The sequence below is a fragment of the Oncorhynchus nerka genome, linkage group LG20 (genome assembly GCF_034236695.1).
Source record: "Oncorhynchus nerka isolate Pitt River linkage group LG20, Oner_Uvic_2.0, whole genome shotgun sequence".
Taxonomy (NCBI): domain Eukaryota; kingdom Metazoa; phylum Chordata; class Actinopteri; order Salmoniformes; family Salmonidae; genus Oncorhynchus; species Oncorhynchus nerka.
The window spans coordinates 37,791,956-37,864,044 of record NC_088415.1 but is presented as its reverse complement, the minus strand read 5'-3'; the positions used below and the strand labels follow the sequence as shown (position 1 = coordinate 37,864,044).

General features: G+C 44.0%; 1 protein-coding gene and 1 long non-coding RNA gene across 4 annotated transcripts; both read right to left on the bottom strand.

Moving 5' to 3' along the window:
• Nucleotides 1-11,983: 11,983 nt before the first annotated feature.
• On the bottom strand, nucleotides 11,984-47,018 carry cd34 (CD34 molecule). 3 transcript variants are annotated; one of them, XM_029622401.2, is made up of 9 exons: nucleotides 46,742-47,018; nucleotides 22,265-22,519; nucleotides 21,881-21,910; nucleotides 21,122-21,417; nucleotides 20,460-20,540; nucleotides 17,474-17,582; nucleotides 17,256-17,308; nucleotides 15,548-15,700; nucleotides 11,984-14,398 (listed from the first exon to the last, which is right to left on the bottom strand). In XM_029622401.2, exons 1-9 carry the CDS (start codon nucleotides 46,821-46,823, stop codon nucleotides 14,216-14,218), a joined length of 1,242 nt encoding a protein of 413 aa, XP_029478261.2. In that variant the 5' UTR covers nucleotides 46,824-47,018; the 3' UTR covers nucleotides 11,984-14,215. The 3 variants fall into 3 exon arrangements, with proteins under 3 accessions (XP_029478261.2, XP_064861538.1, XP_029478262.2); XM_065005466.1 differs by having other exon boundaries at nucleotides 22,313-22,519; XM_029622402.2 differs by lacking the exon at nucleotides 21,881-21,910.
• Nucleotides 33,609-34,919, bottom strand: LOC135563152 (uncharacterized). Its single transcript, XR_010460306.1, has 4 exons — nucleotides 34,858-34,919; nucleotides 34,724-34,768; nucleotides 34,591-34,635; nucleotides 33,609-34,546 (listed from the first exon to the last, which is right to left on the bottom strand). It is a non-coding gene; the product is annotated as an uncharacterized LOC135563152 (long non-coding RNA).
• Nucleotides 47,019-72,089: the final 25,071 nt, after the last annotated feature.

Here is a 72,089-nt window from a genome sequence, read left to right as displayed (position 1 = left end):
ATGTACAGTGCCTTGAGAAACTATTCATACATACCCCTTGACTTATTCCATATTTTGTTGTGTTACAGCCTGAATTAAAAAAGGATTGAATCTATTTTTTTCTCGCCCATCTACTCACAATAATGACAAAGTGAAAACATGTTTTTAGAAATGTTTGCACATTCATTGAAAAGGAAATACAGAAATGTCTCATTTATATAAGAAGCACCTTTGGCTGCAATTACAGATGTGAGTACTTTTTGGGTAAGTCTCTTAGAGCTTTGCACACCTGGATAGTTCAATATTTGCCCATTAGTCTTTCATAAATTCTTCAAGCTCAGTCAAGTTGATTGTTGATCATTGTTAAACATAAATTTTCAAGTCTTTCCATAGATTTTCAAGGTGATTTAAGTCAAAACTGCAACTAGGCCACTCAGGAATATTCAACGTCGTCTTGGTTAGCAACTCCAGTGTAGATTTGATTCTATGTTTTAGGTTATTGTCCTGCTGAAATGTGAATTCGTCTCCCAATGTCTGTTGGAAAGCAGACTGAACCAGATTTTCCTCTAGGATTTTGCCTTTGTTTATAGCTGTATTCCGTTTATTTTTATCCTAAAAAAACTCCCTTGTCCTTGCCGATGACAAGCATACCCATAACATGATGCAGCCACCACCATGCTTGAAAATATGAAGAGTGGTACTCAGTAATATGTTGTGTTGGTTTTGCCCTAAACATCACACCTTCTATTCAGGACAAAAATGTAATTTCTTTGCCACATTTTTTTACTTAAGTGCCTTGTTGCAAACAGGATGCATTTTTTGAATATTTTTTATTCTGTACAGGCTTTCTTCTTTTCATTTAGATTAGTATTGCGGAGTAACTACAAAGACCACGTTTACATGCGCACCAATATACCATTATTATTCAGGATACTATACTTCAGGATAAGTATTCTGTTTTTGATTTGACGCATATACACATCATATCCTGTTTACAATAACCCAAAATAGCTTGTATCCCGGTTATGAGGAACCCGGATAAGGTCCTTGGGATAAGCTGATCTAAGATGGGATACTGTGGCATGAAACATCTTATCCTGTTTACTGTTGTTTTTGTGGTCTGCACAGGCTGTTTCACATACCATGTTTGTTGTGTGATGATGTTTTCATCTGGTTGTCAAGCAAATCACTTCATAAAGTAGGATACATGTTGTGTTACAACTTGAATAAAACATGTATTACTGAACTATACACACAACACCCCATAATGTCTATTTCTTCTACACATGCATTGCTTGCTGTTTGTGGATTTAGGCTGGGTTTCTGTACAGCACTTTGAGATATCAGCTGATGTACGAAGGGCTATATAAATATATTTGATTTGATTGATTTGATTTGCAGTTCGCTCCACCACAATAATTCCATAATGATTTAGCCGACTCTAATGAATTTACTATCATTTACTACTGGCCATTTGTTTGTCAACTATAGTTTGATACATGCAGCTTCTCTTCTGTCATAACTTGTTAATTAACCTAGAAGCATAAATTTGGTAGTGCTCACCAGAATAATGTCATCATCGATAGAATGAATGCATTAGTAATCTAGTTAACAGCGGTAAAGTTGTCTGTTTCGTTTAAGACCAGGGAGAAAACTCCAAAACAGTGGAAAGGTTGGTCCTGTGCAAAATGTCCAAATGTCATCAGTTTGACCCGTTTTAAGGAAATGAAAGCTGAGAAAACCAAAGGCGTTTCCGATAAGACTTCAGTTTGTCTTAGGTACATACTGTATTTTATGTGGTTGAAATACTGTCTGCTTGCATAACAGTGTCAAAGACAACACATTACACACTCATTTGCATGCTGAAATAAATCAATCATATTTCTCCATTCCTGTTACTGAGACAAAAATAGCAATTATTTTATCATTTCACTGCAGGAAATACATAGCCTAATTCTGCAGGAGTTAATATTATATTACTCTACATGTGAGAAGTTATAAGCCTACTGTCATTGTCTATATTTCCATTACTATTCCATTTAATCCATAATTACATTAGGAATATTCTGTTTATTCATGGATACAATGATACTCATGAGAAGGATATAAAAGGTGCATGTAAACTGCTAATCCCGAATAAGACCTTAAACGGGATATGAGCTACTATCCGGAATACTGTACACACGTCAATGTGGTCAATGTTGTCTGTGCATCCTCAGTTTTCTCATATCACAACCATTCAACTCTGTAACCATTGGCCTCGTGGTGAAATCCCTTTGACATTATGGGGTGTTGTGTGTATAGTTCAGTAATGCACATCTTATTCAAGTTGTAACACAACAAAATGTGGACAAAATAAATCATTTCTGAAGGCACTGCATATACTGTATCTAGTCAAGGCTCATCCTAACTACTGCTGCACACACCTTTTCTATGCATATACTGTATCTAGTCAAGGCTCATCCTAACTACTGCTGCACACACCTTTTCTATTCATATACTGTCTATACACGCCATCATGTACATGTATTCTGAGTGTACAAACATTAGGAACACCTGCTCTTTTCACCACCGACCAGGTGAATCCAAGTGAAAGCTATGGTCCTTTCTTGCTATTACTTGTTAAATCCACCTCAATCAGTATAGGTAAAGTGAAGGATTTTTAAGCCTTGAGACAATAGAGACATGGATTGTGTGCCATTCGGAAGGTGAATGGGCAAGACAAAAGATTTAAGTGCCTTTGAACCGGGTACGGTAGTAGGTGCCCAGCACACGGGTTTGAGGGTGTCAAGAACTGCAACACTGCTGAGGTTTTCACGCTCAACGGTTTCCCGTGTGTATCAAGAATAGTCCACCACCCAAAGGAAACCCAGCCAACTTGACACAACTGTGGGAAGCATTGGCGTCAACATGGGCCAGCGTCCCTGTGGAATGCTTTTCGACACCTTGTAGATTCCATGTCCCGATGAACTGAGGCTGTTCTGAGCGGGAAAAGGGGTGCCACTCAATATTAGGAAGGTGTTTCTAATGTTTTATACACTCAAGAGTATATTTCTATTCCGGACTCTGACGGCTCGTTCTTTATATTTTTGGGATTAATGTGTATTGTTTTGTGCTGTTAGGTATTACTGTACTATTGGAGCTAGAAACAAAAGCATTTTGCTGCACCTGTGATAACATCTGCAAAATAACTGTCCAATGTCTGGGTGGGTGCAGGCGGTGGGGGCTGGGTTGGACACATTGATCCCCATTCCCAACTAAAGGTTAACCATGTCAGGGTAGCGGTCAGATTAAGTTCCACATATATTAGGCATCATGGCATCACCCCGTGTATAATCAGACCTCTATTTGCAGTTATTTTGTCCTTAGCTGACCTTCTGGTTAAGATGTAGGGGCAGCAGGTAGCCTAGTGGTTAGAGTGTTGGACTAATAACTGAAAGGTTGCGAGATCAAATCCCTGAGCCGACAAGGTAAGAATCTGTTGTTCTGCCCCTGAACAAGGCAGTTAACCCACTGTTCCTAGGCTGTCTTTGAAAATAAGAATTTGTTCTTAACTGACTTGCCTAGAAATGTATGTCTACTTTCCCCCCTCTGAAATGAGACCTTGACGTGCTTTTCTCTTCTCAATGGCCAGCTGATACAAGCGTTCCTACAGCTCTATGCTGATGTTGATTCATATTGTAGCTCATTACAGTAAAACTCTCTGTGCCAATTTGGAATGGTATTTCCCCCAAAAAGAAAGGCCCTGTCAAAATGAGACATTTCCTTCGGTTCTAAAAGCACCTGATCCTAGGCTAGCAAACTGACAGCCTATATTGTGTTCCTGATGAAAGAACTCTTTTATAACCTGATCTCTTCTCCGCCCTCCACACTGCAACTACAGATTTGTTGAAACAGACTGAGGGTCTGAGAGGTTGCTTTCTCAGGGCTAAACAGAGTGAGAACACAGCCAGACCGTTCTAGAATCCCCTGACTCTGCAGATATCCCGCCTGCACGTTAGCAGCCGTTGTTCCCGCCTCATTGACTCCAGGATTTAGAAAACTGAGATTGGCCGATTGGGATTCTGTTCTACGCCGTATTGTTTGGCCTCATGACTACAGTGTAACATTTTTTGGAGCTTGAGAGAACTCTATGGATTTCCCCATTGATTTCAATCATTATATGCATCTCTACTGTCATTAAAGGTTCAGATGTGTCCATATGGTGACTGTTATTGTATAGTCAAGGGAGGGAATGACATTGCCATTTAAATGATTTCATTTTTGTCTCATGAGCCAATCGTTATTATCATAAAGCAGTGCCATGTATCAACTAAAATGTTCATAAAGGATAAAACATATCCTTATCTGTTGTACTACATTACCACTATCCAATAACCAGCGAAATACCAATTTCCTCTAGAAAGAATTTCAAGTTCTCCATCAACTCCTAGGTAAAAATAAATCCCTCTCCCATTTCCATACAGGGTACCAGGGGAGGGTCTCAGATAGACACTATGTGGACATATGTTCTGTAGCCGTGGAAAGGGTTCTTGCCAGAGGTTATCCTGCCCTGCTCTGTCAGGCCAGATGTTGAGTCTACACTGCCGAGAGATAAGCTCTGAGTCAACATCAACAGGCCAACAGGGAACACCGTCCCAGAGAAACAGGAAGTTGGTAAACATTCCTTCCTAATGGGACACTCCTGAGCATGGGTGGCCATGATGTAAACAGTACTTAATTTGTAAATCTGGAGGTGCCAGAACAAAGAGTGAGCGCGAGAGGGGGGTGACCTGGGAGCTCTGAGGGACCGGAAAATCCCCTTCATATTAAAGCATTGCATGCATATTGTCCCATGTGAATAGGAGTCTAGACTAGCGCATTAGAGTAGAGGCGCTTTAATCAACGCATTTCATGCAATTCCATGTCATTTTGGCCGCATGCTGTTTGTTCACTGACAGGTTTTCCTGACTGTAGGCAATGCCTTGTGATTGGTCTACACACAATCCATAGCTCGGCTATTTTAGAACAAATAAGCTATTGATCCTCTGTGGGTAAATTATAGATCTACCCCTGATGTTTTACTCTGAATTATTTCATTTATTTATGAACATACGGCAGTAATTCTATAACACCAATCAGAATCCATGCTTCAAGAATGTTTTGATCATGCGGATTGGGATATGTTCCGGGTAGCCTCTGACAATAATATCGACGAATACACAGATACGGGTGACTGAGTTTATCAGGAAATGTATAGGAGATGTTGTACCCACTGTGAATATTGAAACATACCCAATTCATAAACCGTGGATAGATGGCAGGATTTGCGCAAAACTGAAAGTGCGAACCACCGCATTTACCATGGCAAGGTGACTGGGAATATGGCAGAATACAAACAGTGTAGTTATTCTCTCCGTAAGGCAATCAAACAGGCAAGACGTCATTACAGAGACAAAGTGGAGTAGCAATTCAACGGCTCAGAGACAAGACTTATGTGGCAGGGACTACAGGCCATCACGGATTACAAAGGGAAAACCTGACACGTCGCGGACACCGACGTCTTGCTCCCGGATAAGCTAAACATCTTTTTCACTCGCTTTGAGGACAACACTGTGCTATGCGGCCAGCTACCAAGGACTGTGGTCTCTCCTTCTCTACTGTTTCTAGGCCATCATTGTAAGTAAGAATTTGTTCTTAACTGACTTGCCTAGTTAAATAAAGGTTAAATAGAAAATACATTTTTTTTAAATAGGTCCACAGACAATGCAATTGCATTGCAATGCATGCTGCCCTATTCCATCTGGACAAGAGGAATACCTATGGAAGAATGCTGTTCATTGACTATAACTCAGCATTCAACACCATAGTACCCTCCAAGCTCATCATTAAGCTTGGGGCCCAGGGTCTGAACCCTGCCCTGTGCAACTGGGTCCTAGACATCCTGATGGGCCGACACCCAGGTGGTGAATGTAGGAAACAACACCTCCACTTTGCTGTTCCTCAACATGGGGGGCCCCACAAGGGTGCGTGTTCAGCCCCTTCCTGTACTCCTTGTTCACCCATGACTTCGTGGCCACGCACGCCTCCAACTCAATGACCAAGTTTGCAGATGACACAACAGTAGTAGGCCTGATTACCAACAATGACGAGACAGCCTACAGGGAGGAGGTGAGGGCCCTGGGAGTGTGATGCCAGGAAAATAACCTCTCACCCAACGCCAACAAAATGAAGGAGATGATCGTGGACTTCAGGAAACAGCAGAGGGAGTACATTAACGGGACCACAGTGGAGAAGGTGGAAAAATTCCTCGGCATACATATCAATGACAAACTGAAATGGTCCACCAACACAGACAGTGTGGTGAAGGCGGTGCAACAGCACCTCTTCAACCTCAGGAGGCAGAATACATTTGTCTTGGCACCTGAAATAGTCACAAACATTTACAGATACACAATTGAGAGCATCCTGTCGGGCTGTATCACCGCCTGGTACGGCAACTGCACCGCCCGCAAATGCATATCTCCAGAGGGTGGTGCGGTGTGCCCAACGCATCACCGGGAGGAAACTACCTGCCCTCCAGGACACCTACAGCACCCGATGTCATAGGAAGGCCAACATTTTCATCAAGGACATCAACCACCTGAGCCACTGCCAAAGTGTGTGTGTGTTGTGTGTATTGTTGTGAAATTGTTAGATATTGTTGCACTGTTGGAGCTAGAAACACAAGAATTTCGCTACACCCGCAATAACTTCTGCTAAACATGTGTATGTGACCAATAAAATGTTATTTGATTTTGATTTGAACTTTGGCAAATGTATTCCAATTTATCAGGGGTGCTGCAGCACTTGTCCAGCACCCTTCACATGGCTATGATTCTACAATGAAATAACTGATGAAGTACCCTTCCCATGGCTATGATTCTACAATGAAATAACTGATGAAGTACCCTTCCCATGGCTATGATTCTACAACGAAATAACTGATGAAGTACCCTTCTCATGGCTATGATTCTACAATGAAATAACTGATGAAGTACCCTTCCCATGGCTATGATTCTACAACGAAATAACTGATGAAGTACCCTTCTCATGGCTATGATTCTACAACAAAATAACTGATGAAGTACTCTTTCCATTGCTATGATTCTACAATGAAATAACTGATGAAGTACTCTTTCCATTGCTATGATTCTACAATGAAATAACTGATGAAGTACCCTTCCCATTGCTATGATTCTACAATGAAATAACTGATGAAGTACTCTTTCCATTGCTATGATTCTACAACGAAATAACTGATGAAGTACTCTTCCCATGGCTATGATTCTACAATGAAATACATGATGAAGTGCAACGCTGGAGAGATGAGAGTTGCAGGTTCATGTCTATCAGAGTAGATAAAGGGAGAGAGATCATAGAAAGTTAATCTCATTCTGGTTCTGTGAGTGATACAGGCAGGCTTCTCTCTCACACAACAGCAACTGCCGCGAGTTGGTCTCTAGGCTACAATGTTGCGCAAATCATAAACCTGGGCTGGCCCAAAATATAACAATTCTTAGAATATCAGGCGCAGGATGAAAATTAACGTTTTCACATTAGTCTACATATTTTTAAGGGGTATCAGAATTACAGAGGAGGCAACTCGGATTAGAAACAGTGAAAATTATGTTTCATGTCAGGAGACATACCGGATATGGCAAATAGGTTCCGGAACGAAACATTCCAAACCTGAGAGGTGGATCCGGCTCAAAAATAAGCACGGGATGTAACGCAATACGTCGTGCACATGAAGAGGGTGTTTGATGCTGAGATACATTTCAAGAAGTAGGGTGCTTTCGTAAATTCACTCTGGCTATCTACTCCGATTTCAGAGCCAGAGCGCAGGATAACTGATTCATTTACGAACGCTCAACACCAATTGAATATGGCCGGTGTCAGTGAAGTCGGCAAAAGGCGTAATTAAATTGTTGCCAGCAGCAGTTACAGTCACCAACGCGCTAGATAACATGAAAACACCCTAACCAGCTCTGCAAGGGCGAGTACAAATTGTGTATGGAAGTAGCTAGCAAGCTAACCCACGTTAGCGTTGGGTGCTTGACTGCCGTTGTGAGGATCAACCCTACCCCTCTGCCACAGCATCCAGTGTGCGCTCTGAACAACGCTCTGCATTTATGAATGGACAATCTGACAAAATTTACGCATGCCCAGAGCGCACTCTGCCACTCTAGATTGCATTTACGAACACACCCGTATCTAAAATAGGAGCTCTTATGATTATTTTCAGTTGTTGTTGCCATGACTCCACCTTCAATGACTACTGGTGAGTATTGAACGGACGAGACATACTTGTGCTGCCACACTATTCCCTGAGAAACTATGCCTTAGTCTGTGTGTAGTATGTAACTACCATAACATTACATAGTCCTAAAAAAATATCAGTGGGATTAGGGAATGATTTAGTTCATTTTTACTTGACAGTTTGAATCATTAGTCTTCTCTGCCATTACGTGTTGGCGACACTAATCCTATGGGACAGATTTACCTGCTACGGGCCTGTCCTCTCCCCTCTCCCTCCATTCCTGACGGATATTATTTTACCATCAGTGAGGGGAGATGGGGTGTCAGGGGCGCGTCTTGGCAGGAAGAGGAAAAACATGACGTGCCGCACAGCTGTGTCTACACCAAGGGAGACCCGCCCGCCATGAAAACAGCCAGTTGAGATGTGTTCATAATCTCTGACTACCCTAGTCACACACAGGGCCGGGTTAGAAGGGTGGAGTGGTATAAAGGTGAAAGGGAGGAGTGAATGGCTTGAAGTGGCCGTAACGTTGCAGGCTAACTCAGTGCTGCTGCCTCTCATTGGTTAACTCACGTTGAAGGCATACCGGGGTACTGAAGGCTGCCATTAGCAACTAAATTATCCTTATAACTACTTCTGTGTGCGATTTTTAAATAATCGGTTCAAGGACATACATCTGGTTTATTAGAAATAACTATTGGTAACATGATTGTCTTTGAATGTTTTATTTATTTACACGAAGATGAACAATGAAGATCGACATTTTTTCCCATTTACTGCTTTCTGTTAACAATGCCTGCAAGTACCGCGGTCGGCCTTGAACATGCGAGAGGGGGCAGTCGTTCGTTTGTCTCACATGGGTGGGTTTCTCTGGTCCTCCCACACAATAAATACTAAACTCAGCTCCACCCAAGCCCAGACACATCTGTCCGGTAAAATATGTCCGGCTTCTCTCCGAACGTTGCCTCACCTCTACAGAAAAATGACTTGGTGAAATCACGTTTAAATCATGCAGCAATTTCTCAATATGGAGCAAGATTCCTGACAATATTACTTTCCTGACAATATTATTGATGATACAAAAGATAACAGTAGAGAGACGGATTTACAGACAGAATGTTCATGCTTTTATGTGTTCTAAGCTATGGTGCCTGAGAATACTGTCATTCTAATAAACTATGGCCCTACTGTGTACTGTGATTGTAATACTGCCTCTTTACTGTCATATACTGTTTATACTCCTCTTCTGGACAAAGGCATATCTGTATAAAGTCAGAGTTGTTGATTAGACTGTCCCCAGGCATTGCCTTGCTTTTGTCTAGTGTCTGTGACACATTGGCTCTTGGTATGAGGGCACATTCATAATCTTACTAACGGCCTTGGATGAATATTTTCCCGTTGGGGGGTCACATGGGTGTCTTGTGATTACTGGGAGGGGTGTGTAAATGGTGGCAGATATCTGTTGACCAACCGTGTAGATAAATTGACAGAAAGTGCTATATCCAAAAGTACAGGCTGAATATAGCTTGGGTGTGTAGATATCACGGTGGGCTGAGCAATATTTTACTCTCTTATCTTACAACTGTCTATAAAGAGACAGCAAATAATAAACTTGTCGGTTTCCCTATCAATCTTAACCTGTCGGGCACTTGGTTATCACGACCAACACAGAGAGACAGCTGTGGGATGCTTTCTTTGCCCCACCCAAACAGTGAAAGTGATGTCATTACTACTGCTTATGCAAACCAGCTGTGTGACCTTATTGGCTGTATGGGATTTACAGCGGTGTTGAGCTTTAAAAAATAAATAATCCCCCAGCCATAACCTTGTCTGTGTACAGTCGTGGCCAAAAGTTTTGAGAATGACACAAATATTAATTTTCACAAAGTCTGCTGCCTCAGGGTCTTTAGATTTTTTTGTCAGATGTTACTCTGGAATACTGAAGTATAATTACAAACATTTCATAAGTGTCAAAGGCTTTTATTGACATTACATTAATTTGATGCAAAGAGTCAATATTTGCAGTGTTGACCCTTCTTTTTCATGCTTTCAATTAGCTTCTGGGCCACACTGATGGCAGCCCATTCTTGCATAATCAATGTTTGGAGCTTGTCAGAATTTGTGGGTTTTTGTTTGTTCACCCGCCTCTTGAGGTTTGACCACAGGTTCTCAATGGGATTAAGGTCTGGGGAGTTTCCTGGCCTTGAACCCAAAATATCAATGTTTTGTTCCACGAGCCACTTAGTTATCACTTTTGCCTTATGCCAAGTTGCTCCATCATGCTGGAAAAGGCATTGTTCATCACCAAACTGTTCCTGGATGGTTGGAAGAAGTTGTTCTCGGAGGATGTGTTGGTACCATTCTTTATTCATGGCTGTGTTCTTAGGCAAAAAATGAAGTGAGTGAGCCCAATCCCTTGGCTGAGAAGCAACCCCACACATGACTGGTCTCAGGATGTTTTACTATTGGCATGACACAGGACTGATGGTAGCGCTCACCTTGTATTCTCTGGACAAGCTTTTTTCCGAATGCCCCAAAAAATCGGAAAGGGGATTCAGAGAAAATTACTTTACCCCAGTCCTCAGCAGTCCAATCCCTGTACCTTTTGCAGGATATCAGTCATTCCCTGATGTTTTTCCTGGAGAGAAGTGGCTTCTTGGATGCCCTTCTTGACAGCAGGCCATCCTCAAAGTCTCCGCCTCACTGTGCGTGCAGATGCCCTCACACCTGCCTGCTGCCGTTCCTGAGCAAGCTCTGTACTGGTGGTGCCCCGATCCCGCAGCTGAATCAACTTTAGGAGACGGTCCTGGCGGTTTCTAGACTTTCTTGGGGGCCGTGAAGCCTTCTTCACAACAATTGAACCGCTCTCCTTGAAGTTCTTGATGATCCGATAAATGGTTGATTTAGGTGCAATCTTACCGACAGCAATATCCTTGCCTGTGAAGCCCTTTTTGTGCAAAGCAATGATGACGGCATGTGTTTCCTTGCATGTAACCATGGTTGACAGAGGAAGAACAATGATTCCAAGCACCACCCTCCTTTTGAAGCTTCCAGTCTGTTATTCAAACTCAATGAACATGGCAGTGTGATCTCCAGCCTTGTCCTCGTCAACACTCACACCTGTGTTAACGAGAGAATCACTGACATGTCAGCTGGTCCTTTTTGTGGCAGGGCTGAAATGCAGTGGAAATGTTTTTTGGGGGATTTAGTTCATTTGCATGGCAAAGAGGGACTGAAATGAATTGCAATTCATCTGATCACTCTTCATAACATTCTGGAGTATATGTAAATAGCCATCATACAAACTGAGGCAGCAGTTTGTCATTATTAATATTTGTCATTCTCAAAACTTTTGGCCACGACTGTATATTCACTTCGACACAGCAGACAACAACATTCCCTCCCAACACAGCAGACGACAACATTCCCTCCAACACAGCAGACGACAACATTCCCTCCAACACTGCAGACAACAACACTGCAGACGACAACATTCCCTCCAACACAGCAGACGACAACATTCCCTCCAACACAGCAGATGACAACATTCCCTCCAACTCAGCAGACGACAACATTCCCTCCAACACAGCAGACAACAACATTCCCTCCAACACAGCAGACGACAGACCGAGTGAAGGCAACTGGGGGTAACCAGTGGATACATGTAGTTATGGTTAAGAGGCCTACAACTTTTCTTTACACTGCGAATTATATCAAAATGTCAACTTTATAAAAACATTATTTTATTTTCCAATTTCCATTCTTGAAATGTATGATGCTAGTAGAATTAACAGTAATTTTGGGATGTTAAAAATATAGAACATTTCTGAAAAGTAGAAATTAAAGGTAACACTTATGTGCTCAAATGTTTGTTTTTTTAAATGGCAAATTCCTCCAGTTAGATAAAACAAAAACAGTGATGTAATGTTATGCATAATGGAAATTGTAACATTCCTCTTAGTTCCTGATTTTAAGGGTAGACTATATGAATTCATCTACTTGTAGAGGTCTATAAACAAGAAATCACCCTGCTATGCATGCTGAGTGTACTTTTAAACAATAGATTGGGCTGTGTTTTAAATGCAGTTCTGCTAAAATGTATTGCCAAGCATTTGCGCAACATGTATATTTTTTAACTAGGCCACTCGGTTAAGAACAAATTTCTTATTTACAATGACTGCCTAGGAACAGTGGCTAAACTGCCTTGTTCAGGGGCAGAACGACAGATTTTTTTACCTTGTCAGCTCGGGGATTCGATCTAGCAAACTTTCGGTTACTGGTCCAACACTCTCATCACTAGGCTACCTGCGTATACGGGCAACTAGGCTAAAGACATGTTTCAGACACATTAAAAGAGACCCAAACAATACCTTAACCTCAGAATTCATATGACATAAAATGAAAAATGAAAAGAAGCTACAAGTACTTTATGTGTATGATCACTCCTTCCTATACAGAATGTCTGCATGGCAAGCTGGTGAAAATGATTTCTGTGTATGATCACTCCTTCCTATACAGAATGTCTGCATGGCAAGCTGGTGAAAATGATTTCTGTGTATGATCACTCCTTCCTATACAGAATGTCTGCATGGCAAGCTGGTGAAAATGATTTCTGTGTATGATCACTCCTTCCTATACAGAATGTCTGCATGGCAAGCTGCTGAAAATTATGTCTGTGTATGATCACTCCTTCCTATACAGAATGTCTGCATGGCAAGCTGGTGAAAATGAACAAAGCAAGTGTGAGTACACAAGAGTCACAAAAACATAAAACAGAAGCATATTATATAACATTGTTCAATATAATACTGTATGTATTAAGTGTCTAATTCGATACCATTACAAAAGGTATTGAAAATATCATAATACTGACTTATTTGAAAGGATTGGCACACCTGACCTCGTTATATACACACTACACTGTGACCCAGACATTATACAAATCAGTCTGGGGTGGTTTTCAGCAGTTGCCATGGTGACACGGTGTGGATCTTCTTTTTCTACCTCCTGTCAGACCATTGGCTGATCTGGGTTCAGCTTGCAGTAATGAAGGGGAGACTATTTCCTGCTTCGTCTCCTACAGATTGGCAGTGAGATTAAGCGCCAAAAGAGGACCCCTCTCCTCACCACTACTGGGGACCTAACTCCCTAAACCATCACCTTGTCTACTCATTTTACAAAATTGAGAAGAAAAAAAAATGTATAGCTGGTGTACATACACAAAAACACGCACGCAGACAGTCTTGCACACACAAAATTGCTAGCTCAAATACACACCCATACATAAAAAAACAAGCACAAACACACAAGCATGCACAAAGATGAACAAACAAGCTAAGAGCGTTCCTTTATTCCACTCAGAACTTTGTAAACAGATTTAAGGATGTTACTTTTTTTTTGCTATTTTTTTGCGATCAACTAAGGTCTAAGGACCAATTTGAATTGAACGTGAAGCTTTGCTTCTATTTATGGTTAACGGACTTTTGGAAGGAAGCTTTAAACCTGATGACGTGCAGGCAGGGCACATGGCGTGGTTGATGGGACCCCAGCCGCCGTCTTGGAGCCAGTGGTGATTAACAACGTAAAACCCTCCCCACCCAGTCCTGCCTCGGCCCAACCTCCAGGCCTGAATGACGAAAGCATCCAAGGGACAGGGATACAGCCCTCTGCCTCATTATTATCATCATCATCATCATCATTCACATTAGTATCAAGCCTTATCATCAATCTTATCTGTCTTTACCATGGAGTTGTATGTAGCCGAAGTGGGGGACATGGAGAGTCTGAAGGAGTGTTTATGGGGGGGGTATTGGGGTTATGAGGGGCAGTTTTTGTCCTTGATGTCCACTGTAGGATGGGGGTCGCTGGAGTTCTGCTGTGTTCTGAGGGGAAGGGTTGGTGTTGGAGGGATAGAGGGGTAAGTTTCATTCTTCTCCAGGGGTTCTAGTGGGGTCTTCACAGCTCTGTGTCTGCCAAGTTGGCGGTGGAGTGGCCGTTGGTGGGAGGGGGCTGGGTCTTGGCGGCCTCTTGGGAATCCCCGTTAGCGGGCTTCTCCCGGGTCTCAAGGGGGTTGAGAGGCGCCACAGACACCAGGGTGTTCCCCTGGTTCTCCTCATCCACTGGGTACGCATCTTCAGCCTGGGCAAACACAAACACGATCAACATAACATCAACATGCTGCTGGACTATTAGAAACAAACGTGAATGGATATATTTAAGAATGTGCTACGGTATACAGTACACCACCGATTTGGAATGTTAGAATCTAATAATCACTGGAATCGATTGAAAGTATCAAAAACCCTTCGAGGAGTTGAGCTGCAGTTTGGTTTGAGCTACAGTAGTGACTGAACTAAAGCAGTGACGTCCGCAATATGGCTCTACTCTCTGGGTTTCTCTCTAAGGCACATACCTGGTGAGGGTTTTTATCATGTGACCTCAGTGGGTCAGTTGTCCTGGTTTGGCCGGTGTAGGCCGTCATTGTAAATGCTATTTTGTTCTTAACTGACTTGCCTAGATAAATCAAGGTTAAAAAAAAAAATATATGAAAAAATTAATAAAAGTTCCTCTGTGACAGTTTGCCAGAACTTTCCAAATGACAAGGCTGGTAACAATTCCTCTAAAATAAAGTGTTTTGATTATTTTCCCATTTTGATTTGTATGAGTGTTAGAAATATCATGAAACAGAAAAACCTGCCTGCAAAAATGTGTGTATTATATTTTTGGGGAATGTACAATTTTATTGAAAGCACCGAGCTTTGCATGTTGAATTAATGGAACACAGGTCAGTGAAAACATTGTTTGAAATCACACAATGCTAAAAACTCCATTAAGCTGCACAGTGTACCATCTACAATCAAATCATTGACAATTTAACCCGGTGGAGCTTCAGCTAAGGGGATAGGGCACATCTGGCCCATGCTCAAGGTTAATCAGTGCTGCAATACAATACAGTACAACTAATGGGTACCACCCTAAGGTCATACACGAATGAGATCTAAGGTAGCCTACATATTGCAACTAGAATCTAGATGCATTGAAACAACGGTCAACCACAACAGTAAACAGGTGAATAGCCCTACGTGTACATACTGTACTACCTCAATCAGCCTGACTGACCGGTGTCTGTATATAGCCTGTCTTTTTATTTCTTTACTTACCTATTGTTCACCTAACACCTTTTTTGCACTATTGGTTAGAGCCTGTAAGTAAGTATTTCACTGTTGTATTCGGCACACGTGACAACTTTGATTTGACTAAGTAAATAGCCTAACAACGATGACTGACCAGCCTCATGCCCTTGGCATTGTGTCTGCAGTGTTTCTTCAGACAGTAGCCTCCGATGAGGGCAGCAGCCAGCAGCAGGCCACTGATGAGCAGAGACACCAGCACGGTGGAAGAGTGTTTACTCCACTGAGGAGCTGCATTCACCACACCCAGCTACAGAGAAAGAAAAGAAATCGAGAGAACGAACAAACGAGAGAAAGAGAGAGAATGAACAAACGAGAAATAAATAAGAGAGACAGAGATGACTGGTTAATACTGAGTTATATAATCATAGTGACCCTACTGCAAATATGTTATATTTAACATTTCTCAGGCAATTAGACTTTCAAACATACAAAAAACACAGAACATCTAAACAGATGAAAAGGCTTTCATCAGTTGGCAGACATATTGGATTTCGCAGGGAAAGTTGCCTTTCATAGAGTGGTGGGTAGATGGACCAGAAATGGGCAAAATGTGCCACCAAAAGGTTAGCTAGCTAACTAAAAAAGATTGGCAGATGACAGATGCTGAAAGCAGTCAAAGAAGGAGACATTTACGACATAGACGGTAGATTTTCTGCTGGCTTGCAGAGACGTTAGCTTCGCACACAATCTTGTCATCAGCAGTGTATATGTAAAGCTAAACTAATTGTGAATTCAGTAAAGTGTCAATTATGAAGACATTGACAGTTGTCAAATTGGTGACCTTGCTAGCCAGTGGCAATGAATTGGTGACATTGCTAGCCAGTGGCAATGAATTGGTGACCTTGCTAGCCAGTGGCAATGAATTGGTGACCTTGCTAGCCAGTGGCAATGAATTGGTGACCTTGCTAGCCAGTGGCAATGAATTGGTGACCTTGTTAGCCAGTGGCAATGAATTGGTGACCTTGCTAACCAGTGGCAATGCAGCAAATACGTTCCAAAAATAAAAGACATGCAGCTAGCTACTCTGCTCATGAATCTAGGATTGCTTGCTAGCCAATGTGCTAACCTAGATCCCACCAGATCTATTGCCAATTTAACCCTTATTTTACCAGGTAAGTTGACTGAACACATTCTCATTCACAGCAACGACCTGGGAAATAGTTACAGGGGAGAGAAGGGGGGATGAATGAGCCAATTGGAAACATGGCATGACAATAATGATAGCACCAACCGTCTTAACCTTAGCCTCACTCATTGGCATGACAATGAGTGGCAAGAAGTTGACATGATTAGTTCAGGCACATTTCAATATGGCTGTTCAAGTGATTAAAGTGAATGGGCTCAATAACTGTATCTAGGAGGGGACCAAGGTAGAGTTTGTAACCTAGACTGGGATACTCAGGACAAGACAACATCACAGAGAGATGGTGGGGAGGAGGGACTCTCGCCAGCGTTGTGATCACAGAGCTGTGTCAGTTGGTAGAGGCGTCATTGGGGTGAAGGGGACTCTGGGAAGCTGGGGGAGATTCCTCACCCTGGTGACAGGACTGTTCACTCCCGGGTTTTATATTAAATCGAGGTGATTTGTAAGTCGGGCCTTGTGTTTCCCTTCCCCGTTTGGTTCTTTATACTCGCTGTGTCTCTCCTATAAACAAATTGCTATCGCGGTTGCTATGAAACAACTAACTAAAGCCGTCATGGCACTCGTGTCACCGTACATTCAGAGACGTGTAGAAAACATAGTATAACATGAATAAATACAGTATTGAACACTCCATCTCTAGTGCTAACAGGGATCATACCTGGCCCTTGATGTCTTGGCTGTTCAGGCTCTCTGACAAATCTTTGACTCCACCTGTTAGGGGAGAGACAAATGGCAGTTGTGAAAAAGGCACCTTTCAATTTCCAATAATCAAATAGTCTTATCATTCAAATATTCAAAGTCCCCCCCCCCCCCAATTTAAAAAATAATAATAAATTGAACACATTATAGTACGACAGACAATACAGGTAAATCTACCATTAGAGCGTGTCAAAACCAGTGTGTTAGAGTTCTCCTCCTGGAACAGTTTAAGGTTGCAGTCTCCTGTGCACCAGGCTGAATCCTCCATGATTCTCTTGGTCACTGACTATGGGAAAAACATTTCAGATTAACGATCATATCGTTTTGCTCACTATTTGAACTATAAAACATACAATTATTTATAATGTGTTAAAACCCCAACACTGATTTCTTATCTGTTTGTTCTCACAGACAGGCGGGGTTCCCTACAGTCTTTTGGCATGCCCTGTTGTACAGTGAGTATAAGGAACTTGGCTGCTCAGACTGTGTTGGTGGTGTCCTAAGCAGGGCATGTCAATCCTCATCTGAACATCACCACACCAAACACACAATGACGCCAGTATTTGATCCGTCTGCTGCTTTCCCACAAATGTACACTATGCTCTCTCACGGCATTCTCTCCCTCTCTGTAGTGTTGATACCTCTCAGGTGCTTCGCAGTAGACTTGCAGCGTGTTAAAGGTTACTGTAGGTGTAACGTCTGCTTCCAACTCACACTCTCAAATACGTAGATCTCCTGAACGCAGCTCACTTTCCAACCCACCTTCCAGCTCACACTCTCAAACACATAAATCCCCTGAACGCAGCTCACTCTCCAGATCCCAATCGCCTGAATTCTGATCACCTGTTCACACACCTGTATGTCATTATCACACACTATTTAGTTCAGTTCTTTGCACCCCATCATTGTGAGGTATTGTTTGTTTTGTGACACACTTCTATTCGGAGCCCTGCCTCACTAACGATGCCTTTTGCCTGTATTTTAGCTTATCAGATTTCCTGTTATTGACCTCTTGCTAGCCTTTTCGCTGCCTGTACTGTTGTCTTTTTGGATCCCCTGTATATGACCTTCTGCCCAGCTACCTGCCTCCTCCTGTGGTCCTTTACAATAAACACCTGCTGCGCCCTGCGCTTGAAACTAGCTCCCTGTCTTCCATCGTGTTCATTACAGTAGGCTGTTATGTCCGTGCGTTCACCACGCCATATGCCTTTGCGTAATGGAAGAGACTCACTCACTCACCAGTGACTTTTTAAAGCAGGGTTCCGGATCTCTATGTTCATCACAGTGGGCCTCTCAAATAAAATGTTATTTGTCACATGCGCCGAATACAACGGGTGTAGACTTTACTGTGAAATGCCTGCTTACGAACCCTTCCCAACAAGGCAGAGTAAAAAATGTATACTAAAAATAGTAACACAAGGGTAATAAATATGTATAATAGTATTGAAATATGATTCCATATGTGTTATTTTATAGTTTTGATGTCTTCACTATTATTCTACAATGTAGAAAATAGTACAAAATAAAGAAAAAACCTTCAATGAGTAGGTGTGTCCAAACTTTTGACTGGTACTGGATATATATTTACTGCAGATGACCATATTAATGGACACTACTCTAGGTGTGACAGGACCAAAGATTGAATCACCTGACAAAGTAAATGCATTTTCTTGTCTATACATAGTAGTCATCAGCATACATTACCACACTTGCTTTTTAAATTACAAATGGTAAATCATTTGTAAAAATGTAGCAGAAGGGGCCTAGACAGCTGTCTTGCGGAATCCCACAGCTTAGGTGTATACTGTATGAGAAACTTCCATTAATAGAAATCTGTGTTCTTCTGGATAGATAGCTTTCCATCCAGGATAGAGAAGTGGATGTGAATCCATAACACTTTAGTTTACCTGTCAATAGCACATGATCAATTACATCGAAAGAAACACTAACGTCTAACAACACTGTACCCACTAATTTCCATACTCTTTAGCCAATCACCTGTCATTTGGGCTAAGGCCATACATGAACAAGGGAACAGCTTAGTAGAAGTTGAAGTCAGATTTGAAGTCGAAATCGAGGTTGGTAATCTGATGTCTAGAAGAAGTGCTTTGACATATGTAATAATAGTATGAACTTTCTGTACAAAAAAAGTTTAGATAAAACACAAAAAAGTTACTAAATAGCAAAGTCGGGTAGGAACTCATAAGATGTCACCCTTCTCCGTCGCGCCTCACTCTTAAACCACGACTCCATGTCTGCATTTCTATTTCTAGGTCTGCGAGAGTGCTGTTTTCTATTGACATTTGAGTGAGACTAATGTGTCTGTTCTTTATAACAATTGTGTTATTATTAGGTGCTGCTATGTATAGGGAGTGTTGACTGCTGGTTCTTCAGAAAAAGGGACTGCTTCTCATGGGAATTTACAGGGCACATTTTTTTGAGACTACATTACATGACTTTTCTCATTGAGAGATTTTCCTCTTCTTTGGAATGGATCTCGTTTAATGGAAAGGGAAAGGGGAATACCTAGTCAGTTGCCAGCGACTCATGCTACACCCCTACTATTCTTCCACTGACCTTAGACCCCTAAAGCCCACAGAGGCGTCCAGGGAGGAGACATCAGTCCTCCTCCTCATTTATCTCCTGTGACGATAGATGGACGGATGATTTAGAACTCCTAAAGAATATCTGAGAAAACATCTGCCTTTATCAGGCCCCATATTTCCAACGAGCAGTTTGAGACGTATTCATCTTCCCGTGGCTAAGTGGAATGAAACAGAGACTTCCTCCCGGGCCAAGGTGCTGGGAGCCAGATAAGGGCCAGTGTATAAAGGAATGTGGCACCAGGATTGAGGGGTAAGGGGCCACAACTTTTTCCTCCTTTCTGTCTATCTCTGTCTGTATGTCGGTCTCACAGGTAGCTGGTTGGTACAGGCTGATATCTCTGTTAGTGTTGTGGTTGGGAAAAGAGTACAGCACAGTGTACACTGGTAGAGGACGGGGGAGGGTAACTGTACCAGAGATACCCTTGTTAATGGCTTAGACTATACTGTACTGTAACAGATGAGACCTGGTCATGTGGTACACCACAGAGGCTAATAGGGCATGTGAAAAGCCCATAAGGATGTATTTCATAACAACAGTAAAACATGTCGATACTCACACAGCTAGTTTCTGAAGAAAGCTCCACCTTGACTGTGTCTTTGTCCTTCACTGCCTCCTTGTCCACACACTCAACAGTGGGCTGCAGAGACAGAGGCGGCAGCTTTCAACTCAGTAATTGACATCAGTTTTGTAAACGTATCTCTCCATTCACTAATCATCTGCTACATTCCCTCAAATCAAATCAAATGTGATTGGTCACAGGTGTTTAGCAGACGTTATTGGGTGTAGCGAAGTGCTTGTGTTTCTAGCTGCGACAGTGCAGTCATATCTAACAAGTAATATCTAACAATTTCACAACATTCACCCAATACACACAATGGAATGAAATTAAGAAAATATAAATATATGGAATATCTGAGCAATGTCAGTGGCATAGACTAAGATACAGTAGAATAATATAGAATACTGTATATACAGTGCATATGAGATGAGTAATGCAAGATACGTAAACATTATTAAAGAGACTAGTGTTCCATTTATTAAAGTGGCCAGTGATTTCAAGTCTATGTATATTGGCAGCAGCCCCTTTACATTGAATTATGATACAGGGAATTTGAAAGACATGTACTGTCTTGAGCCTTCTTTTAGCACGTTAATATGACACCGCATCTAAATGCATTGTAGGCATTCCCCACCATGATGTAGTTGGGTATTACTCACAAGAACAAAAACAGGGGCCTGATGCACAACAGGTGCACCCGGGTCATCAGTAGCTTCAGTGCCCTGTGTGTCGACACCAGGTCCAGCTGTGGTGCCAGAGGTGTCACCTGTGGCTAAGGGGTCATGATCTGGCACCATGGAGGTGAAGGCAGTGTCCTGGTCTGGTACTGGAGGGAAGGTAGTGTCCTGGTCTGGTACTGGAGTACTGGTCCCAGAAGTGTTGTCAGCTGTGGAGTTAGCGACAGTAGTGGCCTTGTCGTCTACAGGGGCTTGGGGTTCAATGGTGGCATCAGTACCTGTTTTTTTAAAAACGTTTTTTTAAAATTGAAAACATACAGTTCTGAATACCCAGTCCTCTTGAACACCGTCCGGAATCCTCAAAACCCCACCCCCTTTCCCCCTCACAACCCTAGTTTTTGACCTATCCTAACCCAGTCACCTGATGGAGGACAATGGAAGGGAAGAAGAAAACAAACAAACAACAGGTACTGGTAGAGACGAACTTACTGGACAGGTGGACAGGACAACGTATAATAACAAACCGACAGTTGTGAAAGGGAGGTGACCAAACGAATGATCAAGTGGATTGAAGTTCATTTGGGAGGAAGACTGTTATTGGGGACGAGTTGTGTTCGGTTTTAGCGACATCTTTCTTTGTCAACACAATTCGTATCTAGTTCGATGTTCTTTAAATAGAGAAGGAAATGAAGAACAAAAAGTAAGAGGACTATCAGATAAAATAATAATAAACATCAGTACCTTGAGTGTCGTCTGCGTGGGCTGCGATTCCTAAACCGGCAGAGCAGTGTGATCGTTAGAACTCTGAGCACTAGGCCTAGTAGCTCTGCTGAGGTTATAAATGTCATTAAATGCATAACGAATGGGTGGAATGTAATTCACTTATAGATGATTGACCATTGGTTAATGGAAAGGTATTATACTCATTACTCTACCCTATAGTCATTATCCAGAGCTATACAAAGTCTCTACTTCTATCAATATTATGTTCCTATCATTTTAATAGGCGCAGTAAAAGCCCATCTTAAAATCATGATCCTTTGTCATCTCCTTGGATCCTCCATAGCATATAGGCCTAACTACTGACTTCAAAGGTTTGATGTGGACTTTGGTCAGGGATCTTACCTGTTGCATCTGTGGGTGCAGTACCCAGGGCGTCTGTGGGTGCAGTACCTGGGGCGTCTGTGGGTGCAGCACCTGGGGCGGCTGTGGGTGCAGCACCTGGGGCGGCTGTGGGTGCAGTACCCAGGGCGTCTGTGGGTGCAGCACCTGGGGTGGCTGTGGGTGTAGCACCTGGGGCGGCTGTGGGTGAAGCACCCGGGGCATCTTTGGCATCGGATGTATAAGGTGTATCAGTGGAATCTTGACAGTGAACTTCATCTGGGTGAGAGAAACCAACATGAATCAACATGTAGACCTGATACCATTGCTAAGATACACTATATGACCAGAAGTATGTGGACACCTGCTTGTTGAACATCTCATTCCAATATCATGGGCATTAATATGGAGCTGGTCCTCTCTTTGCTGCTACAGCAGCCTCCAGTCTTCTGGGAAGGCTTTCCACTAGATGTTGGAACATTGCTGTGGGGACTTGCTTCCATTCAGCCAAAAGAGCATTAGTGAGGTTGGGCACTGAAGTTGGGCAATTAAGCATGGCTCGCAGTCAGCATTCCAATTAATAACGCAGGTGTTTGATGGGGTTGAGGTCGGGGCTCTGTGCAGGCCAGTCTCTGTGCCTGTGCCAGTCTCTGTGCAGGCAAGTTCTTCCACACCGATCTCGACAAACCAGTTCTGTATGGACCTTGCTTTGTGCCTGGGGGCATTGTCATGCTGAAACAGGAAAGGGCATTTCCCAAAATGTTGCCACAAAGTTAGAAGCACAGGATCATCTAGAATGTCATTGTATGCTGTCGCGTTAAGGTTTCGCTTCATAAGAATAACAGCCCCAGGCCATTATTCCTCCTCCACCAAACTTTAAAGATGGCACTATGCATTGGAGCAGGTAGTGTGATTCATCACTCCAGAGAACGCTTTTCCACTGCTCCAGAGTCCAGAGGACAGACAATTTCTACGCGCAACGTGCTTCAGCAGTCGGGGGTGACGTTTTGTGAGCTTGAGTGGCCTACCACCTTTCGGCTGAGCCTTTGTTGCTCCTAGATGTTTCCACATCACAATAGCAGCACTTACAGTTTACCGGGGCAGCTCTAGCAGGGCAGAAATTTTACGAACTGACTTGTTGGAAAGGTGGCATCCTATGACAGTGCCATGTTGAAAGTCACAGAGCTCTTCAGTAAGGCCATTATACTGCCAAAGTTTGTCTATGGAGATTGCATGGACGTGTGCTTGATTTTATACATCTGTCAGCAATGGATGTGGCTGAAATAGTCAAATCCACTCATTTGAAAGGGTGTCCACATACTGGTGTGTATATAGTGTATGTAGCCTTGATCCAATGCCTTTGTATACCTCACAGAAGGGAGAGCTCAAACACTTTTTATTTAGTGTTACTTTCCTTTCATAAAGTAGCTCGGCACTCTCAAAAAAATTGTCTGTGGTAACTTACTTACTGTGGTAGCCCAGTTGTAGGTGTAGGTCTATCACTTGCTATTGGGGCCAGAGTGGACATTTACAAGATAACTGACAAATGTTGCTTTAAGCCTACCCTAGAATGCTGATTCATAACGAGCAATTACATTTTGAAAATCATTTGATATGATTTATCTGTCCAAATGTTGAGCAATTTCAGCATTGTTACAATGGGCAGATGAGCTAGCTTCTTAGAGATAGGGGGCAGTATTTTCACATCCGGATGAAAAGCGTTCCCAAAGTAAACCGCTTGTTATTCAGGCCCAGAAGCTAGGATATGCATATAATAAGATTTGGATAGAAAACACTAACGTTTCTGAAACTGCTAAAATAATGTCTGTGAGTATAACATAACTAATTTGGCAGGCGAAACCCTGAGGGGGGGGGGGGGGGGTATTTCCCATTGGTTTTCTATTGAAAGCTTTATTTAATAGGAACCTGGTTGCAGTTCCTAGGGCTTGCACTAGATGTCACCAGTCTTTAGAAATTGGTTGATGTTTTTCTTTTGAGAAATGAAGAAGTACTGCTGTTCTTTGTGAGTGTCAAGCCAAGTGGACTCTGTTTGGTGCGCGTGAACTGGAACGCGCTTCAAGTTATTTTTATCCGGTATTGAACACAGTATATCCCATCTTAAATTGTATCGATTATTTACATTTTAGGATACGTTAGGTTGGATTAGGAACGTTGTTTGAAATGTTTGGACCAAATTTACAGGTAACTTAGATACTTTGTAGTCATGTTGTGCGAGTTGGAACCGGTGTATTTCTGAATTAAATGTGCCAAATAAATAGACATTTTGGGGACATAAAGAAGGACATTATCAAACAAAAGGGCCATTTGTGATGTTTCTGGGACATTTTGGAGTGCCAACAGAAGAAGATCTTCAAAGGTAAGGCATTTATTATATCATTATTTCTGACTTTTGTGTTACCACCTGCCTGGTTGAAAATTATTTTCATGTATTTTTGTGCGGGGCATTGTCCTCAGATAATCGCATGGTCTGCTTTCGCCGTAAAGCCTTTTTGAAATCTGACACTGTGGCTGGATTAACAAGAAATTAAGCTTTATTTTGATCTATTACACTTATATTTTCAGTTATCATGAATGTGGATATTTCTGTAGTTTGAATCTGGCACTCTGCAGTTTCACTGGGTGTTGTCAAATTGACCCCGCTAAAGAGATTGGCGCCCGGAGGGATCACGAACAGGCTAGTGTGTGAGCTGGTATTCTAGAGTACAAACTCATCGTTACCCAGGCTCCAGAATGCAGGCTAACGCTCCATCTGAAAGGACTGGCCGTGCTCCACAACCGTCAATACCCCTCAGCTGGGATATCTAGTTACATTTACAAAGGCACACGTATTCTTCTACCTTAACACAGCGGAGGCCTTGTGCTTGTCGTCGTGTGTACAAGTTGTTAAAAGCAGGTTTACTGAGATATGGTACAGTACATGAAGATAACCACTGTTTTCTGGGCACTGGCTCAAAGAGGTAAACTTAGCATATGTCATGTGCATTTCTCTGGCCACAACCCTTTAAAAAGTTAGCAAAACACTGTTTTGTAAAACACACGTAAAATCAAATAAATAAAAACATCTGTGTATGGCTAACCGGCACTAACTTTACACTGCAAGTTAACAGTTTAAACACTTCCTGATGTGGGTGGAAACAAGTGTGGTTTGTAAAGCCCTATCTATAACTGGAACAGTCATCTACCCAACGCTGCGGCATAATCAGAGTTTATGAGCACACCACAACATGTTATTTATCTTAATAACTTCCTTTTTCTTCTATTGCGATGATGAATTTAAGAATTGAACATACTGCCAACCACAGATGAGGATGTTAGCCAACCTCTTTGTAAGGTTTAGAAAGTTAGCTAGTTCTAGTTAGCTAGCTTCGTCAACAAGTTTAAAGCATTACCTCAATATTTTCCTTGGCTAATAGTTGCCAAGTAGCCACAGTGATAGTGTGTGTACAGAACTGCACACTAAGCCCTGTAAAATGTGCTACAATTCAATCTTGACATTGTGCAGAGCAGGTTATACATTTTAATTGGCTTAGCTGGGAATGAACTCAATGTTTAAAAAGGCTCAGTGCAGTCAAAAATGTGAATTTCCTGTGTTTTATATACACATTTACACACTGAGGTTGGAATAATACCGTGAAATTGACAATGCCCTTTTAGTGTAAGAGCTGTTTGAAAAGACTGCTTGAAATTTCAGCCTGTTTTGGTGGGATGGAGTTATGGAATAATTAACTGTAGTCAATGAACAGCATTCTCACATAGGTGTTCTTCTTGCCCAGATGTGTTAGGGCCGTGTGAATAGCGATGGAAATGGATCTCCCGAGGTTCTGTTGGAGTGGGAGGCAAATTGGAGTGGATCCAGTGTGCCTGGCATGCTGGCCTTGATATGGGCCATGACCAGCCTCTCAAGGCACTTCATAATGACCGGAGTGAGTGGGACGGGACGAAAGTCATTTGGACATGTCACCTTGGTCTTCTTGGGTGCTGGGACGATGGTGGTCTCCTTGAATCAAGTGGGGACAGCAGGGACAGGGGCAGGTTGAAACGTTCTGAGAAGACGTCCATCAGCTGGTCAGAGCACACGCAAGGGGCCATCTGGGCTGGTGGCTTTGTGAGTATTTATTATTTTGAGTTTTCCTCAAGTCAGCCTCGGAGATCGAAAACACCTGGTCGTCCGGAGCGTTCCTGGATGGCTCAGTATCATCTGCCTCGAAGCGAGCATGGAATGTGTTAAGCACGTCTGGGAGCGAGGCTTCAGTGGACACTGCACAGCTGAGGTCTGATTGAGAAATCTTACCTACTCCACAGCCAAGCCCTTCCGTTAGCCCCACACTCCACTACCGTGTCAGACCACCACATGAGCTTGCTCTCAGCCCACACACACACACAGGTGCGCTAACAAAAATCACACTCCACATAAACACACACATTTTCTTCTTTCCTGTATGAGTATGTTTTGTTTTGGAGGTCTTGGAGCATTGAGCCTGAAAACCAGTGAAAGTCAAACCATTGACCTAGTGTGAGGCGGTGGCCACAATCTCTTCAATACACTCAGCCATCCACAGCCAATGCTACCCTGTCTGTTTTTAGCATGTATCACAGTGCGATGATGAGGCATGGCCGCCATAGGCCACTAAATCATGGGTTGCAGTGTGGCCGTGACAGGGGCCTGGTCCCTGTGGTCTGCCTCTACAGCGTGGCTGTGGCCTGACCCATCAACCGCAATTACACTGTTGGCCCATGATACAGTAGTTAGTAGTAAGGTTCTATGGCCAAGTAAGAGGAGAGGACAGCCATGGGTCTGCCTGACAGACTGCAGAGACATGTCTGTAGATATTTCTGATGGGTTGATCTATGATGAGGAGGTTGACTCCATGGTTATATTGTCTTAGGGGAGCGGTGTATGTCACTGGATGAGGTCACTGACTTGACATACTTGATATATGTACAACGTGACTGTCTATAGTATCTACATATCCATAAATACGTGTGTACTATCCCTGAAAGTGTGTATTTCACGAACGTACACAATCGTTTTTTTATTTTTATATTGAGAGTTCAATGGAGGTCACAAGAAATAAATTGTATTTATAAATCACAGGTCATTTTAACGATGAGCCACCACCACTATCACTATGAACGCACACACCCAAATGTGCAGACCTAAAAACTTATGGTACATTCATAAGCCCCACGAACACATAATAGGTTCTTCTCCCATGTAGCTCCCCTGTTGGAGCTGATACAACACTCACTGAAAAACAGTGAGAGTTGTTCTCTTTATTGGCCCTGTTGCCATAGCAAACAAGGTTACCATAGCAGATGTTAGAAGCCCCATGGGCTCTGCTCCTGGCCTGGAGAGAGACCAAGTCCTCCCATCGCTGCTCTGGGTAATCCAACCATGGAGGAGTGGAGGGAGAGGATTATGAGCGGGAGGGAAGATGTCTCTTATCATTAATTTATGTGTGTTGATGTCTGTATGAAAGCCAGATCCCACAGTTGTTTTTGCTTCCCAACCAGCCAGGCAACCTCCATTTGGCCCTTCTAGCTAAATCTGAGATATATGGGCCCTCTATACCTCCCCTTTACACTAATCCTGACACGCATATGCTGAGCGATTGAGCTTGGGGGATTGTGTCTGGACTATTTTATTTTATTTAACCAGGTTGGCCAGTTGAGAACAAGTTCTCATTTACAACTTCGACCTGCCCGAGATAAAGCAAAGCAGTGCGACAGAAACAACACAGAGTTACACATAGGATAAACAAACATACAGTGTGTGCAAATGAAGTAAGAAGGTAAGGCAATAAATTGGCCAATAGTGAAATAGTGGCGAAATAATTACAATTGAGCAATTTACACTGGAGTGATATATGTGCAGATGAGGATGTGCAAGTAAAGATACTGGTGTGCAAAAGAGCAGAATAACAAAAACAAATATGGGGATGAGGTAGGTAGTTGGTTGGATGGGCTATTTACAGATGGGCTGTGTACAGCTGCAGCGGTAAGCTGCTCTTCAAGCTGACGCTTGAAGTTAGTGAGGGAGATAAAAGTCTCCAACTTCAGTGATTTTTTGCAATTCGTTCCAGTCATTGGCAGCAGATAACTGGAAGGAAAGGCGGCCAAAGGAGGTGCTATGGGTGGGAGTTGCTATGGTGACCAGTGAGCTGAGATAAGGCGGAGCTTTACCTAGCAAAGACTTATAGATGACCTGGAGCCAGTGGGTTTGGCGTTGAATATTTAGCGAGGACCAGCCAATGAGAGCACACAGGTCGCAGTGGTGGGTAGTATATGGGGCTTTGGTGACAAACAGATGGCACTGTGATAGACTGCATCCAATTTGATGAGTAGAGTGTTGGAGGCTATTTTGTAAATGACATCGTCGAAGTCAAGGATCGGTAGGATGGTCAGTTTTACGAGGGTATGCTTGGCAGCATGAGTGAAGGAGGCTTTGTTGCAAACTAGGAAGCCGATACTAGGTTTAACTTTGGATTGGAGATGCTTAATGTGCGTCTTGAAGGAGAGTTTACAGTCTAACCAGACACCTAGGTATTTATAGTTGACCACATATTCTAGGTCAGAACCGTCCAGAGTAGCGATTTCCCGTTCGGGTGGGCGGGTGTGGGCAGCGATCGGTTGAAGGGCATGCAATTTGTTTTACTAGCATTTAAGAGCAGTTGGAGGCCACAGAAGGAGTGTTGTATGGCGTTGAAGCTTGTTTGGAGGTTTGTTTACACAGTGTCCAAAGAAGGACCAGATGTATACAGAATGGTGTCGTCTGCGTAGAGATGGATCAAAGAATCACCCTCAGCAAGAGCGACATCATTGATATATACAGAGAAAAGAGTTGGCCTGAGAATTGAACCCTGTGGCACCCCCATAGAGAATGCCAGAGGTTCGGACAACAGGGCCTCAGAGTTCAGTGTGTCAAATCGATCTGAGAAGTAGTTGGTGAACCAGGCGAGGCAGTCATTAGAGAAACCAAGGCTGTTGAGTCTGCCGATAAGAATACGGTGATTAACAGAGTCGAAAGCCTTGGCCAGGTCGATGAAGACGGCTGCACAGTACTGTCTTTTATCGATTGGCGGTTATGATAACGTTTAGGACCTTGAGCATGGCTGAGGTGCATACGTGATCAGCTCGGAAACCAGATTGCATAGTGGAGAAGGTACAGTGGGATTAGAAATGGTCAGAGATCCCTTTGTTCACTTGGCTTTCGAATACTTTAGAAATGCAGTGCAGGATGGATATAGGTCTGTAACAGTCTGGGTCAAGCGTGTCTCCCCCTTTGAAGAGGGGATGACAGTGGCAGCTTTCCAATCTTTACGAATCTCAGACGATACGAAAGAGAGGTTGAACAGAATACTAATAGGGGTTGCAACAATGACGGTGGATAATTGTAGGAAGAAAGGGTCCAGATTTTCTAGCCCAGCTGATTTGTAGGGATCCAGATTTTGCCTCTCTTTCAGAACATCAGCTGTCTGGATTTGGGTGAAGGAGAAGCAGGGGGGCTTGGGCCAGTTGTTGCGGGGTGTGCAGAGCTGTTGGCCGGGGTTGGGGTAGCCAGGTGGAAAGCATGGCCAGCCGTAGAGAAATGCTTATTGAAATTCTCGATTATCATGGATTTATCAGTGGTGACATTGTTTCCTAGTCTCAGTGCAGTGGGCAGCTGGGAGGAGGTGCTCTTATTCTCCATAGTCTTTACAGTTTCCCAACACTTTTTGGAATTATTGCTGCAGGATGTAAATTCCCGTTTGAAAAAGCTAGCCTTTGCTTTCCTAACTGACTGTGTGTATTGCTTCCTGGCTTCCCTGAAAAGTTGCATATCGAGGGGACTAGAGAGACTAGACATGAATCTATTCGCCCATAATAGTTGATGGCTGCTGTTTTTACGGTTCAATTCATTGCACATATACACAGCGGTACACAGACAATGAAACCAAAAGATCCGACAATCCAAGCGGATATAGTTGTTGAATTTGAGGACAGACTCTTACAGTGAACGTTTGAGATGTGACTGTGGGTGTGTCTGTGTTTGTGCAGAGAGGAGTCCAGTGTGTGTGTGTGTGTATGTGTCGCCAGGTCCTCTCAGACAGGGTCCAGGCCCTATCCAGCTCTGTGGAGAGTGTTTCCGGGCCCCTCACTCTGATGTCATCGTGGCACCAACGGAACAGATTGTGCTCCTGAGCAGCTCGGGTCTCCAAAACAAAACGCATAACATTTGGTTGCCAGATTTGCAAGAGCGCAGAGGGGAAAGATTGCAAGAGGATAATTTATTTGTTCCGCACTGCTAGTGCACATGGCAGAGCAGTGTAGTGAGTCTGTGGGTCAGGAATGGGGCAGCCAGTATACCTAACCCACTTGGAAAACACACACACAGGGAGTGTGACAGGACCCATGCCAGGTGAGATGATGACAGCTCGGGGTAAAAACTGTTTGATCACAGCAGGACCAACGGTGGTCGATGGTCCCGTCACATCGACACCGTGGTGAAGAAGGAACAACAGTGCCTCAACCTGAGGCGGCTGAAGAAGTGAAATGTCCACAGATTCACCGTTGAGAGCTGGCTGCATCAACACCTGGTACGACGACTGCACAGTCCTGATCCGCAAGGCTCTTCAGAGGGTGGTACGGTCAGCCCGGCACGCTATCGGGGCACGCTGCCTGCCCTCCAGGATATTTACAGCACTCAGTGTCGAAGGAAGGCCAAGAAAGTCATGAAGGACCTCAGGCACCCGGGCCACGGACTGCTCACTCTGCTACAGTCTAGCAGACAGTACAAGTGCATCAGAGCTGTTACCAAGAGGCTTGGAAACAGCTTATATCGATAGGCCATCAGACTGTTGAACAGGAATCACAAGCTGTCTACCAGGCCGGTACGATGATGTCCCGTGTACAGTATATAAAGACATTAAAACACTGGACCATTTATTTTATACTGTTTTCACACTGTTTTGTCCTCAGAAAAGTCTCCATTCAGTGGACGACAAGGTGCCGAAAGCATTCCACAAGGGGGGCTGGCCCATGTTGACTCCAATGCCACAGTGTCAAGTGCTGGGCCATTCATGATACACACAGGAAACAACCTACTACCATACCCTGTGCAAAGGCACTTCAATCTTTTGTCTTGCCCATTCACCCACTGAATGGCACACATACACAATCCATGTCTCAAGGCTAAAACCTCATTCTTTAACCTGTCTCCTCCCCTTCATCTACACGGATTAAAGTGGATTTAACAGTTGGCATCAATGAGGGTTCATAGCTTTCACCTGGATTCACCTGGTCAGTCTGTCATGGAAAGAGCAGGTGTTCATAATGTTTTGTACACTCAGTGTATTTGTATTTGTTATGGATCCCCATTAGTACCTGCCAAGGCAGCAGCTACTCATCCTGGGGTTTATTATGGATCCCCATTAGTTCCTGCCAAGGCAGCAGCTACTCTTCCTGGGGTCAAACAAAGTTAAGGCAATTATACATTTTTTTAACATTACAATATATTCACAACATATTAAGTGTGTGCCCTCAGGCCCCTACTCTACCACATATTTACAACACAAAATCCATGTGTTCATGTGTGTGTGTATAGTGTGTATGCTATGTGTGTGTGTGCATGTGTCTGTGCCTATGTTTGTTGCTTTACAGTCCCTGCTGTTCCATAAGGTGTATTTTTTTATCTGGTTTTTAAATCTAATTGTACTTCTTGCATGAGTTACTTGATGTGGAATAGAGTTCCATGTAGTCATGGCTCTATGTAGTACTGTGCGCCTCCCATCGTCTGTTCTGGACTTGGGGACTGTGAAAAGACCTCCGGTGGCAGGTCTTGTGGGGTATGCATGGGTGTCCGAGCTGTGTGCCAGTAGTTCAAACAGACAGTTCGGTGCATTCAACATGTCAATACCTCTCACACATACAAGTAGTGATGAAGTCAATCTCTCCTCCACTTTGAGCCAGGAGAGATTGACATGCATATTATTAATGTTGCTCTCTGTGTACATCCAATAACCATTCTTAGTATATATTTTTGGTGTATATACGCATAGATTGCATTTGGATTACTGATAGTGTTCGAGTTGTTAACTGGATTCATTGACATCTCTTGATTTCTATTGTTGATTATTTGTGTACTTGTTTGACATTTTACTGCACTGTTAGGGGCTAGTAAAACAAGCACTTCTCTGCACCCTATAACATCAGCTAAACTGTGCACGCAACCAGTACACTTTTATTTGATTAGAACGGAAACAGAGAGACGTCTTGATGAGCACGCCTAATAGAAGAGGTCATGGAGAACAGTGGAACATGTCCACTCACCTCAAGCCCCAGTGAATCTTCATGTGTGCGTTTGGTATCCGTGTGTGTGACCTTGCACTAGAAAATATCCCCAGGAGGGTCTAAGGAGCACACGACTGAGGTTTGAGTGACTTTTGCCATTTGGCTGCTGTAAACGATCTAGCTGAACGTGGCCGACTCCCCAGCCCAGCCAGGAGGAATGTCGTGTGGAGAGATCAACAAACTGTGTGGCATCATGTTTACTCTGCACCACTGGCCATGCCACGTATCTGTCTGCTTTCGTCGCCCACCACAATGCCTCAATTACAGACCATTAAACCATGATTTACTGGGCTCTTTTGTAGATGCTTGCTTTTGGTATTACAGCGTCTGAAAATGACTAAAATGTCATGTAAACATTTTTACGTTTTTGCTGATTTATTGTGAAGATGTCTGCTATTCGCACTTACTCTCACGTGTCCCCGTCTCTTCCTCGCTCCCTCTACTCTTCCTTCCGAAACCTTTTCCCATTGCGATAGCCATCTCTGACCCTTTTTGTTATCCTAGTGTAAGAGATGCAGGGTGGGGAAGGAGAATAGAGACTGAACCAAAACAAACATCTCCACATTGAATTAAAGGGTCACGCAGAGAGCATGGCCTCTCTAACCCCTCTGTAATTAGGGCCTGGGGAGGGCTGTGGATGTGGCCTGGCCTGTAGCAGGGTAGGGTCCTGGGGGCCTCCAACAGGGTGGGGTTCAGCACTGCAGATGTCAGTCTCCCTGGGGAATCCCTGTCTGTCTCTCTTCCTAGCCCTGCCTAGTCTCAGGCAGACGATCAGGAGCCCCTTGACGTCAGAAGCCACTCAGAGACAGACGGCCTACACCCTTGGGCTCACCTCCGAACTGAAGGGGAGGCGGACTCAAATGATACACAAACAGAACTTCCTTAGGACGGCAAGACTATTACTTCATTAACACAGCAGTTACTTCGTCAATACTGTGCACTAATACTTCTTGGACAGAATGCGTTTGTCAATGCATCGTCAGCTTCTGGAGACACTCACAAAGGAGGCACGCGTGGCTAAGCTTATGAACCAATATTTATTTTCTGGGCTCGGGAACTTCCCCCTCCCTCGGGTGATGTGCCTTAATGCACGCTAACAGGTACATTTTGTTAACCACAAACTAATTTCCACAAGCAGACTGACATAGATGGCAGTTCCTGCAACAACAGGAACCACAGTTCTAGATTTTTAAAAAGGCACACAGCATTATTAGCGATAATAAGTACATATACAGGGCCTTCAAAGTATTCACACCTCTTGACTTTCCCCACATTATTGTGTTACAGTGGGATTCAAATGTCACTTTTTTGTCAATGATCTACACAAAATACTAATGTCAAAAGGAGAAGAAAAATGCAAACATTTGTAAAAAAAATAATAATAAAAAAAAGACACATGAATATATAGTATATTGATTCGATAAGTATTCAACCCCCTGAGTCAATACATGTTAGAATCACCTTTGGCAGCGATTACAGCCCTGAGTCAATACATGTTAGAATCACCTTTGGCAGCGATTACACCCCTGAGTCAATACATGTTAGAATCACCTTTGGCAGCGATTACACCCCTGAGTCAATACATGTTAGAATCACCTTTGGCAGCGATTACAGCCCTGAGTCAATACATGTTAGAATCACCTTTGGCAGCGATTACACCCCTGAGTCAATACATGTTAGAATCACCTTTGGCAGCGATTACAGCCCTGAGTCAATACATGTTAGAATCACCTTTGGCAGCGATTACACCCCTGAGTCAATACATGTTAGAATCACCTTTGGCAGCGATTACAGCCCTGAGTCAATACATGTTAGAATCACCTTTGGCAGCGATTACAGCCCTGAGTCAATACATGTTAGAATCACCTTTGGCAGCGATTACACCCCTGAGTCAATACATGTTAGAATCACCTTTGGCAGCGATTACACCCCTGAGTCAATACATGTTAGAATCACCTTTGGCAGCGATTACACCCTGAGTCAATACATGTTAGAATCACCTTTGGCAGCGATTACAGCCCTGAGTCAATACATGTTAGAATCACCTTTGGCAGCGATTACACCCTGAGTCAATACATGTTAGAATCACCTTTGGCAGCGATTACACCCTGAGTCAATACATGTTAGAATCACCTTTGGCAGCGATTACACCCCTGAGTCAATACATGTTAGAATCACCTTTGGCAGCGATTACACCCTGAGTCAATACATGTTAGAATCACCTTTGGCAGCGATTACAGCCCTGAGTCAATACATGTTAGAATCACCTTTGGCAGCGATTACACCCCTGAGTCAATACATGTTAGAATCACCTTTGGCAGCGATTACACCCTGAGTCAATACATGTTAGAATCACCTTTGGCAGCAATACATGTTACACCAGCCTGAGTCAATACATGTTAGAATCACCTTTGGCAGCGATTACAGCCCTGAGTCAATACATGTTAGAATCACCTTTGGCAGCGATTACACCCTGAGTCAATACATGTTAGAATCACCTTTGGCAGCGATTACAGCCCTGAGTCAATACATGTTAGAATCACCTTTGGCAGCGATTACACCCCTGAGTCCCTGAGTCAATACATGTTAGAATCACCTTTGGCAGCGATTACACCCCTGAGTCAATACATGTTAGAATCACCTTTGGCAGCGATTACAGCCCTGAGTCAATACATGTTAGAATCACCTTTGGCAGCGATTACAGCCCTGAGTCAATACATGTTAGAATCACCTTTGGCAGCGATTACAGCCCTGAGTCAATACATGTTAGAATCACCTTTGGCAGCGATTACAGCCCTGAGTCAATACATGTTAGAATCACCTTTGGCAGCGATTACACCCCTGAGTCAATACATGTTAGAATCACCTTTGGCAGCGATTACAGCCCTGAGTCAATACATGTTAGAATCACCTTTGGCAGCGATTACAGCCCTGAGTCACCCCTGAGTCACATGTTAGAATCACCTTTGGCAGCGATTACACCCTGAGTCAATACATGTTAGAATCACCTTTGGCAGCGATTACACCCCTGAGTCAATACATGTTAGAATCACCTTTGGCAGCGATTACACCCCTGAGTCAATACATGTTAGAATCACCTTTGGCAGCGATTACAGCCCTGAGTCAATACATGTTAGAATCACCTTTGGCAGCGATTACACCCCTGAGTCAATACATGTTAGAATCACCTTTGGCAGCGATTACAGCCGTGAGTCTCTCAGTGAGTCTAAGATCAACATTTGCCCAGACTTCTTTTCAAAATTCTTCAAGTTGTCAAAGTTGGTTGATGAACATTGCTAGACAACCATTTTTAGGTCTTGCCATAGATTTACAAACAGATGTATGTTAAAATGGTAACTTGGCCATTCAGGAACATTCACTGTCTTCTTGGTAAGCAACTCCAGTGTAGATTTGGCCTTCTGTTTAAGGTTATTGTCCTGGTGAAAGGTGAAAAGCAGACAACCAGGTTTTCCTCTGGGATTTTGACTGTGTTCCATTCTGTTTCTTTTTTTATCCTGAAGATTTTTCCAGTCCTTAACGATTTACCAGCATACCCATAACATGATGCAGCTACCACTATGCTTGAAAATATGGAGATTGGTACTCAGTAATATGTTGTGTTGGATTTGCCCCAAACATAACACTTTGTATTCAGGACAAAAAGTGAATTTCTTTTCATTTTTTGTAGTATTACTTTAGTGCCTCGTTGCAAACAGAATGCATGTTTTGGAATATTCTTTGTGCAAAACTGTCAAGGCAAAGGGTGGCAACTTTGAAGAATCTCAAATATAAAATATATTTTTGATTTGTTTAACACTTTTTTGGTTACTACAAGATTCCATAAGTGTTATTTCATAGTTGATGTCTTCACTATTATTCTACAATGTAGAAAATAGTCCACCTTGAATGAGTAGGTGTATCCAAACATTTGACTGATACTGTATGTCGGCTCAATTCCCTTTCAATTTCAATTGCGCTATAAAACTGAAGTCTCGTGTTCTCCTAATAGAGCCCCCCCGCGCCCCGCCCCGCCTCAGACCCAGGCCAGGGTGGATTTCCACGGAGGCTGAAAAGGGATCCCATTCCTACTAGTCAGCAAGTCAACCAAGTCCATCTGTACTGGTCACTGTGTGGACAACTCCTTGAAACAAAGAACATTACAGTTCAAGTCCCGTTGATAGGTTGGCTCGAACAAGTTAAAATCAGCAACAAAAAAAACAATAGCAGAATTGGTCAGCAGCCTGTTAAATGGCTGCTATCCACTGTGGCAACATCTTAGTGTTTTTCGCGACCGACGGTGGAATGTTATGATCCATGCACATCCTTGGACAGGATATGACAGGATATGACAGGATATGACAGGATATGACAGGATATGGCAGGATATGACAGGATATGGCTCTCACGGCACGCGGCATGCTGAGACTTCACTAAGCCTCAGAGGTGAGTATGCTGGGGCCATCGATAATACCCAGCAGGCCTCCCATAGAAACACACACAGCAGGTTCACCAGTTACCTCATAACGACAAAGAGCCATCACACATAGGCTACATGTAAGGTTCTATACTACTACAGACATATTTCTATATATTGTGACTGTCACAACTTTGTTGTGGACTATGCCAAGAATCGATTTCCATAAGTCTGCTTTTGAAATCAATTCTAGGGCAAAAAGGCCTGAATGTGGATGAGGCTTTGTTATAAGCTTAATAAATGGGCATGGTATTTTTCCAGCACTAACAACGCTCTCATCAAAATAGTTTGGGCAGGCAGCCCCTCCGTAACTTAAGCCTCTGTTTCCTAAATAGTCCATTCATCTCATTACTGAAGGATAGGACTGGGCCGGCTCCTCGCTCCTCTACACCAAAGTTGCATCCCAAGTGGCAACCTATTCCCTACATAGTGTACTACTTTTTACCAAGGCCCACAGAGCTTCATTCAAAAGTAGTGCATTATGTAGGGAATAGGGTGCGATTTGGGATACAGACCAAATACCAGCTGCTCTGACAGGCCTGTTCCTCGCCTCACAGCTCCCACTGTCAGAACCAAAGCTGCCTGGGCTGTTACTGTTGCTGAGTGCAGATTTTGCTGGATGAGTTCCCACAGCTTTTTGACATCAGAGTGGGAAGAGAATGGGGAGAGGCTGTGTTTAGGATATCTACATTTATAGTCCTCCTCCACTGGATGGCTTTATGCAGTGGTTTAGGGAGTGAAGAATAAAAGACTGACTGGTTAAACGCCCTGATTACCCCGCACATTGAGACCTTCCCAGACACCAGGGCCCCTACACACACAGACAGACAGACAGACACAGACACAGACACACACACACACACACACACACACACACACACACACACACAGAGAAAGTGCCATTAAAAGCAGGAACAGGATGTAATCTTATGTTTTCAAATTAGCCAGCAGCATAAAGGGCCCCAACGAGTTTCTAGCTGAACATTAATTACCAGGAGCAATTACTCTAGCAGTGAAAGGGCCTCAGCCAACCCTCATTAAAAATCCTTTGTTCCCCAGGCTAAACTAAACACCCTTGAGAGCCGTGCCTCACTCTGCCTTCTCTTGACAAGCATGTCTTGCCTTCGATGTACACTTGCCATACACTTACTGTTCTTGTAAACCCACGGTGGTTTTCTATTCTGACAATCTGTGACGTCAAATGACCATGAGTTAAATTTGTGATAAGGTTTCAACACAGAGGCTGAGCTCATGTAAGCATTGGAGAAAGACGCACAGACACAGCGTGAGTCCATGTCGGTGTTTTGAAATGTCCCCTAATTTCATGGTTGTTCATTAGATTCACTGACTTTAGTCTGGAGGAGTGTTGTCTAGAAGCTCCCAAAAGGTTTCTGCTCTCTGGCAGGTTGCGGTGGTGAGTTGAAATGAAAGAGAATGTGGCGGAGAGGAGTTGAATGTTGTTGCTCCTTGGTATAATCCCAAATGGCACCGTAATTCTCTAGTGGAGTGGAATCATTTTGACCAGGATCCATAGGGCTCTGTTAAAAAGTTGTGCACCATGTTGAGAAGAGGGTGGTATTTGGGATGCAGATTTTGTTAAAAAGCCACAACAGTTGTAAAACTGTGCCAGGGGAATAAGGAACAAAAAGATTGCTAGAAACAGTCATAATGATGAGAGCAATATTTGAATGGTAACACACCGTCTCTAATTCATTAAGACTGTTTAGCTGGGTAAATATTGTTGCTAGAGTCTACAGTCTTTTGTCTTTGTCCAGTCCCTTGTCCTGGAAAGGTAATTGTCGGCAGTAGGGATTGTGCTTAACCTTGGGTTTGTTGCCTTCGTTTAAGTTTTGATAGAAGCCAATGCCCAAATGGAGATTTTCTGTTGAAGAGAACGGCTCTTTGTTATTGGAGGAGGTCTTTGATATGGCGCGTGTGTGTTGATATAGTCCAGAGTTCGAGGTAATCGACTGGACAAAGGGGAGCGGTTGTGTTTGTTTGTGAGAACATTTCCTGTCGGGCCCTCGAGCCAGAAATGACACCGACAAACAAGATGATTTCAACTTCATTTTGACTGGTACATATTTGTCTTTACAAAACCACTGAGGAAACTGCCAGTTAACTGTCATCCAGCTCTAGTCCAAAGAGGACACACACCCAACACCCTGCTCTCACTCGGTCACAAGACTGTTATCTGCCAGCCGGTTACATAAAAAAAGCCCCACACCCCACTCTGGATGACGTGAGTCCAACGTTAACCATTCTGACTTGGGACTGATGGAATGCTAGTCAATATCCGAGGGCCATGAGAAAATGTGCCAATATTCTGCCCTTGTTTATGTTGGCCGGAGATGTTGTCTGAGAGCATTGCAGAGTCAAAGCATGGAGACTTGAAGGGCACAATCTTATCTCCCCATTGGTAATGGAATGCCTCTCCTTAAACTGAACTTTGTATCTTGTCCGTTAGTTTATATCACAGAAACGAGATTCAGAACCGATCCCACTCCAACTATGGGTACTCTGGCGTCCAACCGGCTCAAACATAGAGCCATCACTCCTCTTTGTGTTGGTCTTGTGCTGCTTTGGGTGTCCATATTTTTGTCCAGACTTTATGCTTCACGCCACCCTGAATGTCTAGCCGGACTGTCAAAACATCAATCAAGCGGTTGTCATAGAGACAAAATACTCAGACGTGTAAAAGGACGGTGGTGTGAGGAGAGCACAGGATTGGAATTCCCCCAAATGATAGGAATGCACATTGTGTCTGTCCCACTTCAGCCGTTCGGAATGGATGCAAATACTTTGGAATGCAATGGCTCACTCCACTGTGCCACAAGCACTGAGTTAGTGACACATTTAGCAGCTACTGGACTACCAACCCAACCGTGAAATTAAAACACATTCAAGTGTAATTTTCTCTTCTCCATATAGCTGTAAAGGTAAGAGATAGATTCCCCCCTCTCTACAGACGCCACGGCTCCTCGCCTTCATGTATTCCAAGAGGCGTTGATATGACATGCAGCATTTATGACCCAGTCCGTTTCGGTGATGCATATTTGACACTGTCTAGATGCTGAATCAAAGCAGTGGGAAACGGAAACAAACGATATCAGTGTTCGTGAGGAAAGTGCGTAGTTTAAACAGCAGGCTTGGATATGAAGAGAACGTCGGGTTAGCTTATTAAGCACACCATTGAGTTAATTCAGAGTACGGTTACATGCAGTGGCGATTTGAGCATGTGTGTCATGGTGAGGCAAAAAACAAACAACGTGGGATGCATGCCAGCAAAGCCACAACACTAAACAATACAGGAATTGCACTATAACGGTGACAAACGGTGCCCATAAACTGTTAGGGAATACATAAAGCTGTCCCAACAGCAGTCCCAACACCTTACCACTGCTACACCTGGCTATCAGCAGAGCCTTGTCTGGCAGCGAAACAGTTCATTCAGCCTCATTTACGGCCTTTAAAAAAACCATAGCTGATATGGCTGACTTGCTTAAACAAAATATGGTTTCTACTGACAATTGAGAGGTACAAACTATGGCATAAGGGGACGAGAAGCGGATAAGAGGCAATCCATAATTTCGATTAAGACATTAATGAGCGAGTCAGGATGGACGTAGTCAATAACTAAGCCTAACCCAGCTTACTACACAACATACACTTAGTATTACTTTATCTACAGTATACATATCTTCCTGGCATATTACATCATTTATGCAGCAGCATATAAGACATGTTTGACAAGTGGCGCAGTGGTCTAAGGCTCTGCATCTCAGTGCAAGAGGCCTCACTACAGTCTCTGATTCGAATCCAGGCTGGCTCACATCCGGCCGTGATTGGGAGTCCTATAGAGCGGTGCAGAGTCGTCCGGGTTTGGCCAGGGGTAGGGGAGGGTTTGGCCGGGGTAGGGAAGGGTTTGGCCAGGGTAGGCTGTCATTGTAAATAACAATTTGTTCCTAACTGACTTGCCTAGTTAAATAAAGGTTATATTTTTTTTTTAAAAAAAAAATGGAAATGTGCGTCGGTCCTTCATTTCATCAACGAAAGAGAAAGAGGCCGGATTTACAATTCCGAGTTGGATGACCGTTCAACACTGATTTTCCCAGTCGGAGCTCGTTAGTCACTGTCACCGATTCCTTTCAAACCACTCATTGTTGAGTTCACGACTTGTTGTGTAATGTTTATGTCCAATGGCCGATGAGCACCAATACATTTTATCTATAATTTAAAAAGGATTTTCCAGTAGATTGTCGACTTGATTCATGATGACTGCTAGCTAAGATTTTCAAAGTTAGATGTTGACATCAGTCCAATCAAAGCTACTGTACATATAACGTGATTTGATGTCATTTTATCTGTGGCCAATGACCTTGAGCCTTCTTGGAAGGGCACTACTAATGTAACTATGGCCTGACCCAAAGGGCTTGAACTTTCGATGTCTACCCTTACACTTGGTGGTGACATAGTGTCCCCATGAGTGACAGAACATTAAGCCAATCGCTCCTATTTTCTGCTGGCTTGCCCCACCACCACAGAAAGCACTGAGCTAGGCTGAAAAACCTGCATTTTGGAGCTGCCTTACTCCAGAAAACAAGTGTTTTGTATGCCATGTTTGTATGCAGCTTTAGTAACTCAATGATGTATATTTTTGACATTGTTTGCAAACTGATGTGACATGTATTAATGCCAAAATAACATGCAAAACAGGCAAGCCCCCCCCCCCCCCCCCAAAGTATATTTCTTTGCTAAAAATGTGGGTCTCAAAACAGTTAGGGCGGAGCCCCACCTGCCCTGGATGACGGGCCGCCACTGGTTACATGCACACAATAAAATTATAATTGTGAATATTCAGATTAATATAGTTTTATTTAAATATTTGAATGTTTTGTAAGACGAACGATTTCACTAATAACCCTGTGTACATGGACACACCTGAACTCAGACTACCTGATAGGACTTTGATAAATGCAGGAAAATCGCCAATCAAAATAAAACGTTCCACCACAGCAACCAATGCTATTTTTGAGAAGCCTATTCCCCAAAATAACGGACATATGAAGTTTGTGTGTGAAAACTATTTTAAAGACGTATATTTTGAGTTTTTCAGAACTCACTTCACTCGCGCATAAGAGGGAGGCTGGTGCTGGCACCGCGGGAACACGATTAAACCATTTACTTGTCCTGCTCAGAAAATCAGATGTTTTAAAGTCGGCGTATTCCATTTGGACTATTATGATTATCGAATTATTAGTGTGTATAAAAAAATTAAAAAGTATTTCGTCATATCCCCACAATGTTCCAACAAGCTAAAGAAACGTTCTGGGAACCTTCACAGAACAGACAAAATGCGTTCTGCTAACGTTCTTGTAACATCAGGTGAATGTTTTTTGCACCCCTAAAATAAACATTTTAGAATCATCCACACAACTGGACAGTTTTTGTGTTTTGGGAACATATTTTTTCCCACAACTTAATGAAACATTCTGGGAACCTTAAAAGAACAGATTAAATGTTTTCTAGGAATGTTCTTAGAACATCAGGCAAATATTTGGTACAAAAATTCTATTATCATCAGCACGACTGGACAGTTTTTGTGTGACAAAAACACTTGCCGCGACCTAATGAAAGTTGTGTGAACTTTCACACAACCAATTTTGGTTGGTTGGGTTGTTGGTCTCAGTGGTTGACACCTCTAAAAAGGTTTGCATTGGCATTCCTGCTGTAACATCTGAGCCCTGCATCTACCACTGGAATGCATGGCCTTCTGTGGTCAGGTGCTTAGGAGCCCTAATGACTACAGTTACAGAGGACTCCCATCTCAGTTACCCACGATAAACCTCGAGTCACCATAGCCACGCTGCAACTGGTGCAGATGACGGTCCAACTAACTGTAGCTTCCAACTGTAACTCACCACAGTGGAGCTCCAGTGTCTTGGGTGGGGGGGGTCATGTGGTTGACCTCAATGATATCTCCCCAGAGGCTTTCCATGCTATGCTGCCATCAGACTATCCACAAACATGCATGTTTGTATGAAAGATAAGCCCAGTGGCCCTTGGGGTATGAGTTTATTAGTTTCCAGATATAGCCAGAGGCCTGTACTGTAATGGCTCATGTTTGGCTCTTTTGAGTAGAAGCACAAACAAGGTTATTTAATAGAACTCTGGAATCAGCTGCCTCTCCTCCCAGGGTTGATTACATCACTGGCCCTAATTCCACTGTGTCATTGATTAAACCTTATCCACAGCAAATACCCTTCAAGAACAAGACCACAACTGTCCTCTGGACTGATGCTGGATTCATCAACTTACCAAGACATGATAAAAACCCCTCCCCAATATAGATACAATGTTAATTCACTGTGAAACATTCAAATAGTATTTCTCTTTGACAATATGTCATTTTCATGGAACTTAACATCCAACCTCTTCATGTAGTTTAGAAGAGGGACAGAAAAGTGTCAATAACAGGGGGCTGATATGGAACACATGGCCTCTCTATAGACTCATCAGGGGCGTGAATATCTTTACATTTCAAAAGCAGTACCACCAGCTTCTACAAAACATGCCAATGACCTCGGCCATACACACAGAACTGAATCACCCTGCAACAATCTACAGCGGTTTATGTTCTGGGTTTGGCAGAGGTTTTTCAAATATGTTCCAAATGCTGAGCATTCATTGGCAAATTCACATAGCGGTGCCTTTGGCACAAGTGTCAACTATGTTGCAGGTGAGTGTGACCAGTGGAGCGTGGTTGGCTGTGTCTGGAATGGGGGAGGAGATAGGGACGACTTGTGGCAACACCCCTGTGCTATTGAAAAGCAAGAGCTGAAAAAGCTGCTAACCTGAAACGGGAATGGTAACATTTTACTGACGTACAGTAGTGTTCTGATTCAACCAATTTCACAATATAAACCTAAATAGTTGATAGTTAGTTGAACATCTAACCATTTGTTCGGTTGACGACCCTCCCACTCCCTCCCACTCTGTCTGCCATATTCTACCTCTTTGCTCTTGTTTTCCTAATTAGGATGTCGGCGACATGGGACACACCTGGGCCCGGGTGTGTCCCGGGATAAATGCACCTCTTCCCCATTCTTTGAGGAGACTCTCTCCATGCAGACACACCTGGGCCCGGGTGTGTCCCGGGATAAATGCACCTCTTCCCCATTCTTTGAGGAGACTCTCTCCATGCAGACACACCTGGGCCCGGGTGTTTCCCGGGATAAATGTTCCTCTTCTCCATTCTTTGAGGAGACTCTCTCCATGCAGACACACCTGGGCCCGGGTGTGTCCCGGGATAAATGCTCCTCTTCTCCATTCTTTAAAGAGACTCTCTCCATGCAGACACACCTGGGCCCGGGTGTGTCCCGGGATAAATGCTCCTCTTCTCCATTCTTTGAGGAGACTCTCTCCATGCAGACACACCTGGGCCCGGGTGTGTCCCGGGATAAATGCACCTCTTCCCCATTCTTTGAGGAGACTCTCTCCATGCAGACACACCTGGGCCCGGGTGTGTCCCGGGATAAATGCACCTCTTCCCCATTCTTTGAGGAGACTCTCTCCATGCAGACACACCTGGGCCCGGGTGTGTCCCGGGATAAATGCTCCTCTTCTCCATTCTTTGAGGAGACTCTCTCCATGCAGACACACCTGGGCCCGGGTGTGTCCCGGGATAAATGCACCTCTTCCCCATTCTTTGAGGAGACTCTCTCCATGCAGACACACTGATAGAGTTTGGTTGTGGCCTGTTTGTTTGTTTGCGTTGGCACCTTTCAACAGCTCTCATTATCACATCTATACACGCAACCACTCACTTACACTGCTGATTACTGACTACACACACCATTGTTAATTGTGTTTAGTGTACTTTAGTTAATAAATACATTGTGTTATTCCTGATCTCCATGTCGTCTCCCTTTTTGTTACGAACTTCGAGCCGGTTCGTGACACATGCGCCTTTCCAATGTGCCGTGCGTATAGAGCGTGTTCTTTCGGACGCGTTCTGGTCCACTTCGGGGTAACATTAAGCCCTACACCGTTTATTTTCCTCCTCCTGGTTGGTCCGACATAGTGTTCACAATGTGCCAGAGAACTAATGTTTTTACTGTCCCTGTTCCCAGATGAGCCGGTACTAAACTCTCCAAGCCACAACACTCTGCAATTATCATCTATATTAACAGACTTAACGGTGTGATTTGGACCAGACTGCTGAACCTTCTACCCTCACCGTCCCAACATGAGGGAAAAAGAGGTCCCCGTTTAAACAGAAATCCCCACCACACATACAGTTTGACGGTTGCCACCAACCTAAGGGACGTCCCTTAAGGGACCTATTTATACACCCTGCTGAATCAACAGATAATGTACGGGCAATTCCCCATCACACACACATCCTGCATCTTCAGAGGACAAGCAGGAAATCAGACACAGGATAAGCTTCCTTCTCCGATTAAACTTCTGGACGCAGATGGAAAGACCCCCAAAACACACTGCAGAGATGCCGATTGAACTCCCAGAAGTATATTTCCCTATTTTTAAAAATATTACGTCTGAATAAAATATGCTTAATGGACCTCCATGTTTCAGAAATGAGCGGAGCCTGTTTTGGAAAAAGCGTGCACGCGCACGCACACACACGCACACGCACACACACACACACACACACACACACACACACACACACACACACACACACACACACGGCAGATAAACCAGCGGTTAGAGCATTGGTTCGAAATACTCGAGCCGACAAAGGTGAAAAAGCTGTCAATGTGCACTTGAGAAAGGCATTTATCCCTAATGTGCTCCAGGGGCGCAGTACTACTCTGTCTGACCCTGTAAAACAACACATTTCACTGCGCCTATCCGGTGCATGGGACAATGAAACATCTTTATGTTCACACACACACAAACCCTTCTCAGGATGTAGTCTCCAATTATTCTCAACGGCAGCTTTCCACTCCAGAGCAGTTGCATGAGGCCCCTTTGTCAGCTGGCCACCGCTAGAACTTTTCACCAGCCCCATAACTCTCCAAACTGCTTAATGTCACATAATAACACAAGCATTGCTGAACACACTTGTGAGAAAACTCACATGCTATTTAAGGTGCTGGGAATTACATCATGGTACATTTGATTGGCACGTTCACATCTTGGCATAAAGTTGAAGTTACGAGTTCATGTTGCGTCATCCTGCTTGCTCACAAACTCTCTCCCCCGTACTCTGCCTTGGTCACCTTCTAACTCTCTCCCCTGTACTCTGCCTTGGTCACCTTCTAACTCTCTCCCCCGTACTCTGCCTTGGTCACCTTCTAACTCTCTCCCCCGTACTCTGCCTTGGTCACCTTCAAACTCTCTCCCCCGTACTCTGCCTTGGTCACCTTCTAACTCTCTCCCCCGTACTCTGCCTTGGTCACCTTCTAACTCTCTCCCCGTACTCTGCCTTGGTCACCTTCAAACTCTCTCCCCCGTACTCTGCCTTGGTCACCTTCTAACTCTCTCCCCCCTACTCTGCCTTGGTCACCTTCTAACTCTCTCCTAGCTTCTCAGATTCAGAGAGAAGACAAAGGACTACAAGAGTTCGCTTACTGACTCAACCATAGTTTAAGACTGAGCATGTAAGACACAGAGCCAGGTGGGGAGGCTTTAAGAGGGGTAGTACTCACTGTGTAGGAGCAGAGTACAGAGAACCAGGGCTAGAGCCATCCCTCTCCAGGACCCATTCATTCTTCTCATGGACACAGCCATCCTCCAGTCCTTTGTGAGCCGCTGTGTGTGTGTCTGTAGAAGTGTGTGAAAGAGCGTGATGAATGAGTGAGTGAGGGCTGGGGGAGTCGCGTGTTTCCTGTGCTCGCAGAGCGGGACAGACTGGCAGGATAAAGCGTGGCTTATGCTCTGCTGGTTTCATATGGCCTCTCTCCTTTGCCCCCTCTCTCTCTATCCCTCCTTCTCAGTCTCCTTCACCACACCCCTTTTCTGACTGGCTGAGTTAAACTCTTCTCATGCAGCTGGACGTTTTCGTGTGTGTGCGTGTGTGTGTGTGCGTGTGTGTAGAAAGTGATTCAGGGCGTGAGCAGGGCGTAGTAGGTCTGTGTGAGTGGTAATATAATCTGGGTGTGCATTATCACATCTGTCTATTCATGTGCGCTGTTGTCTGGATCAGCAAACCCATCCAGCTATTTCCACAAACCTGGAAAGCTATTGCTGAGAGTGGTATGCCATCTAAACTGTACTGTGCATTCTTTTAATGATCCCTAAAATCAAGCTTTACGATACAAGTGAACTAGCACCTCCGCTGTATATTTGGAGTAGACCACAACATGACTCGCTGTATCTAACCCTAACTGAGACATCCCAGTCAGCCTGTTGGCTCTGGAGGAGCTTGTCTGATCAGTTCTCCTTTGAAGATGCACCTGGTAAACAGGAAGCGATCTCCCCTGGTCTGCCCGCCTGCTTAATATTGTGCTGCATAGCTGTAGCAGTGCATTGCATCAAACATCACATCTCTCCACATCACTCCATTCTACTCCGCCTGGGCTTTAAGTTTGTCCCTGGACTGGTGAGTCAGTTATGTCCGGTGCGGCTGCTCACACCCACAGAAATCCCCACACACAAACAAAATCACCCTATACACCCATGCCATATGCAAACACACACAGTGTTTTGCAATCTCATACCCTATCCAAGCAACATTTGGGATCCAGCAGTTTATTTTCTCTCTTTATAAATGCAGCCAGACTGGTGTTTCTTGGGGATTGCCTGCAAAATTGCTGGTGAAACAATCGGGCCAGATGGGGCTGAATCAAGGCAAGAGCAGGCAAGTGTCGGGGACTGGGACACTCCTGCTAGTCCCTGTGTATGTTCACTTTCTTTAGGGACTGACTGGGGTGTGGTAATCCGATCCCTTTACTGACCCTTTCCTCAAGCCCACCCTTTCTAAATGCTGAGCAGACTAGATCATAGTACACACATTCCCGAGCGCACACATGCTGCCACGAACCGGCTCGATGTCCGCAACAAAAAGGGAGACAAGGTGGAAATCAGGAATAACAAAAATATATTTATGAACTGAGGTAACGCAAATACAATTAGCAATGGTGTGTGTAATCAGTAATCAGCAGTGTAAGTGAGTGGTTGCGTGTATAGATGTGATAATGAGAGCTGTTGAAAGGTGCCAACGCAAACAAACAAACAGGCCACAACCAAACTCTATCAGTGTGTCTGCATGGAGAGAGGGGGGTATGTGTTCACACTTCCACTTGCCCCAGCCAACCTCGTCCTCCCCAGACCTCAGGCAACCTTTGCGCACAGGAAGCGACAGAACAGGACAATACCAAACAAAATAAACAGTGATCAGTCACGTAGACATTCAGGAACAGGGCGCACGAGCAAGCTCTTCAGCAACGAGCTGCAACAAAAAGAGCGTCTCAGAGTCCTTCTCATGACATTTTGGCAACATACGTAAGTTTCCAACAATATCAAATGAGTCCGGGGCACGATCAAGAGAGGAGCGACCCCTAGATAAATCTGGGTCACCTTCCCAGAGCAAACTGTCCCCTGAGAGCTTTCCTTCCCTAACCAACTGTAGCCGCTCTTGTTGCAGCTTTATTATAGCATGCTCCAAATCCTGTTTAAATTCCAATTCCTTTTCATACTTTACCCGATCATACTCTAGCTGTAACAGAAGCAGTTCTTTCTGCTGTTCAAAAAGACGACTACTGTTGCTAACAGATGGAGCAGCTGTTGTAACGAGACGGGGAGGCGGCGAGTCCTCGGCAGAGGCTGCCCCATCGGTAACTTCAACAATACCACTCTCCATCCGATTGGCTCTCAATGTCAACCTAACAATTGTTTTGTTGACATTTACATTTACATTTAAGTCATTTAGCAGACGCTCTTATCCAGAGCGACTTACAAATTGGTGCGTTCACCTTAAGACATCCAGTGGAACAGCCACTTTACAATAGTGCATCTAAATCTTTTAAGGGGGGTGACAAGGATTACTTTATCCTATCCTAGGTATTCCTGAAAGAGGTGGGGTTTCAGGTGTCTCCGGAAGGTGGTGATTGACTCCGCTGTCCTGGCGTCGTGAGGGAGTTTGTTCCACCATTGGGGGGCCAGAGCAGCGAACAGTTTTGACTGGGCTGCGCGGGAACTGTACTTCCTCAGTGGTAGGGAGGCGAGCAGGCCAGAGGTGGATGAACGCAGTGCCCTTGTTTGGGTGTAGGGCCTGATCAGAGCCTGGAGGTACTGAGGTGCCGTTCCCCTCACAGCTCCGTAGGCAAGCACCATGGTCTTGTAGCGGATGCGAGCTTCAACTGGAAGCCAGTGGAGAGAGCGGAGGAGCGGGACATGTATCACTAATTTCAACCTTGTAGTGTTCAGCGGTCTTCAACAGCTGTTCTTTAGTACAACATTCTAACAGTTCCTCTGACGGAAAGCGGATGAACTCGTCTACATTAGACGCCACCGTCACAAGTAAATAACCCCCCCCAAAATAATATCGCTTTTCCCCTCTGCTGAGAACATCAGACCACAACCAGAGAAATGACAATCACACCAGGCACCACAGAAGAGACATGAGATATATATGGAGCTTCCCCAAAACCTACAGTAACTCAACCCTAGTCTTCATGCGGATTTGTGGTGGGTAATTATGCACTGTAGCCAGCTGGCAAGGAAATAAACCACCCAGCACGCTGGCAGATTCCCCCAAGCCATGGATGTGCCCCCTCAGTCCACAGACACCACACAAAAACAACAAACAAAATAACCATGCCCAACGTATTCCAGAGTGAAACACGTCGCTAAGCCTAACAGGGGGAAAAGGCTATAGCTCCGGGTAGCAAGTGTCACCACCCTACTCAAATCTCCTACTGAGGTACACAGCCGACTGTACTCACCTCCTCGGACCGATGTCCCAACAGCGAGTAGAGCAAGTCTCCAGCCTGGGCAGGGGCCTGGAAACTAACCAATGTAGTCTCTCCAACGCAGCACACAACTATCCACCGCAGTGGCAAGTTTACCAAACAAACAAAGGCAACCAATTCTGGACACCAAACATTACAACTCAAAAAAAGCTGTAACAAAAGATGCAAACAAAAGCACCTACCGAGTTTCTCCCAAACGCAACACACATACTGGTAATCCCAACGACGCTAGTATCAGTCCTTCATAACGCAACAAAGCGCTGTACGACAAAATGTCTAGGAAGCTACCTTATGATCCCGGACGAGCCCCCACTTGTCACGAACCGGCTCGAAGTCTGTAACAAACAGGGAGACGACGTGGTGATTAGGAATAACACAAATATATTTATTGAGGTAACGTAAATACAATTAACAATGGTGTGTGTAGTCAGTAATCAGTAGTGTAATGAGGGGTGTTGAAAGGTGGCAAAGCAAGCAAACAAACAAACAAACAAACAAACAAACAAACAAAAATGCCACACCCAAACTCTATCAGTGTGTCTGCATGGAGAGAGTCTCCTCAATGAATGGGGAAGAGGTGTATTTATCCCGGGACACACCCGGGCCCAGGTGTGTCCCATGTCGCTGACGACCCTCCCAGTTCCGCCCACCAACATCCTAATAAGGAAAACAAGAGCAAAGAGAAAGAAAACGTCAGACCGAGTCGGAGGGTCGTCACAACGTGCACACACACACAGCCAGGAGCACCCATCACCGTGGCAGCAGGCACCGTATCTTTCCCAGCAGTCAGAATCAATGCGAAGGCTTTCCTGACCTTGTGATTGTGGCAGCTGGGGATTTCTCTGCTGTAAATCTCTTCACTAACAGGAGACCCTGACCAGAGTCCAGTCCTCTCCCACGTACAGTGCATTTGGGAAGTATTCAGACCCCTTCACTTCATCCACATTTTGTTACGTTACAGCCTTATTAATACCCTATAATGACAAAGCAAAAACAGGTTTAGAAATGTTTGCAAATGTACTATAAAAAAACCTGCTAAAATATCACATTTACAGTATTCAGACCCTTTACTCAGTACTTTGTTGAAGCACCTTTGGCAGCGATTACAGCCTTGAGTCTTCGTGGGTATGACGCTACAAGCTTGGCACACCTGTATTTGGGGAGTTTCTCCCATTATTCTCTACAGATCCTCTCAAGCTCTGTCAGGTTGGATGGGGAGCGTCGCTGCACAGCGATTTTCAGGTCTCCCCAGAGAAGTTTGATCGGATTCAAGTCCGGGCTCTGGTTGGGCCATTCAGAGACTTGAACCCGAAGCCACTCCTGCAGTGTCTTAGCTGTGTCCTTGTGGTCGTTGTCCTGTTGGAAAGTGAACCGTCGCCCCAGTCTGAGGTACTGAGTGCTCTGGAGCAGGTTGTCAAGGATCTCTGTATTTTGCTCCATTTATCTTTCCCTCCATCCTGACTAGTCTCCCAGTCCCTGCCGCTGAAAAACATCCCCACAGCATGATGCTGCCACCACAATGCTTCACCGTAAGGATGGTGCCTGGTTTCCTCCAAGCGTGACGCTTGGCATTCAGGCCAAAGAATTCAATCTTGGTTTCATCAGACCAGAGAATCTTGTTTCTCATGGTCTAAGAGTCCTGTAGGTGCATTTTGGCAAACTCCAAGCGGGCTGAGGTGCCTTTTACTGAGGAGTGGCTTCCATCTGGCCACTCTATCCCACGAAGGCCTGATTGGTGGAGTGCTGCAGAGATGGTTGTTCTTCTGGAAAGTTCTCCCATCTCCACAGGGGAACTCTAGAGCTCTGTCTTGGTCGCCTTCCTGACCAAGGCCCGTCTCTCCCGATTGCTCAGTTTGGTCGGGCGACCAGCTCTAGGAAGAGTCTTGGTGGTTCCACACTTCTTACATTTAAGAATGATGGAGGCCACTTTGTTCCTGGGGACATTCAATGTTGCAGACATTTTTTGGTACCCTCCCCCTTCCTCTACGGACAATTCCTTCGATCTCATGGCTTGGTTTTTGCTCTGACATGCACTGTTAACTGTGGGACCTTATATTGACAGGTGTGTGCCTTTCCAAATCATGTCCAATCAATTGAATTGACCAAATGTGGACTCCAATCAAGTTGTAGGAACATCAATGAAAATCAATGGAAATGGAGCTCAATTCGAGTCGCATAGCAAAGGGTCTGAATACTTATGCAAACAAGATATTTATGTTTTAGAATTTTAATACATTTGCAAACATTTCTAAAAACCTGTTTTCACTTTGTCATTATGGTGCAGTGTGTGTAGATTGATAAGATTTCTGTAAAGTAACAATGTGGAAAGATGGAAGGAGTCTGAATACTTTCCGAATGCACTGTGTGTAGTGGAAAGAGAGACAATTTAATGGACGAGGTGATGGAAGCGCTAAGCCTCATCTCTCCACAGCCAGGGTTCTTACACAATGATGCAGAAGACTGACAGGCTCTGAGCATGTCCAATGTTCTCTGCTGTTTGTCTGTTCACTAATCTCAGTGGCTTGACACTGTGTGTGTGTTTAGGCTCTGAAAGGTATAGGCCAATAGAAATGCTCTGTTATGAGTACTGGACAATGGAGAGGCTCCAGACAGTCCAGCTGGCCAATGGCGAGGCCCCGTTCAGCCCAGCCCTGTCCCGAGGGAAGACCGATCAGGGAACCCTGGTTCTGCCAAGGCCTGATGCCATTGCTGATACAGAGGGACAGCTACGGACTTGTCCCACTAGCGTCATCTCGGTGACTGGCAGGGGAGACAGAGGCAAACAGGAAGGTAGGAAAGACCCTGTAGCCTTCGCAACAACCATGGTATTACGTTATGTTCCTGGAAGACAGCACTGCATTTTAATGTAAACATCACCTACATGTATTCTAAAAAGTGGATGTTACCTTATTATTATTGTAGCCCAAACAGTGTTGACCACTTGACTGGGCGCCTGTCAATAAGTTGCAATATAGTCCAAGTGATTTGTTCTCTCAATCTGCATCCATTCATTTCTGACATGCATGCCCTGCTTGTTTTATTGATTTGGAGCAGGCTGTAATGTACTTCCCAAAACAGGGAAGAGTAGAGCCAAGTTCCTTTGCTTCTCTGTTCTCCTCTCCCTACAGATGTTCCGCTTTAATAAAGCTGGTCTCAGGAGAGCGCATACTTTTATTGTCCATAAAACCAACCCACAGGGCCCCGCCAGTACACACACACACACACACACACATTCACTCACACACACACGCACAGCGAAAGAGAGACAGGCAGTGTGTTACACCCCAGCCCTGCACGTACATCAGCAGTCCAGCAAAAAATAATAACAACATCTCCAACGACGATAAACCAAACAGCTAACACATCTGTACCGCTTAAATTCTATGAAACGCCACACAACAACTTAGATGAAACAAACATGCTTCTACTAAGAACTCTCTCGATTGCTTCTATAACGTTGGCCAATTTTGGCATCAGTGTGAGTTTGACTGCCTCGTCGTTTTGGACCTCTCACCTTCACTCTCCATCCATCCTTCTCAATAACTCATCTCCACTTCTCCATCTCCCTTCCTCCACCCTTCCCCGTAGTGCAGGGCCACAGCCATGGGGAGAGAGAAAGAGTAGCGGAGAGTCTCAGAACAACCACTAATTGGCGGTGATTTGCTGGCTGGGTAGACTTCTTGAAGTGATTTATGTGTAGGGTAAAGAAAAGTCCTCTGGGTCTCACAGAGGACCTGAACTATGGGGTTAACTTCTACAGAGGAACAGGAAAGCATAGAACAAAATGGAGGAATAAATAAAGGATGAAAAAAAAAAAGAGAGAGCGACATGAAAAGATAAACATGAGTATGTTTTACACCTGCATTGTTTGCTGTTTGGGGTTTTAGGCTGGGTTTCTGTACAGCACTTTGAGATATCAGCTGATGTACGAAGGGCTATATAAATAAATTTGATTTGATTTGATTTGATATGTGCTTAAACCCTGGTCAGCGCAGAAGAATGTGGTTTTAGTCATCCCCTTTGTCTTGAATTACTACATACGTCCATCTACCTTTATATCATATACCAATACATTTAGATTTGATTATACACATGCGGTATCAGCGTACATGCAGTAGAAAAAGGCATTTGTGTGGAATCAAATCAAACTTCATTTGTCATAAGCACCGGATACACCACATACCGATACGCTGTAGACTTCACCTTGAAATGCTTACTTACAAGCCCAGAACGAACTGGATGCATTGGTTTTTGGAGGAAACTAGTGCAGCGACAGTATTGAGTACAATACTTCCACTTTAGTTTCATCCTGTGAGTTACTAGAGAAAGAGAGGGAGATGACTGTAACTGATTCCACTTTGGCCGTGTTTCCAGATCAGGCTTGTGGGATTAATTAATTAAGCAGCGCCCAGATGGCTCTGATTATTCTACTGCTGGTTGGGACCCATTCATCTTTGGAGCCCTTCCACTACAATTACGTAAGTCATACTGTTCATCAGTTAGTCAAGAGTTAATTAGGCAGCCCCGTGTTAGAAGGGCGAGTCCACGTTAAAGAGGGATGCAGAGACTCATATTTCTTGCATTAAAAATGTATATGTCAAACAAACACCAATGATTGCAAAGTCAAACAAACCATACACCTCTACGCACGAGGATCATTTGACAAAAACACATTTGCTTGAACAGTGCAGATGAAGTTTAGTAACAGAATGACAGCAGAAACAGAACGAACTGTCATTCTGTTACCACTGTTCAAGTAAATGTTTGTAAACTTTTTTGTGGAAATGGTTCAAATGAAGTATATGGATGGCTTAACTTTGCAATCATTGGTTTTTGAAGTCCTAGGAAAAAGTAGACATTTGTCACTCAGAAATGACCTTGGTCTGTTTGTTATGGGCTCTTACGAGCTCCTGCAGTCTTGTGTTTGTGTCATTTCTCAGTGTGTCCTCCAGGCCTACCCAGATGGCAGCAGCAAAGAGAAGCATCACGCGGCTATCGCTGAGGCCTTGGCTGGGGAGGTCAGTGTAGTGGCACCCTCCCATCTCATGGTCCTGCTGGGAAAGGTTACATGTTCCCATACCCCTGGGCACCCACAGGGTCTTTTTTCACATTCATTCAGCACACAGTCTGATCTGCGACCAGGCTTATTATTCTGTTGCAGCAGCTTGATTTCTCACATTTGAGACGGCTGATTAGCATTTTGACCTCTTCCCGCTGTCCCTAAAAGGGCAGGATCACCAGCGTCTCCTGACCCCAGGTATAACAACTGACTTATTCAGGTGCAAGGGTGCCGTGAAGGACGTGGAGGAGGAGCGCTTCCTCACACAGCTCAGACATATTGCATATGTATGTATGTATGTATGTATGTATGTATGTATGTATGTATGTATGTATGTATGTATGTATGTATGTATGTATGTATGTTTGTATGTATGTGTGAGTGCGACGCAGGATAACGTCATGATGACGGACGACAGTGCTGTTTATGTGTACCAGCAGGGGGCAGATGGCCACAGGGGCCCAGCACAGAGAAATATAAAAAGGTCTGTACTGACATGATGGGAGTGTCACTTTTCCCTCTTTGTTCAAACTCTTACATTGGGTTGAGTGAATACTCACATTACCTTCCCTAACTCGTCTCTCCTCTGATTGGTTGTGGAAGATCCAGAGTGGCCAGTGCTTTGAACACTCCCACAGTAAAAGGTGTCACCTGCCTCCGTTCCTGCAAGGACAGCAGTCAGCTGCTCAGTGCCTCCGTCGACCAGACCATCAGGTGACCTTCACAAATGAATATTTTTCTCTCATATCTTCTTTTTTTTGTGCCTATAGATCACCAATAAACCACAACTTATTTTGCGTTCCAAAGGGTTTAGTTTAGTTCAATACTGCAACGATTCTACTGAGTTACAGCTGACAAAAAAGGAAAATCAGTCAATTGAAATGAGTTCATTAGACCCTAATCAATGGATTTCCCATGACTGGGAATACAGATGTGCATTTGTTGGTCACAGATACCTTAAAAATAAAAAGTAGGGGCGTGGATCAATAAACCAGTCAGTATCTGGTGTGATCACCATTTTCCTCATGCAGTGCAACACATCTCCTTCACATAGAGTTGATCAGGCTGTTGATTGTGGCCTGTGGGATGTTTTACCACTCCTCTTCAATGGCTGTGCGAAGTTGCTGGATATTGGCAGGAACTGGAACACACTGTTGAATATGTCGATCCAGAGCATCCCAAACATGCTCAATGGATGACATGTCTGGTGAGTATACAGGCCATGGGAGAACTGGGACATTTTCAGCTTCCAGGAATTGTGTACAGATCCTTGGACATGGGGTCTTGTATTATGCTGAAACATAAGGTGATGGCGGCTGATGAATGTCACAACAATGGGCCTCAGGATCTCGTCACGGTATCTCTGTGCATTCAAATTGCCATGGATAAAATGCAATTGTTTTCATTGTCCGTAGCTTAGTGATGCGCAGGTCAGCTGTTTGTTCACTATCACCCACCTGCAATTGATAACCCATCCGCCAGACTATATGTGACATACTGAAAATCTAAGGCCCGCACCGGACCCTAACCCGCAAATATCAAAAATGCGCTGTACAGTTTCTTCTGGTTGCACCGTTAGGAAACAGAGTAGTGTTCACTGTGCCAGGTTTCAGTTGGTTGCGCCTGAATATGTACCGTGCAGGGTGGATCTCCATATATAGTAGATCTCCATATGTGTTGTTTGTTATATGTGTTGCTCACAGTGTTGTTTTAGTTTGTAAAACCAGAGCATCAACAAATGGAGAATGGGGTACATCTCTCCTTCTAGCGCTACAGATGCTGCCATGAAGTCGATGAGAGTGCTCAGCTCATCCTGGTAAATACCCTTCATTCCATCCAGTGAGTCTTTGTCCTCGAGCATTTGTCCTATTTCTGGGTATTGCTTGCTGACTGACTCCAGCATGTCAGCCTTGCTGTTCCAGCGAGTCCTGCAATCTTGGATTACTGCACTGGGTAAGTTGGTGACAGCACTGGTCTTCTCTAGGTAAGTCACAAGGCTCTTGAATGCTTCCATCATCTCAGTAAACTTCCCGAACACACTGTAGTGCCTTCTTTTCTTGGAATGTATGTTTTAGGACTGTGTTCAGCACATAAGCTGTGTAACGGATCCAGTGGTCGTTGCGCAGCGCTGCCTTTGTTCGCGTCTTGGACACAAAGGCGATTCTAGAGAGACGTTCACCTGGATTTCCGAAGTCGTTGAGTTCCTTGCTGATTTGCTCGTGGATGGTCTCTGCCGTCTTCCTCAGGTTTGGGTCAAACTCCATGGTGGTGATGACATGACTTTTCAGTTGCCAATCTTCTGTCTTCCCAATCCTCCCTTTTGTTGAAATCATCCGTCCACGTCTGTGGTAATGGCAACGCCACTGTAATCTAAAGCCTTGTTGATTGACTCGGACAGTGTAGCCTTCTCTGTTGCGGCCTGTTGTTTGGCTCTTTCGCACACTGTCTGTCTGTGTGGGATGACAGAGTTGGCTTTGACAGCTCTATAATGGGTTCCAATGTCAATAAGTCCCTTATACAGTACCAGTCAAAAGTTTGGACAAACCTACTCATTCCAGGGTTTTCCTTTATTTGTACCATTTTCTACATTGTAGAACAATAGTGAAGACCTCAACACTATGAAATAACACATATGGAATCATGTAGTAAACAGAAAGTGTTAAAAAGGAACACCCGTTAATTGAAATGCATTCCGGGTGACTACCTCATGAAGATGGTTGAGAGAATGCCAAGAGAGTGCAAAGCTTTCATCAAGGCAAAAGGGTGGCTACTTTGAAGAATCTCAAATATATTTAGATTTGTTTAACACTTTCTTTGGTTACTACATGATTCCATTTGTGTTATTTCATAGTTTTGATGTCTTCACTATTATTCTACAATGTAGAACATAGTAAAAATAAAGAAAAACCCTGGAATGAGTAGGCGTGTCCAAACTTTTGACTGGTACTGTACATTTATGGATTTTTTAAATTAATTGCTTCTCTTTATTCAACCCACCCACCCACACTCCCTCCCTCCATCAACACAATATTTCATGACCCTAAAACCGCCCACCCTGCAGATATAACCACGGAATTGTGGGTTATGAGTCAACCCACACATCACTACCGGAACTTATGGCTGCCCATACCATAAACCCACCAACATTGACATCAGCAAACCAATCGCCCACATGATGTCATGCACGTGGTCTACGGTTGTGAGGCCAGTTGGATGTACCTCCAAATTCTCTAAAGCCACGATGGAGGCGGCTTATGGTAGAGAAATTAACATTAAATTCTCTGGCAACAGCTCTGGTGGACATTCCTGCAGTCAGCATGCACCCTCAAAAGTTGAGACATCTGTGGCATTGCACATTTTAGAGTGGCCTTTTCTTGTCCCCAGCATAAGCTGCACCTGTGTAATGATCAAACCGTTTTATCAGTGTCTTGATATGCCACACCTGGCAGGTGGATGGATTATTTTGGCAAAGAAGAAATGCTTACTAACAGGGATGTATGCAAAAATTTTGCACAACATTTGAGAGAAAAAAGCTTTTTGTACATTTTTGGAAACATTTATTTCAGCTCATGAAACATGGGACCAACACTTTAAATGTTGCATTTAACTTTTGGTTCAGTGTATATACCTTAACTCAAAAAAATTACCAAGAATATTTGATACTTTGCCTCGTGTGTCAGTTAGGTCATTGCTTAGTTTAACTTTACCCCCAATAAATACAAATCGCTGTCATGGGTCTCTGGTGAATGACTTCGGTTTCAAGGAGCGTCTGTTTCTCTCTAAGGCTGATATAGACTCATCTATGCTTTTATTACAAGCAGGCATGACTACTGTAATGCTCTCCTGTCTGATCCACCCAAGAAAGCCATTGCTCAACTGCAAAACAAACAGAATGCTGCAGCACAGGTACTGGCCAAGACCAGACGGAGAGCACAAATTACACCGGGTTTAAAGCCTCTGGACTGGCTGCCTGTGAGTTTTAGAATTCATTTTAATATTCTCCTATTGGTTTATAAATCAATCCACGATTGTGTACCCCAATACATGTCGGACATAAGTTGTGTGTCCAGTAGGTTCCTCAGGTCCTGTGGCACTGGCCCTTTTAACGATCCCAAAACCTAGGACCAAGAGGAATAGAGAGGCAGCGTTTAGTTACTATGCCCCCAGTCACTGGAATAGTCTTTTTAGTTCATCGTTTTGTCCCCCCCCCCCCGTGAAGCACATTGCATTTGCATTCCATGTCTGCAATGCGCTGTGTAAATAAAGCTTCATTTGATTTGTATTACTGCGTGTTCCTAGACGTGAAACGCATGGATTATTGTTATTACACACGGGAAAGTCTAAGAGCTTTGTCACACCTGGATTATGCAACATTTGCCCATTATTCTTTTCTAAATTCTTCAAGCTCTGTCAAACTGGTTGTTTATCATTGCTAGACAACCATTTTCAGGTCTTGCTATACATTTTCAAGTAGATTTAAGTCCAAACTAACTCGGCCATTCAGGAACCTGCACTGTCTTCTTGGTAAGACACTCCGGTCTAGATTATGGTCCTGCTGAAAGGTGAAGTCATCTCCCAGTGTCTGGTGGAAAGCAGACTGAACCAGGTTATTGTCCTGCTGAAAGGTGAAGTCATCTCCCAGTGTCTGGTGGAAAGCAGACTGAACCAGGTTATTGTCCTGCTGAAAGGTGAAGTCATCTCCCAGTGTCTGGTGGAAAGCAGACTGAACCAGGTTATTGTCCAGCTGAAAGGTGAAGTCATCTCCCAGTGTCTGGTGGAAAGCAGACTGAACCAGGTTATTGTCCTGCTGAAAGGTGAAGTCATCTCCCAGTGTCTGGTGGAAAGCAGACTGAACCAGGTTATTGTCCTGCTGAAAGGTGAAGTCATCTCCCAGTGTCTGGTGGAAAGCAGACTGAACCAGGTTATTGTCCAGCTGAAAGGTGAAGTCATCTCCCAGTGTCTGGTGGAAAGCAGACTGAACCAGGTTATTGTCCAGCTGAAAGGTGAAGTCATCTCCCAGTGTCTGGTGGAAAGCAGACTGGACCAGGTTATTGTCCTGTTGAAAGGTGAAGTCATCTCCCAGTGTCTGGTGGAAAGCAGACTGGACCAGGTTATTGTCCTGCTGAAAGGTGAAGTCATCTCCCAGTGTCTGGTGGAAAGCAGACTGAACAAGGTTATTGTCCTGCTGAAAGGTGAAGTCATCTCCCAGTGTCTGGTGGAAAGCAGACTGAACCAGGTTATTGTCCTGCTGAAAGGTGAAGTCATCTCCCAGTGTCTGGTGGAAAGCAGACTGAACCAGGTTATTGTCCTGCTGAAAGGTGAAGTCATCTCCCAGTGTCTGGTGGAAAGCAGACTGGACCAGGTTATTGTCCTGCTGAAAGGTGAAGTCATCTCCCAGTGTCTGGTGGAAAGCAGACTGAACCAGGTTATTGTCCTGCTGAAAGGTGAAGTCATCTCCCAGTGTCTGGTGGAAAGCAGACTGAACCAGGTTATTGTCCTGCTGAAAGGTGAAGTCATCTCCCAGTGTCTGGTGGAAAGCAGACTGAACCAGGTTATTGTCCTGCTGAAAGGTGAAGTCATCTCCCAGTGTCTGGTGGAAAGCAGACTGAACCAGGTTATTGTCCTGCTGAAAGGTGAAGTCATCTCCTAGTGTCTGGTGGAAAGCAGACTGAACCAGGTTTCAGAGGATTTTGCCTGTGATTAGCTCCATTCCGTTTATTTTTTATCCTGATAAACTCCCTAGTCCTTAACGATTACAAGCATAACCATAACCTGATGCAACCACCACTATGCTTGCAAATATGGAGAGTGGTAGTTAGTAATGCATTGTATTGGATTTGCCCCAAACATAACACTGTGTATTAAGGACAAAAAGTGACTTACTTTGCCACATTTTTTGCCAAATTACTTTAGTGACTTATTTCAAACAGAATGCATGTTTTGGAATATATTTGTTTTCCTTCTTCTTTTCACTCTATCCAATTAGGTTAGTATTGTGGAGTAACTACACTGTTGTTGATCCATCCTCAGTTTTTTCCTATCACAGCCCTTAAACTCTGTAACTGATTTGAAGTCACCATTGGCCTCATGGAGAAATCCCGGAGCGGTTTCCTTCCTCATACTTGAGTAAAAGTAAAGATATCTTAATAGAAATTGACTTAAGTAAAAGTGAGTCACACAGTAAAATCCTACTTGAGGAAAAGTCTAAAGGTATTTGGTTTGAAACATACTTAAGTATCAAAAGTAAAAGTATATATCCTTTCAAATTCCTTATATTAAGCAAACAGGTGGCACCATTTTTTTGTTTATTTTTGTTTACAGAAAGCCAGGGGCACACTCCAACTCTCAGACATCCTTTACAAACAAAGCATGTGTGTTTAGTGAGTCCCCCAGATCAGAGGCAGTAGGGATGACCAGGGATGTTCGGTTGATAAGTGTTCTGAATTTGACTATTTTCCTGTCCTGCAAAGCATTCAAAGTGTAACAAGTACTTTTGGGTGTCAAGGGAAATGTACAGAGTAAAGGAATGTAGTGAAGTAAAGTACAAGTTGTCAAAAATATAAATACTAAAGTAAAGTACAGATACCCCAAAAAACGACTTACGTAATAATACTTTAAAGTACTACTTAAGTACTTTTCACCAACTGCCGGCAACTGAGTAAGGAAGGACGCTTGTATCCTTGCTCAAAGGGATATTCATTGTCTGCTTTTTATTATTATTTTTACCCATCTACCAATAGCTGTGCTTCTTTACGAGGCATTGGAAAACCTCCCTGGTCTTTGTGGTTAAATCTGTGTTTGAAATTCACTGCTCGACTGAGGGACCTTACAGATAATTGTATGTGTATAAGTTCAAGACTAAATAAGCTTTTCATTTAATTAATTTGTAAAAAAAAAATCAAAAAATCAAAAACAGAATTCCACTTTGACATTATGGGGTATTGTGTGTAGACCAGTGACAAACATTTACATTTAATCCATTTTAAATTCAGGCTGTAATAACAAAATGTGGATAAAATCCAGTGGTGTGAATACTTTCTGAAGGTACTGTACTTTGTGTAGCTTGTCTTCTTTGCTTTCAGGCTTTTCTGGCCATGACCTTGTGATACATTATAGTGAATTTAAGTACAAACAAGGACAACTATTGAGTTGGCCACAAGAGGACCCTGTAAGACTATGTTTCTAATAAACCAAGCTGCCGTTAATAGGAAGCAAAGTCATGTCTGTTCGGCTCGTTACCTTCCTCTAGTGGCCATTCTAGGAATTAAAAGTTCGTAGAAAAAAAAGCATCATGATTAAAAAACTGAAGAAGCATGGCATTATGTCATCGATATTCTTGACACAGACAGCACACTATGTGGTAAAGAACTGGAGAGGCGTGGGGGAAAAAAGACTGCTCTCGAAGCAGTAGAACTGAGTATGATAGAACTGAATCAACACATTTGTGTGGCACTGTATATCCACGTGTAACATACGCGCTCTTCCTGTGTGTTGAGAATGCAACTCTACCCTTGACTAAAACAAAAGGTATAGGTGGAGTGTGTTTGTAGGGGGGGTGAAGGTGGAGGGGGAGGGGGAGGGGGGTGTGGCGTCTCACCTCAACCCATCTCTGAAGTGTTGCATTGGGCTAGTGGAAGAGGGGAGGTGGGGAGAGGCACTCCGCTCAGGTCCTCTACATCAAATATTCATTTCACAGAAACTCCTCAGCCTTAAATAATTCTCAAAGAAGTGTGCCGAAAGCAAGCCTTTGCTACCCCAGGCACGTTCACTGTCTGGACAATAGATCCAAGGGAGCACAAAGGGAAACGATAGAGGGAAAAGTGAGAGGAGAGAAAAGAAGTGAGAGAAAGAGGAAGCGAGTGAGAGAAACAGACAGGAGGGTTGGTTTAGATGTATTCTTTACATTGTATATTACAGATGGCTTTGAACAGTAATTGAGGGAGGTAGGGGACACTGCACAACATGCTGTGTTTAGCAAATAGTAAACGGTTTTTTAAAAAGGCTTGAAAGCAAATGGTGGAGTAAGGAGTGAAAACGAGCTACCTGTTGTCTACTGACAAAATACAAATCAATCTATGGGCATAGGACACGTGTATGTCTGATCTAGGGTTGGAGAGGAATAGAGTGTGGACGATACACACACACGTATGTGGACACTCCTTCAAATTAGTGGATTCGGCTATTTTAGCCACACCCGTTGCTGACAGGTATAACACCGAGCACACAGCCATGCAATCTCCATTGACAAATATTGGCAGAATGGTCTTACTGAAGAGCTCAGTGACTTTGAATGTGGCACCGTCATAGGATGCCCCCTTTCCAACAAGTCAGTTCGTCAAATTAGCTACAGCTGCCCCAGTCAACTGTAAGTGCTATTGTGAAGTGGAAAAGTTTAGGAGCAACAACGATTCAGACGTGAAGTGGTAGGCCACACAAGCTCACAGAACAGGACCGCCGAGTGCTGAAGCGCATAAAAATGGCCTGTTCTCGGTTGCAACACTCACTACCGAGTTCCAAACTTCCTCGAAGCAACGTCAGCACAAGAACTGTTCGTCAGGAGCTTCGTGAAATGGGTTTCCATGGCCGAGCAGCCGCACACAAGCCTAAGATCACAATGCGCAATTCCATGTGTCAGCTGGACTGGTGTAAAGCTCACAACCATTGGGGAATTTGGGATACCTAGTCAGTTGTACAACTGAATGCCTTCAACTGAAATGTGTCTTCCACATTTAACCCAACCCCTCTGAATCAGAGAGGTGCGGGGGGTTGCCTTAAATCGATATCCACACCTTTAGCGCCCGGCGAACAGTGGGTTAACTGCCCTGCTCAGAACAACAGATTTTTTACCTTGTCAGCTCAGGGATCTGATCCAGCATACAATGACCATCTAGACAATGCTGTGCTTCCAACTTTGTGGCAACAGTTTGGGGAAGGCATTACAACACCCCTGTACAGAAAGCGAGGTCCATACAGAAATGGTTTATCGAGATTGGTGTTGAAGAACTTGACTGGCCTGCACAGAGCCCTGAGCACAACCCTATCGAACACCTTCGGGATGAATTCGAACGCCGACTACGAGCCAGGCCTAATCTCCCAACATCAGTGTCCGACCTCACTAATGCTCGTGGCTGAATGGAAGCAAGTCCCCGCAGCAATGTTCCAACATCTAGTGGAAAGCCTTCCCAGAAGAGTGGAGGATGTTATAGCGACAAAGTGGGGACCAACTCCATATTAATGCCCATGATTTTGGAATGAGACGTTCGATGAGCAGGTGTCCACATCCTTTTGTAGCCATGTAGTGTATCATGAAACGAATGAATCCAGAGCTCTTGAATGCTTTACCTGCTATGTGGCAGTGGCGTAGCCAGGGGTTGACCACAGAGATACCAGGACCATGAACAGGCAAGATGATGAACAGCACAAAGAGTTCAGGGTCAAAGGGGCTTTTAGTGACATGGTACGACCGGAAAATCAACAAGCCTAGCTCTGTAACTCTAGAGCATGGAACTCAAAACATCAAATGAGTCAAATGTCCTTCCACAGAGCTGTTGGAGAGCCTTCAGCAGGCCCTGCTGCTCTTCTTGTGGCTGGCTCCCTATGCAGCACATGTACTGCCAACTTAACCCATCACACAGACACCTAATGCTTAATCGGTTAGGTGACCTGTAGTGAAGGGGGTTATGGGAGGTGTAGTGTTCCAACTGGCAGCCATTTAAAGGCAGACCACCCTTGTGACACCACAGTGATGACCAACACCACACCAAAAGAGCCTCAAACGTCCTTCAGCGTCTCCATACTCTCCTAGCCTGACGACCCCACTCTCATCGCTCCAGCTAAAGGCCACGCCCAGCATTTCTTCTCCACAATCAATCTAGACTTGCTTTCCTCCCTGACATTGTGTAGAATGTGAACACATTCTGACCATTCTGATTGGTCCCAGATCCCGATGGGTTGGGCCAGAGCCAGGGCCAGAGCCGTCATTGGCTTTGATACTTGGATTTGTTAGGGACAGTCAAATCCCTGGTGAATTTGTTTTGTACGACACCCTTCATTTTGACGTCAGCACAAACAACTTCTAAGATGGCAGGTTCGGACTGAATGTAATGGAGCGATCGATAGAGCAGTGGGATTAGGTTCAGTATGAGTCGTCAGGCAAATATTCTCCCAGCCTGGGCACTAACTACACACCAGCTGCCAGCCCATCATAGTATCAGATCTCATCTGGCCTATGTCTCACCCACATAATATCATCACGACCACATCAAACGTTCTGGGCTAATCCGAGGCCAATCACATCTCCGCCTCTGAGACTCTGACTAAACGGTCTCTTCTGGTGTCTGTGTATGGTGTGGCTCTACCCTGGCCTTGTAATGCAGTGTACTGATAAGGCCTGGCTGTGGAGAATCAGAATCAGAGAGATGCAGGCAGGCTAGACTAGAACCTTTCTGTCCTGTAGCGACCGGTCGGGAGAAATTAGACATGAAGGAAATCTGAGGTGGGTATCTTTATTATCAGGCAGGGGAGTAACCGTAGAAACGACGACCTGCGGGGAGAGAGGAGAGGCACAAGCTGTTCCAGACGCCTGCTGCTGATTGGCCGAGACACGTTCCAGTGGTAATTAACATCTGCATATGTAAATGAGGCGTCTGCAGGGTAAATTTGGCAGGCGCTTCTCACTTGTGTGTGTGTGTGTGTGTGTGTGTGTGTGCGTGCATGCGTGTAAGTTTGTGCATACGTGTGTGTTTCTGTCTCTGTGCATATTTGCGTGGCTGAGAAATACCTACGCCAGCGTTTTTCTGCAGCGGGTGCAGATGGCAGGGTAGGACCAGGGCTAGGTTATTGTAGTTTAATGTTTACATATACGTTTTTATTTCTGTTATTTTTACATTTGTATATGAAATTCAGTTTAGTTTCAGTTAGTCTTCAGATCTGATTTACTACTTTTTTCAATTTTGTTTACGTTTCATTAAAAAATGTGTTTTTTGTTCTATATTGTTTTGTTTCATTTTAGTTTCAGTGTTAGGGACAGAAAGTAGCCTATCCATGGGAGGCTAGGAAACATGCATAGTTTGTGTGTTTTTGGGGATGCCCATTCTTGCCACTGTGGGGCAGAAATGCATAAAGGTGATTTGTTCAGTTCATATGTTAGGTGAGCTTTAAAAGTAGACTCAGACAGATGACGTAGATGCACAAAGTAAACAGTAGTAGTGGAAGTGTGAGGCTAAACTACCCCATTGTAGCAGTATGACTCTTTGTGACTGCTCATCTCGACGGGCATGTTTCTCTGCTCAGACGTTGCTGACGCCTGCCAGATATTACAACACCTGGATAGGTATTTTACGTATTAGCTAACCACATCATGGTGCAGTCGGGCACCAGACTCCTATGCCATATGATGTGGTTAGCTGATACGCAAAATACCTGTCCAGCAGTGGAAGTTCTTCAGAGGAGGAAGGGGAGGACCATCCTCTTCAGTGAAATTTCATAGAAATAGTTTAACTTTTTCTCTAAAAAGTTATCATTTTTAGATAAAACTATACTGAATATATTCATATGTCACCAAATAATTGGTCACAAATGGTTTTGCAAATGAAGGTCTACAGTAACTTCAACAGGGCCTGGGCTAGCACCATGGTGTAGCTGGAGGACAGCTAGCTTCCATCCTCGTCTGGCTACATTGGCTTCAATACAAAATCTAAGAGGTTCGTAGGCCTCACCCCCTTCCATAGATATACATGGTTATTATGACCACTTCCAGAGGACGTCCTCCAGATTGTGCCACAGAGCATTATGGGGGTTCTATGTGTTGAGAAGCTTGGTGACATTGTTGGATAGAGATTAAGAGTGAGGAGTGATAGTTGAGCATTTTTGGGACATTATTCAATTCAAATTTGTTTTTCAAATTACAGGAGATGGAGGAGGTATGTTATACTGTTGTTTTCCTGGGTTTAGATTTGTCCAGTTAGTGCAATTTATTTAAATTTGCCTTTCTAACTTCAGTAGGTAGCTAGCTACCAGTGCGAATGTGCAGTTTTCTTCGCCAGACTGGCCAACGCTGCCAAAAATGTTGTGGATTTTTTGTTGAACTCTTATCATTCTCTGGGGTACATGGAAAAGATGTGAATTAAAAGCGAGGGTCAACCTCTGCCTGAGATCAGTTTCATGAAGGATGAAAAGGTGAGGGCGTTCAATACCAACTGGTATCAAAAGTATAGCTGGTTAATAGGGAGCCTGTCATCAAGCCGCCTGTAATTGCACGTTACATCTTTTCTGGGATGTCGAAAACAATTCCGAATGATTTGATAGCTTCCGTAGCATCATCCATTAAAAGTCAGATAAAGAGAGAGGTTGACGGAGCACATTTTTTTGCATGCCCTCAAGTAGGCTTTGCACGTTCATAAAGCAAGCTCAGCCCAAGCACTGTGAGTACCCCTATCAATTTTCTCTCATTACTGTATGTAGAGTCAATCACATACACAATCACAATATTACACATCAAAGATTTTACACCTTGCTTGGACTAACTATTTTGTCTCCCTGTGTAATGTGTTATGTTATTGTTTTTGTCTTCCCAGTCAAATCCTGGCCTGCACTGGTCAAGCCTCTGAACACCTCAACTCATGCCTCATACCCTCATTCAATCACCGCTGTGATCCCTTTCCAACACGGTGTAAGTAGCCTTCTCATTCCCATTACCCCACATATTGTACTATAAATGTCTTTATGAAATGCTTTCGGTTAAAATAATTAGTCTCTGGCGCTTTTTTGAAACACACTTTGTGGTCTCTGTTTGTTCCGCGCCTCTACCGTGGGTCTCCAATCCTCCTCCATTTTCAATTCACCAGCCTCCACTGCTGTCTAGGCGTTGAAAGATCTAGCATGCATCCGCAACGTCCGAGCAGGGGAACGCTACCAATATCTGTGGTGTTGCTTGTGGCATCGTCATCTCACTGAGTCTACCTTTAAATTCGGTTCAATCTCAATGTGGTTTGCCAGATTCAGAAACTTGAAAACCGAATCGAAAAAAAGCTTGAAAACCCCCATCGATAATCCCCTTGATAATCCCATTGATAATCCCCTTGATAATCTCATTGATAATCCCAGTAGATTTTTGCCCAAAAGGTGAAAGAAAAAAATTCATGCCGGTTTTTATTCTATTTTAGTTCATTTTGGAGTCAAATATAATAGTTTCAGTATAGTTGAATTATTTCATTTCAGTTTACTAAATCGTTTTCATTGTTAGTTCTTGTTTTACTTTCAATTTTACTAAGGAACAGAGGGGACTGGGTTGTGTGCCTCCCTACCCATTCTTCGTTTTTCCTGTGCAGTGCTAAAGGACACGTCCTTATAACCATCAATGAGAGGAGAGACCAGTCACCCACAGAGAGACACTAACAGGGGAGAAGGGACAAGAAGAGGGAAACAAATTGTAACCTTTACAAAGCCAGTAACTTCCTATAGTCCATCCATGCACCTGGTCAACATTCCTACAATGTGAAAAATGTTCCTGCTGCATATCTATATCTCCGTGTGTCTGTCAGTGTACCTATACAAGTATTTGTTTAGGTTTGAAATTGAGCATATAAGTGTGTGTTTACATCATGTGCATTATTTATGTGTCCACAGTACAGAACAAGCATTTTGTTTTTCATTTTTAAATTCATTTGTGAGTCTGTGTGTGTGTGTGTGTCGTGCATGTCTGTGTGGAGTGGGCATGTGCTGCTGGAGGAGCCTCTGACCTTTGAAATATGCAGAGTGCACACAAATGTAGTGAGAGAGAGAGAGAGCGAAAGAGAGAGAGACCAGTCGAGCACACAGAGTGACAGACAAACAGCAGGACACCACACTATAAATAGACCCGGTGCCAAAGCTGATGACACCTGGATTCTCACTCTCCTTCACACACTCTCTCTTGGTCCCCTTTTCTCTCCTACTGCACTTGCTCTCACTTTCCAAATCATTATCTCTTCATCTCTCTGACGGGTTTCCCTTTCACTTCACTCCACTCACTCCATGTCTCCTTTCCTCCCTCTCTCCTCGCTATATGTCCTTCTCTCTCCAAGTCTGTCCCTCCACTTCTCTCATTCAGACCGGTACGAGGTGAGAGAGGAGCTTCACGAGGAAGAGCCTTACTTTAGTTCTCTAAGAAATCATTACCAGAGGTCCCAGCTGACCTATCATCCTTTCTGACTGACAGTGAGAGTTGATAACCATGGACATTGGAGTGGAGGAGTCTTATGCAAAGTTAAACAGGCCAGATCCACTTCCAAAAAGCCCTCAATGATCCGAGAGCTTTGACTGAGAAAGCCCCGGAACACACACAGGGAACTGTCTTAGCTGTTCGGTTTGCTGTCATGCAAGAAACCTTCAGCAGTAATCCCGAGTGTCAGTGGGAATATACAATTAGCAACAACGCGTGTTCAGAGCACTGTGCACTCTAGTTCTGTAAGGTGGCAGGTAGGTGACAGGTGTTAAGTACAGTGCCACAGTGCTTCAAGGCCTCCCTGAATTAGGATGCCAAGGCAATGCGACCCCAACAAAAGGAACAATACTAACCCAAAGTTGTTTGGCAATAGCTATCAAGGTACATAGAGTAGAAGGGTCTGGTTTGGTTTCATATTGAAGTTAATATCCCATGCATCACAAACCAGGTTGAAATATAATAGCCTACCCTTTGTGCCATCTTGCATTAATTATTTGAGAATTTGTCTTGTAATCCTAGCAGGGAATCCCACCCAGAACAAATGGAATGTCAGCTTTACGCAACATCCTTGTAAAGGCATTACAGGGCATTAAATCCCATGTGGGTTTGAATTGGTCTCATCAGTACAGGATTACAGCACTGTGGGGATTAGCCCTCCCCTTAGGAAATACTGGAGGTAGGAGCAGGGGGTGGCCCAGGGGCTGGGGGATAGGGAATAGGGGATGGGAGTAGCCTGCCGTGGGGCTAGGGGATAGAGGTTGGAGTTTGGGCTGGGGTATGGGGGATAAGGTTGGGGCTGGGTGGCTGGGGGATAAAGTATATCTGAGTCCCATCCCACTGAGGATCCGCTTAGAGCTGCTGACACCTCACCTTCAGCCAAAGCTCTCAGTTACACAGAGCTGGATCAGATGAGCCAGAGCCAATTACCTGGATCCATATCTCTAACTGTTAGGGACCAAACCACCAGCACTGACTCATCTCATGTAATGTGCAAGTGACAGATTCAGATGCATTGTTTCTAGTCTGTTACAATCAGAAAAAAATGCAGAATGAATGAAATACCTCTGCAAAGCGTGAGACATCCTGTTTTCATTCATTTATGAATGTGAAGATCCTTCCACCCCAGTCTCCCACCTTGTCTGGAGTTTCCTCAGCACAGAAAACCAGGTCAAATATCCAGCCAGCTGCCTAGCCTGTCTTTCCACTTACAGTCTGGCTGAATAGTGATGAAGAAGATCTTCTGGACTGCAGGTGCTGAGTTATGACTACGCCTGCATATTACACACGGACCCCCAACCATGGCAGTCAGAGGGACTTATTCACGGAGGGTTAGAGGTACTGTACCATAATCTGTGTTATTTAACAACCAAGCGCTGGTTCATATCCGTCTCGGAGGGTCATAGTAGGAGCACCACCTTTCAAGAGATGGGCCGGTTTAAGATAAGGAACTATTGTCCTGGGTCTCCAGTTAGATAGGTAGCCAAAATATCTTACGTTAGAGGCCTACTATGGCTTTTTCAGGCACTCGTATTGGTGGGTTAATAGGGACAGACAGGAGCAGCGTGGTCAACCTCAGCATCAAACTAGCCGGGGGCCATCTATTACCATCCTAATGGGATTCTTCCATCCCCGGTGTTGTGGAGGATTGTGCAGCCTGAGTCAATGTTGCTGCATGAAGAAGACAAACGTTGCACTTCTCCATATTAGAGGCATGGGTTATCTTGTTAAGAGCCACGGCGTGAGTGTCCATTGATTGGTTATCTTGTTAGCGGCTAAGCGGCTAGCCTCCGTGTGTGTTTTCCATTGATGGGTTATCTTGTTAGCGGCTAGCCTCAGTGTGTGTGTCCATTGATGGGTTATCTTGTTAGCGGCTAAGCGGCTAGCCTCAGTGTATGCGTCCATTGATGGGTTATCTTGTTAGCGGCTAAGTGGCTAGCCTCAGTGTGTGTGTCCATTGATGGCAGGGTTTAGATTAAATCCCAGGAATAACCCAGGCTAAATGGGATGAATGAGAGAAAGCAGCCCTTTGTTCCCTGTAGGCTGATGGCCTGGGGCAAGGGCATAAAGTGGAGTGGCTAGGCTACTATAGGAATCTACCACAGTAGCTCTATCAACTGTCAAGCCAGGAATATGACCAATGTTAGGCAGTTTCATCGTCATCAAAAACATTATTGGAAATCACCTACTTCTGATTACCTCTCTCTATTTGTTATACAGTAGCTAACACATACAGTATGTTTGGAAAGGATTATCCTAGTCTGATCCTCCTGAGGCAGTTCGTTCCTTCTAATGTCAACGAGACAAGGCAGTGTATTTCAGCTCTATGCGTTTTTTTTTAACCAGCAAAGTTTATTTATATATAACAACAGTAAAAAGTGAATTCCTGGCTTGCAAAATAGGTGCTTCATATTTACAATAGGTACACAATAATATATTATCATAACAAAACCTAAGCAAAAAAAAAACAAAAAAAATGAGAACAACTTTAAATACTTTAAACTTTCTTAGAATTTTCACAGCACTTTTATAAAACAACAAGAACAGACAGCCATTATTATTATTATCGTCATTTGTATATACCAAATTACAGAACTCCAGTGTCTACAAAGGGTTGTCTACATTGTGTTGTGTTTAGAATGGAAGAAGGTTATTCATTTCATATTGATACTTCTGCCTTGAGAATAATAGTTGACTTTTCGTTTCCCCCGACTGGTGACATGAGAAAAGGAAAAAGGTGAATTATTGTCTTGTTTTCCTGTAAGTAATGAAGCATGCCAGTAGACCCATCACTTCGCCACCACATAAAGCCAAGAGTAAAAAAA

Excerpts from the sequence above, each read along its gene's own strand:
- cd34 (XM_029622401.2), bottom strand. The coding sequence starts at position 46,823 with ATGGCTGTGTCCATGAGAAGAATGAATGGGTCCTGGAGAGGGATGGCT. Across the intron at positions 21,911-22,264 it reads TGCACCCACAGATGCAACAG|GAATCGCAGCCCACGCAGAC; the intron begins GTAAGATCCCTG and ends CTGCCGGTTTAG. Across the intron at positions 17,583-20,459 it reads TTTCTTCAGAAACTAGCTGT|TCAGTGACCAAGAGAATCAT; the intron begins GTGAGTATCGAC and ends TTTTTCCCATAG.